Source organism: Neopelma chrysocephalum, unplaced genomic scaffold (genome assembly GCF_003984885.1).
Source record: "Neopelma chrysocephalum unplaced genomic scaffold, ASM398488v2 Primary Assembly neopelma1_61, whole genome shotgun sequence".
Lineage (NCBI taxonomy): Eukaryota > Metazoa > Chordata > Aves > Passeriformes > Pipridae > Neopelma > Neopelma chrysocephalum.
The window spans coordinates 853799-925887 of record NW_020897716.1 but is presented as its reverse complement, the minus strand read 5'-3'; positions in this window follow the sequence as shown (position 1 = coordinate 925887).

The following is a 72089-nucleotide window of genomic DNA, read 5'->3' as shown; positions in this document are numbered from 1 at the left end:
GGTTTGACAGTTCCTCTGTTACTACACTATCTTTTTAAACTGACCGGTAAGAATTTCACAGTATTTGGTTTGCAAGGCAAAAGATATCTCCAGATGAGGAAGCAGCTGCTTCTCCTCTTGGTTTCTTTTCCACATGCTCTGAGCCAACAGCTTCTCCAGAAAGAGAGGTGTTAGATTAACTGATAATCCAGAAGGGAATACATTTCTTGTGAAAGTCAGAAGTTTTTATGCAGAGTTTCTGATACATTTTGAATCCTTCTCTGTATGCATCAGTATCTAAGTTCATTTTTGCCATCTACATGCTGCAAATTGTGACATATGTGATTTGTTTTATTTCTTGATGACATTATTGTGGAGTTCTTATTTAAAAATAAATCTTTTTGAGCATACAGTTAATTGCAGAATCACAAAAATAATTTGATTGAATGGTGCACACTTTATTAATCCTTAGAAATATTTACATTACATTATGATCCAATGTTTGAAAAGGTGATTCTAGAATAACACTCAGAAATTAATACTTCAAATTGGAGAGTTAATTAACATAAGAAGTAGGATTCCTATTGTACAATTTAATCCAGGCTACTCATCCATCTTTCTCTCTGTCATTCATCGCTTTCTATTGGTCGAAGAAGCAACCTAGAAAATCATGTTAGATCAAGCTAACTCTTGGATTGTAAGAGTAAAGGAAGATGAATTGCTCTAAAAGGGACTTGCATGCATAACATTAGTCACAAAATAGAGACCCAAAGGAAAAATCAGTTGTAAAGGAAAAATTGTGTAAATCAGTTTTCTCAATAGAGGCCATTGGGCTGAATCCTCCACTGGCTTGTGGGCATCAGTAGGATTTTGATGATTTGCCTTGCATGTGTTAAATCTGTTTCATCAAGGGGCTTAAACCTGTGACTGAGATTAGTTGTGAAAGTAGCTTAGGGCAAGCCGCTTGAGTCTCTGAAGTTAGGCATATGTTTAAGTACTGCGTTGAACTGGGGCCATATGCAGACTTGCCAACTATGAAATAGTTTGTCTCCATGTGACGTAAAGAAGTCTTAAGCAAAAATGGAAATGAACAAGACAGGCAGGTTAAGTGATCAAAAAATTTATTAAAAAGATTACAGTTGAAACAGTAAGTATGCCATAACTCCTAAAAGAAAAAGCAGGGGCTTTCTCCAGATGAGAAGTTGAAATTTATTACTCTTCCCACAAAACAAACAAACAAACAAAAACAACAACAAAAAGCCCCACCTAGTGCAGTGAAATGGCTGAAATTGTCTTAACTGAGGATGAGGCAATCAAGATACAACAGGTAAGGAGACACGAAAATCAGTCCTAGCAGAAATCTGGGGACGGACCAGGGAGAAAGGCCGATGGACACCAGCAACTTAAAAGATTTTACAGACATATTTAAGAGAAAGAATTGAAGAGGTAGATGAAGAATCTCTGACTGATTCAAATTCATTCCCTGGCAAGTTGTTGTGTGTTGAGGCATTTCTCTCACTTGCAACTGAAAAAAGAGATGAACCTAAAAATGAGAATGTGCTGCAAAAACATGACTAATTGCTTAGACAGGCTATAGGCTCAGTGTTTTCAGATAGAGAGAGTACAGAATATGCCATTGTGTCAATATGTTATTTTAATTTTTCAAAAGAGATGAATATTTAATTATTTCAAAAGCTAGAACTTACAAAAATATTTACATACATGTTCATAACCCACCACGTAAAACTGCAAACAGCCAGAAACTGGCAACCTGCGACTCTGATGACTAAAACAAGAATTAAATTAATACCTGTCCCAGATCATCCAGCAATTATATTTTTCTTTTCTTCTATTCATGGTTTTTTTCCCTTTCACGTTTGTTATGGATGTGTAGCTTTAGATCTATTCCACTATCCAAAATCCTTTCCTCTCTAATTCTTCAAAAATCTTGAAAAATTGAACTATACTAAATACGGGAGTCCATTGTCATGGGTTAAGATTGGTCCCCCTGAGAGTCGGGGGCTCAGAGGTGATTGGGTGCCAGGGCAGTGTTCCCTGGAGGGCCAATCACCGCTCATCTTGTTCGCCTCTACGGAAAAATCATATATACACAACCACCGGACACTGTTGGCAATCGGTCTGTGTCTGCTGCTGTGTGTGGGTGTAGAAGGCCAGGGGGTGGCTGGGCCTCCTTCTTCCCCTCCTCTGGGGGGAAAGGAAAGGGAGCCCTGCGGCCCCCCAACTCTGCCTAGGCCAGAGTTGGAGGCAGCATTGGAGTGTGTCTGTTGTGAGGAGAGAGGCTCACAACCGTTGAGGTAAGCGGGAGAGACAGAAGGCAGCCCTTGCAGCCAAACCTTCTTCTCCCCCCCCTTTTTGCAGTTAGGCTGTAGAGGGGGGCTTTTTCTTTCCCTCCCACCATGAGTGGAGGAGAGGCTCAGCATTGAAGCAGAGCCAAGTGGACGGGCTGATAACAAAAGCAGCTCGGTGCCAGGGAGAAGAATCCCAGGCGAAATTGGAGATGGACCAGAGAAAGGCCCGGAGGATGTCTTTGCCGTGATCTAAACGGAGGAGAACCGAAAACTTGGAGGAGGAATCAACATTCCAGGACCCGTACGTATGATAAACTGACTGAACTACAGCAGCCTACAGAACCAAGGTATGAGACTGAGAGAGAGAGATCACACAGCAGAAATGGCACAGAACCAAGGAGAAAAGACTCAAAGAAAGGACTTTGTGAGGAGAAAGGACTTCAGCAACCAACTGGAGATTGGTGAGGGAGTGTTTCAGGTTCCCTGAACACTCCCATGAGACAGAGACTGCATTACCTGTCAGCCTTGAAAGGCTTTTCCTGGACTAAAGTTAAAGGGAGAGACTTAGAGGGACTGATAGCAATGTATAATAATATATATATAGTTGCTTTTAGCTTGTATAGTATTTATGTGTGTAAATAAAATGTAAATACTTCTCCTTTCCCCTATAGAAGCCTCTTGCCTGAAAGTTTTTCTCTTCAATGTTGAGATAAATTGTGGGAAGGGGTGGAGAAAACCTGGAAATTGGATTTTGGATTTCTAATGTGGCTCAAACTGCCACACCATACAGGTGCTTCTATTGAATATAGCAAGCTTTGGATGAAAAATTTTTCAGAATACATTTGAAGCAAGTTAGCTTGCTTGGGTAAAAAAGTTTTTCCCAATATTTACAACATCATGCAGATATTACATCATAAAATATATTGCAACTGCAGTACAAGGAAATCAGACCATTGAAAATATGACTTATTACTTTGAATATTCACTGCTTCAGGCTTCTTATAACCCTAAAGGCTATCTGCTTAAAAATCTTGGCAGAAAAAATTCTCTGTGGAAAGTATTGCTAAAACAATAAGAAAGAAGAGTCAAATCCATATTATGTATTAGCCCATTTTTATTCAGCCATCAACCTTTTCATTATCCCATCACTTAGTATAACAAAGCATTCATTATCTCCATATGATTTCATAATTTTTTTCTCAGTTCTCTGAAGCTTGGTGGTTTTCATCTTTCGTCAGTGATTTGAAATTTTCCCACAGTTTTTGGTTACAGTTTCTGGTTACAGTTTCTTCCATGGGTAACTTCCATGGGATCCCTAAACATGAGGCAGTGTGACCAACATTTTGTTCTTCAACTGGAAATATTTTTAGAGGCCAGGTGGTGGAAACATATTTATTTCCTGATGTAAATATATTTTATTATATAAATCTAAGACAAAAGAGAAAATTGCAAAAGGTATCTCTGGCTGGTGTCGTCACTCACACTGTTACCACTGATGTCTTCCTCATTTGTGTTAGTGTGTGTTTCAAAACTAACTATTTTCAAGACCAGTTGTTGACCTCTGATGGATTAATATTACTTAATGGCAAAACATTTTACCATCATATTTCTGTGAGTTATTTCAGAGTCATTTAGACTTTGAGAATACTATCCATTACAACCTAAGATTGACTATTTTCATATTTCTAAATTACTTAGGTAAGTTTGCAAAACTGGTTTTGACTAATAATGTAGGAAATTTTGCATAGCATGGTTCATAAATGCACAAAGCCGCTGAAATATGTCCAGTCTCAAAAGAGAAATGTTGAAGTACAAGGGTTTTGTTTTTACTTCACTGTGGTTGTAAAAGAAAATTCTGAATCTTTAATAAATGTACCACAGTACAAAGTAAACAAAGTGAGTTTGTTTCTTTAATGAGAAAATCAGGCTGCATAAGAAGATATTATTGTTATAGCTAATAAAGTTTGGATAACAAACCATGGACACACATAAAGAATTAATCAATCAATCAATCCCAAGTTAAATGTGTTCTTAAGGTCTGAAACTTCAAAAAAAAAATTAAGAAAGATCTCAAATAGAGAAATACAACCATTGTCTTTCACCTTGCATTTGGCTATCTAGTGGTTGCATTTTCATAACATACAGCAAGAGTAGTCATTAACTTCTTGCAGTACAAGAGAGACAAGACTTTGTTTGGCTTATTTCTCACCCTTACAGAAAAGCTTAATAAACTCCAGCTTCTGTCCCTCAGAAGTGTCATTTTTTCATTTTTAAGATGAAGAGTAAAAATAAGGAGGCTAAACAACAACTTAGCCATGTAGCCAAATTAACATTTTTATACGTAAGCAAAAGCTTTCATATTTGCTTTGCTTTCCCAGAGTTACAGGCTATAACTGTGAGTGTATGTGGAAAATAAATATGGCCAAATTCTGACCTCAGTTACACTTATACAGTCTCATTAAACGTAATAGTCCTTTATGGCTATAAGGGATGGTAGGCTCTATATGGAACCACAATCTGTCAGAGCTCTGCAGCTGGTGGGGAGTGAAATAGGGAATGTCTTGATGTTAGTTTCCTGTGCTCAGTGAAAAATTTGTGGAATAATTTTATGGAATAACACCTGTCTGGAAAAACAAATCCCACAGTTCATATGAGCATGTTTAAGCATGTCATTCACTTCACCTCCATCCCCGGCCCTGAGGAATGGAGGAGGAGGAAGAGTGTCCTGGGACGACTGCTAGTTCCACCTTGGTACTCAGGCATAGTGGCTATTTGAGGAGCATTTTAAAATTATATTTTCAAAAACAGTTGTTGCCCTTTGTTAGAGAAGTTTCCACTGAGAGAACTACATCTCAATAAATAACATAAAACCATGGATGTCTTGTGGGATTTGGGAATGTTTCTAAACCCTAAGGCCTGGAGAGTCAATTATTTCAGCATGGGAGGAGACATAGATATTCATGTCACCTTCCGCCACCCTCTGAGTTGCATAGACCGAACTCCAAATATATAAGCCACAGCAATACTCCAGCAGGCCTCTTCCAAATCCTCTAGAAATAAAGAGTGCAAGACAAAACAAGGCTGGCCTGCAGATGAGGCAAGACTACTCTGAATTTCTGTCACAAAATATTTGTGCATGATTGGTGTCAGGGGCTCTCAACTGAAAGATTTTGTCATTGCACCTGTAATTAATTTTAGCAGTGCAGATGTTATGGGATACAGTTGTACAGGCAAAAAGCTATACTCCTCATTTCCCTATCCAGCAATTACATTCATGTACATTTGGGTGCAGCAGCTTTGCCTAAGGTTTCCTTCATAACTTTATTGACTTACTTGGTGAAGTCTGTGCAGCTGTATCGGTTCTGGTTTCTGGCTGGTAATTCTGGATGGCATCTATCCGACTGGAGTCAATTCTCCCTGTCAGCTTGAAAAATGACAAGAGAGAGTGGAGACTCCCCACTGTCGTTGAAGGAAAAACATGGCATCTGCTCTTGTTTATGCTCCCATTTCTGTTTGATATTTGTATACCCATTGGTTTCTGCAAAATATCAGTTTTATTTTCTAGTACAATTTGGTACTGATCTCCTATTCCACATTTGACCTCATAATCTGCATGTTTAGCAGACATGGTTATGCATTTGACATCCATGGAGTGATGTGCCCTCAGTGCCTAATATATCCTTAACAGCTATAGCTTAACTGACTCTTTCAGTTAGGCTAAGGTGTACTAATCAATCCTCTCTCTTCAGGTTGTATTAAAACAAAACTAAAAATATTGTGTTCAAATATGAAAATATCTGACATTTGTTCTGCTCTAAAAAGTATTGATTTTCAAAATCTTGTCTCTCAGAAGCTCTGAGGGTTATATCTCCCTGACATATTTTGAGTACAGCAGCTGAAAAATTAAGTTTTTGTTTACTCAGAAACTTCTATGGTTTTCCTTTGTTTTCTGCTACTCTAATATATATACATTTATTCTCATATTCTGTCATTTGATGTTTATTTATTTTTCTCTTTTCAGAACCAAAATATTCAAACATATTTGACATGTCAACAAGAAGAAAACCAGTTTCTCTTAAACTTGCTTCTGTTCCAGACTTCTCTATGGACTATCTTGGTAGACCTCTTAATTTCTCGGTTCTTTGCATGTAAATAGGGCTGATGTATCTTTCTTCCTTCATTCTGTATCATGTTTATTTAAAATCTCAAGGTCAATAAGTACATTTTATTAGGGATTTGTACAGTCTGTGGTGCAAGAGGATATGGCATTGGCTATGACCTCTAGGCAGTCTTATAATACAGAACTTAGTAATAAATAAAATTTATACTAGTTATTATAAACTACTCTAGGTTTTCATTACTGTAAAGCTCAGGGGACCAATACAAAAACTGGAGAGTGCTGAAAAGCAATATGCCAGAGGAAAAAAAAGATGTTCTGGCAAAGCTGGTACAGTCTAGAAAGAGGATCCTCTGAGGGTATGAATTTTTCTATTTTGGTAGGGGAGACACATTTCAGCTGTGCTGTCATTGTTATATTTCCCATTGGAAGCCAAAGAATATTGGAATGATTAAGAAAAAAATACACATATTTAATGTCTTAAACCACATTTAAAGAGGATTACTTTTATGTTGTTAGGTCCCTTTGCGTGTCTGTCAGGTTAATGAGGACAGATCATCCAGTGGTTGAATCAGGCTGCTGATACTGATACTTTGTTCAGTGAAGTTCAATCACCAAATGAATAGATTTAACACCACTTTTTGTTTCTTTTTGTTTATGTGGGGTATTTTTGGGGGGAAGACCAATTTGTGCATGTGTGTAATAAATCACACACTGTGCTGAAAAGCAGCCCACTGAGAGACTGGGCATAGCGAAGGGGAAAACAGAGAAAAGAGATCTATAGCACAGAGACTGGAAAGCTGTGTAATTGAAAGTAAGATGAAGAATGAAAAGAAGAAATGTGGAATACAACCACTAAAGTCATCTGGAAAGGTGGGGAGAAACAGAAAATCAAGGGATAAGATATAGCTAAACCTTAGGGTTCAGGTATGCTTAGATACTGGGGATCCTGAGCACCAAATATGAAGCAGGAGTGATATGAAGGAAAGTATTCGGGAACTGTTTACCTCTCCAGTTGTCTTAGGACTTGAGATGTCAATATGAAGAGAAGTGTGGCAGACAGAGCACTGTTCCTCTACCATTTCCCAGAAAATGTGGGATGGACTTTGCAGCTGCAGCATGGGCTCATGCTTCCCCAGGAAAGTAAAGTGATATAGAGCAATGCAAAGGGGGTAATAAAAATGCTATTTACAGCTATTTAACAAACTGCTCCCCAAATGATATTTCTCTTATACAGACGTAAATAAAATGCTGACTTATGTTGCACTGAAGAAGGCAATGTGAAAAATCTCATCTAATAGCTAACTGTAAGTTGAAACACTCTATATCATAAATTCTGTCTATTTTTACTGCAGTTTTGGGTGTGCTGATGCTGACCACAACATTTTTCAGGGTTCTGTTTGTATTAAGGATCCCCTCTGGATTTCACTGAATTATGTGGCTAACACAGCTTTGAGAGCACCATTACTTGAATGCTTGGAGGCATCAGTTAATTTTTGAATGCTGTCATAGGGACAAAATAGACCACTAAATAATCACAGGAATATCCTATTTGATTTTAAGAAGGTATTTTTCCCTTCTGTGATACAATCTGCTTATGTTCCTCTTTTTTGTTAAACATATAGATGACTTATCTCAGGTTCATGCTCATAACATTTCTTTAGTATTCAGTAAAATCTCTGATGCTATACTGCTTCACTGCTCAGCAGTTCCATGTGTTTTTAGTAGCCAGGCCTCTCAGTACCAGCACTGAAGAAATTTTTCCCATCAGTACCAGGACACAGTCCTGAAACGTGCTGAGCTGAACTTGAAGAACTCTGATTATCCTCAGCTCCTGAGGGCATCTGTGGGCTTTACAACACATTCCTGATGCATTTATCCCTCTAATTTCTGAGTCTTATTCTGCAAAACAGAATTCCTACTGAAGTCAATGTGAGCTATTTACCGACGCACTGAAATCTGATCTATTCACTTAACTGGCGGTAAAGTGTAAGGTATCACGCTGAAGTCTGGGAGTTACATGAGCTTAAACCTCATGTAGAATAGGTGGAAGTGTGGGTAGAAGTGTGATTCCTGGGACTGTTAGCAAGAAACAATAATAATTATTTTTAAAATCAGACTTCTGGTATATATGTACTTATTTAAGGTCAGATATACAATGATGAAGGAAAAGTAAGTTTTGCTACTATGGAAAAACTGCTCTAGAATGCTGTGTCTTCTTCAATATGTCTGATAAGAATGTCAGTCATTTGCTTCCAGCACTGAATATAGTTAGATTAAGGCATGTCTCTCATTTGGCAATGATGTGTGAAATTGTTCATGATAACCTCTGCAGGGACTTCAGAGAACAGAACTACTGCAACTTACAGAATTCTACTGAGTTCCGAGGGAGATTTACTACTTTCAAAGAAGTTTTGCTGAGGTATTTTGTCTGATAAAAGATGTATCTCTTGCGGTAAACTTCCACCCCAAATGAACATCTTTGCAACTATAATAAGGGAATATAAAAGTTCCTCTACAACCTGTAATCAGTGTAATTTTTTTTATGTGACAAAAAACAATGCAGTTTTATAGCTGTTGAGTATCTGATATTTTTCTTTTGTACAAATATTGTAGAGTTTCAACTAACTGTAATAACTCTACAGCTGCTTTTCCTTTTTCATTTCCTTTGGCATCTTTCCTCTTCCTTCTCCCCTGTGGAAAGCAAACACGCATATCAACAAACAACTTGTTAGACATGGAACATAGACTTCTGTGTCCCACTTCCAATAGATGTTCACTCATAGCTGTTTACACCCTGAATGTTCGCTTTGTAAGAGCACATGTATGGGAGTGGCTTGATTTTTGTGTGTGTGTGTATGAAAGAATAATAGTAGAACAGTAGAACAGTTGAACATTACTTACATTAAAATAAAAGGCAAAGTAAAAAAATAAAGAATGTCACAGACTTATAGTAGACAAGGATATGGTTATCAGATATATATAGAAAGTTAATCAAGATTATTGCCCCAGCAAGATCTTAGTGTTAACATCATTTTGTTAACACCTCTGCATCTTTTCATGGATGAATTTTATTTCAAGTAAATGTTTACGTAAGACAGTTTCAAAGAGTACCTATTTCCTCCCGCAAACCCCTTTCCTCTTGCCACTATCAGCACCTGTAGCAAAACATGAAGGGTGCTTTCAAAATACAATGTAATATTCTAATAAAATGTCAGTATTACTTTCAAATACTTCTGAATTCTAAAAATAACTAGGCTGGGTGGCACAAAACCACAAGTCTCAGATCAACAGCACTGCCATTATTGTCAGTGTCACAGCAATTGCCTGTTGATGATCATTTCCCAAAGAGTAAGTTTGAAGTAGATTATTGGATAAGCAACCCTTTAATAAGTTTCTGGAAGTGGAACAAAAGCAAACGCCTCTGTAGGAATACCCATCAACTCTCCCCTCTCCACCTAATACCTCCGATAATGAAAACAAAAAAAGATTGTTTCTTAGATGCTCTTCCCACACACATAGACCTCGTGACTCAGTACTTCAGTGTTTCACCGTCTTGTGTTTGTTCAGCTGTGAAGCAGATTTTGGTGTAGTTTCATGACATCTTACCGTCTTTCACAGGGAATGATCTTGATCTGCATGTGTGGTATCACCCACATCCATGACTTTGTGAAATACTGAAAAGAAAATTTCCAATAGACAGTTTGAAGGACAGCAGTGCACTGTGGGAACCATATTTCCCTTAATATCAGAATTTCTAAACCATCAGCAGGCTTCTCCAAAAAACTGCAGATCCACTTTGGTGACAAAACTAATTGTGCGAGAAGGCTGATGGATGTAAATCAGAGGTGGAAATGGAGATAGATGATTCATTTGTATATAAATGGAGATAAAGCAACTTTCAACATCTTGTCTTCAGTGTACTTCACTCCCTCATCAACCCTGTTAAAGATGGAACAGAACACATACTTTTACCAGAGGCATAAAGCATTTTTAAGGGATCCTCCCAAAGGCATCCATTTGCTGGCTCAGCAACAATGACACTGATTAACAATTAACCAGTTAACAATCTGTCATTAAGTTTCAAAACTCTGTAAGTATAGGATGAAACATGCTCACCAGGCAAAGAACTTTGCTTCTCTTCACTTTCTCCAAATCTACAACAAGAAGTCACAGGTTCAGTTATCTAATCCTATGTCCAAGTAGAACTAGAAGCAAAGACCTTATAGTACCAACTAAACTCAAAAAGAAACATTTGAACAGCTGTGTTCAAATCAAAGGGTAATTTGATCTGTAGTGGACATGAAAAATTCTTAACAGAATGAAGAGCAATAATGCAATTTGGATTTATTAGGTGATTGATTTAATTTGTTGAAAAATTGTTTTGTAGCAACCGTATTAAAAAATATTTGCATGAAGAATGTTTCAGAATTTCACACAAATAAAATTACTATTTTACCTGGAAAATTAAGGCTGAATAAATACAAAGACATTTTTTTCAATAGGCAAAGAAATACGATATGAAAAACATTTACCTTACTTTATGTACAGAAATAGAAGGGAAAATGGCCTTAAATACACATATTTATAGATCAACCCAGAGTTAAAAATTCTTTAAGGTTTTTGACAGTTTTTCATAGGTGATGCAATCCATATTTCACTACAGCTTCATATATTGTACTCATTTGATCCTAATCTCTGTCTAGATAGTTTCAGTCTTTACTCACATTTTCCGTACTCAGTTTCTGCTTGATTTTTGACAGGATGAGCAACAAGGCAGTGTTCCCGTGGGCTGCTAATTGGGTATGCACTGGAAGATACCTGCAAAGATGGTTGTGAGCCAGTGGTAGGAAGCAATGCATCTTGAAGTGATGGTAGATTATCTTTCAAATACAGACAAGAATTGCATATTGAAGGATGTATTGCAAAGGAAAGTTCAACAATGAGTTAATAGATTTTTGCTTAAATGACATTACTTTCTTTGCTTGAAAATATTACATTGTCATGATTTTCTCATGAAATATTTAATTTTAATGGTTTTAATATAAGCTTGATTTATCAGGGGTTTTGTGTTGCTGAAGTATCTCAAAATGTTCTAATTTTTTCTTGAAGAAAACTTTTTGTTCTGAAATTTGATTTTCACTGAATGGTTTTGAAATGAGAATGAAAGTAGTGTTTTTATAATATTCAAAGTGTATCATTTAAGCAGATCTATAAATTTTTATTATATACAAGAATATATGAGATTGTTAGTTGTATATAGTTGAACAGTTATATGTTTCTGCCGTAGTTTAGGTAAAAATAGAACTGGGTTACTTAAAAATCTAATTGGATCAGAAAACAGAAACAATGCCAAGAGGTATAGGTAAATAATTGAAGTACATAATAAGAACTATTTTGTTTCTATGAGGAAAATGTGGATATAATAGTCTTAATGAAGAAAATTTATTAAGATGTGTTTCATTTAATTGCTTTTAATATTAATGGAATGGTCTGATTAGAAAGCTTTAAAAGAAAAAAGCCATTTAAAATAAGATTGTGTAGAAAAAAAAGAAAACTTTCTTTTTTTGAGATTATTAAAAACAGCAACAATTTTATGTTCTTCAGGTTTTGCCTAAATCTGTTTTCAAGGAGCTTGAAAATCTAAAATATTGCTCTAAAAATGAAGAATGTTTCCATTTGTTCAGAGATTTTGTTCTGTTCAGATTATCATTTTTTGCTGAAATTTTTTCTTTTGTAGGTATGAAAGTTTTATGAAGATGATGTAAAAAACCTATCAAAACAGAAAACAGAAAAAACATTCTCTTAGGTATTTTGAATTGTAACCAAATGCCTATAGAAAAGGCATGTTACTATAGTGAAGAGAGCACTGTTCTACTATGCCCACCTTTTTTGCACCATCAGAGGGCTTACACTCCTTAAATTTGTGTTGTCTATGACATTTGCACATTGATCAATCATGCCCAGAAAATTGTTGGGTAGACAACTTGGAAAGATAATTCTCTATTGCTTTTTGTTAATCCTAGCATGATAACCTCTTACTTATTATAACGCCATCAAAACAAATACTTCATCTATTATTGATGCCAGTATAATTCCTACTCTTGTACATTTCTTTTTTAGAATTTGAAAGAATGTGAGCCTAGCATGCAGCACCCCTATTTCTTAGATAATATTAACTAGGAAGTAGTAGTGCTGCTAAAATGCTGCAATAATGCTCTTATTGAAGATACAGGAATAAGGACTGTGGCATTTGGCTTCTGATGACAATCACAAATCTGAAAAGTAAACTTACCACTACTACCAGATATTTACATTAATCCATCTGAAAGACACTTCATAAGATGTAGTTTTAAATATATTCCTTTGTCTATTTTTTACTGGAGTTATTGAAGTAAGCCTGTGATTTCTCTTGGGCAGTGTTGTGTAAAACTTGCCCAGCAAGACAGGCAGATATTAACTACAGTTTTTATAGGGAAAAAATAAAATCATCATAAAAAACTTTTATTAAAAATCAAATCAACCACACAATGTTTTCCGTTTTATTTTACTTATCAACTACCTTGTGTTTAAAACCGCATCCAACAATTAATATTTTGTTTAAACCTTCTTGAAGAAATGTTAGACTAACTCATCTATACATACAAAATCAAACACTTCAAAACCTTGATACATCTTAAAAACTTCCTTCATCTCTTTTGAGACTGTATATCATGGAAGGGACGTTTTTCTAAGAAAGATATTGCACTGCTAGAATAACTTTGTGGCAGTAGCAGTGCTGCATTAATAATGGGACGATCGTAAAGATCTTTTGCAACCTAAATGATGCTATGATTCTATATCTTTCCCAGGTCAAATATGCAGTTGCTGATGGTAACAAAAGGGATGCCTAGTGGCACTGTGTATGGTTACATTATTAGAAAAAAATGTAGGGGAAGTTGTTCTCTGCAGGAAGGTAGTTTTACTTTTTCCCTGCATTGTATTACAAGTAGACGAGTATCTCATCACGGAGAATTCGGGTGATTTCATTGCATACTTAAATCTCCACTCTTTGTGCAGAGAAATTGAAAGGACCTTTCTATACACCACAGGACAAATACTTCAATTCATCCATCAGATTTTGTTCAGTTCCTGCTCAGGCATATCTCCTGTTTAAATTGGTTTTGTTGAATGAGTGACTAGAATTGACTAAAGAATTTAAGATAGTTCTATCACACAGTGAATCTCAGCTTTGGATGTCATTAAATTAAAGCAAAACTGATTAAATGACATCATAGACTATGGGATATTGATATCATTCCTGCAAAAGGGATGAAAGTATGCATGGATATGAGATGATGGTTGTAAAATAAAAGCAGTTCCATGTGACTGAGTTAGATCAAAATACTCTTTTTTTTTGCCAAAGGGAAAGTATTTAATCCAGAGATCAACATAAACCATAAACAACAATATAAAATGCTCTTCTTGCCTGCTACTACTCAGGGAATTTCAACACCCGGTGAATCTGTTGCTCCTTTTACATTCTATGCTCAGTGTATTGACAGATGAAGGATAAGACTAAACCAAACTAGTTACTAATGAAAAAAGATATTGGATTTTTTACCAAAATGAAAGGGAAAAGAAATACAAAAGTAAGTAAAGAAATAAAGCCCAATCAAAGCTTTGATCTTCTTTATTTTTTAGTGATGCTCTGTGACAATTTGCAGCCTGTAATGGGATGTGCTGGAATCTTAACTTCTGTAACCACCCACTTTGTAGAGGATTTAGAGGATGGAGAGTAAATGGACAAAATTAATTATAAAATAGTTGCCTTGATAGTCTCATACAAACAGACTTATTCCTCAATGACGGTTGTACTGCTATTCTCTTCCTAACTTATCACTTCAGTTACCATTCAACCCCCAAAACCATTTAAGACAGTGACAATTAAATACAGTGTGAGTTGCTCCTGCAAATTGACTTAAAAAAAAATCTAGTGGCAGTGTTAAAAGCAAGTGGCATGAATACAACTGGCAAACTTGACACTCAGAAAAGAAAATATGGTGCATTTGCTCAAATTGTTAAAACTGCAACTGGAAAAGTTGCATTTAAAGAAGCACTTTGAGATAGAACTGATACTTCCTTCAGAAGTTTCTAACCAGATCAAAGTTTTCTAAACCAAGCAGGTGGTTTGGGCTTTTTTTGTTAATCAGCTGGAGAATGATTGTACTTTCTTTTTACAGTTGTGTTTCTTATGTTATTACCCTGCTAGGAGGAATGGGTTAAAAGCAAAAGACTGGCAAGGAGGGTCATAAATATGCTCAAGTGACCTTGCAACTGCAAATAATCCTTGATAAAGTGATGTGGTCATCAGGCCAGTGATTCTCTAGCAGGAACTAAGTTTAATGGTGCCTATATTTTGCCCTGGTGCTTCTTCAGTGATACCATCGTTAGGGAAATAATGGAAATAAACTCACTCTTTGTGAAGAGTTTGCCTATCTATGCTGACTCAAACATACCCCCAATATAGTTTTATGACTTTATATTTATTTACATAAATCACTGGCTTAAGTACTATAGATTACAGAAAAATATTGATAATAATTTTTTTTCAACCCAATAATTCCATTTAGTTGAAAAATCTGGGTTTTTCTGCAGGAAGAAGCTATAACATATGACTTTATTTGATGAGAATATACTATGTCAGCTTATACATAATCTTCAAAGTTGGTCTACCTAAAGCTTTAGATTTGGACTGAGATGCAACATGTATTTTGAAAAAGATAGGTTTACTCACTTCTTTGGGTTTAATTGTAAATGTTTTATCTCCTAGTAATCTGAGGTATTCAGCCTTTGCTTTAGTGTGCGGCAAAAATGCAAAGTGAATGTGTTTGGCTCTGCATAATGCCCAGCTAACCCATACTGACCTAGAAAAGGGTAATGCTCAAAGATTAAATATTCATGTTTAGACTAGCCATATGTGTGCTGTAGTAACATTGGTATGGCATAGACAGCATGAATCTGACTCCAAGAAAATATCTTGAAATTAGAGATAACTTACCTGAATATATTTAGTGTCAAACTAAAACAATAATTGTCAGATTTCTCCTGTAAAAGCCCAATATAACTGCTCTGTGCATGTACCTTCAAAGAAAAAACGATAATTAAGCCAAAATTCAGCTAGACAGTATATGGAAAGTAGTCAGGGACATTAAAATTGATTCAATCGGGTGTAATAAAGGACAAGAACTGCACAACATTAAATGACTGGCTAAACAGTCAGGTCTACTTAGCCAGTTTTCATGATGCAAATCGAATAAAAAATAAATGTCATTCTACATTGGAAAGGGACTAAATCTTAAAAAGGTATGCCACTGGACTAAATCTGTGGCACACTGATGCATTATCATGAGCTGCAACTGTCAGAATTCTACTAGATTACATTGCAAGAAGGCCTGCATAGGCATGTCTGTTTGTAAAAACAGTGTTTATTTGCCATATCTACATTATGCAGCATTAAATTAGCAATGTTCATGTTGGTCTACTCAGTTGCTCCATTTGAAATACAAAAAAATAAAATTTAAACAATTTTTCTCTATTGCTTTTGCATCTTTTTGCTATTTCAGATGGAAAAATAAATACCCAATGAAAGAATGCTCTTATCCATAGAGCCCTGTTACGAACATGACTGCTGAAAGAATACCATAATAGTGTTACTATTGCACCTATTACAACGGAAAACATCACTTTATGCTATGGAAGAATTTCCTTCTCCTGAATATGTTGGAAAATCTACACAAGACTGAAAGGTTTAATGCAGGCTTGTCAGGGATACATTAGTTTTTCTTAAAGTTTTAGGTGTTTGTGGAGGAGGAGAAAGGAAAAAAAAGGATAAGAAAAAAATCCATAAAGCTTTTATTGAAGTGAACAGAAATATTTCCCATTGACTTCAAGCTGGACTATATGCTTCGAGCTCTGCAGGTTGTCTAAGGCAGACTTGGTCTGTGACTCATATTTGATGGCAGACTAGGAAGCAATTCATAACTCACCACTGAACTAAGTAAAGAAGCTATACATTATGCATCTAGGATGCAAAAAGTGAGCAAGAAGCTGCTAGACATCAAAGGGGAAAAAGAATCCAGTCATCTAATCATCTAAAAAATGAATTTGTGCCTTGCATGTCAAGCATGTTAGAGAGATGTCACTAAAGTAGCTCAGAAGTGCATATTTACTTTATTCTTATGTGACATTGCCTGAAATATTACTGAAGTGTGAAATATTAATAAAGTTACCTTCATGAGGTCCATTTCAGACAAGATTGCAAGAGAGGGATAGAAAGCATTATCCTAGTGTTTCTTATCAGGCCTTAAGGAGCAGCTATTGTTCCTTCAGCCCAGCATAGTATCCTGTGTGGATTTTTCAAGTTTTTGGCTTGAGAAGAGTTCCCAATGAGTTGTTTGTTAAAACAAGCCTGAAGATAGTCTGGGGCCAGAATCTGTGTGTGTATTCTGCAAAGCTGAAGAAAGAAGACTCCCTGTTCCTCCATACAGAGCCCTACTGGATTGGATTTCTTTGCAAAAAGTACATCTGTGTGGCTATTGCCTCTGCCTGTGCTAATATTCATGGCTGGAAGACACTTAAGACAGAGACATGAAGTCAGGCTAACCACAAATGCATGAGGATAGAAGGACCATGGACTTTACCCAGTTTAATGTTCTGGCTCTCTATCTTGGGAGATCCAGAAAACTCTGTTTTTTAAACCTATACTGAGCCAACATAAGAATGTTCAAGAAAAGTGTTTTCACAGAGCTTAAAGCTTAGTTTTTCTAAGCTTTAAGTTCTAAAACATCAAGATATACTCGGCACCTGGACTCCTGCAGAACGTGTAGAAATCAAGAGAAAAAGGTTGGATGGTAATGAGGATGGAGATATTGCAGACCAATATCAGGCCTATAGAAATAGTAATGGTGGTGACAATCAGAAGGCAGCTTGTGGCATCCAGAAAGAAATGTACTCCGTAAACAGGAAACAGCAAGCCAAGGTATCATTTTCTTCTTCTAAGGAGAAGAAAATAGCCCTGACAGGGAAGATGCCCAGCCCAAAAATAGCCATTGGCCCACTCAATGTGGGAATTTGATTTGCTACCTCTGAGAGGAACCAACTGCAGGAAAAGAGAGGATACACTTCATTAAAAGCACCATTTCACCAAAGTACTCAAGGTTCGAAGAAAAGCAAGAGCCCATCTGAGTCCCTTTGTCAGAATATCTATCAGTACAGGTTCCTTCTGAAGGACTTCATCCCAGGTGATGACGTGGAAGGAGTCTATAGCAGTGTAGATGCATGAAGATGGAGGGGGTCTGCATTAATATGTCTCATGTCCTTCAGCAGTCTGTCATCAGATTTTTGTCTCCAAATTCAGGATATCTGTGCATTGAGAACAAGCCACCTGTTCTGCATAAGGCAGATCCTGTTTTCTCTCTCAATGGGACAATTGTAAGAACTCAGAAGTATGATTTCTGCCAAACTTTTTCCTCCCAGAGGTTCTTCTAGTTTAAATTTGCCTTTTTTTTTTCTCTAGTACATTTTTTAACACTTCCTGCTTCCTGAATTCCAATGCTCTGATCATCCAGTTCTATTTAGTAAGGAGAGCTATTGCCAACAGATGGATCACAAAAGCTAATGTGTCTTCTAATGAAACAAATTTCCCAGCAGAATGTTTTTATGCTTTCCTCATTTCTTTAGAGTGCAACTCTCAAAATCATCTGTTTGACCATGTTCCCAGGGTGGTATTTGTTATATAATAAAATATAAACAGAAAAAAAATATAGCTTTGCTTAGTTTAAAAGTCAGACAGGTTTCACAGGTGTTGTTGAAGAGCTTTCAATTATGTAGAAGTGACACAATAGCATAACAATTACCTTGTATGAATATTCATGAATGGATTAGATATTGTAGTGGTGTTGAGTGAACTTCAAAAGGCCTAGAGTTAAGCTTTGATGCGAGTAGTATTCCAATGTTCTGAGACTTATCTGAAACAGATAACTTGTCTTAATGTATGACATGTCAGGCATAAATATGAGAGGTCCGAAATCAGTGCAAATTTGACGTCTGACACAAAGAGCTAGGTCTAAATCACTGACTAATCAATGAAAAAATATGGCTGCAAAACATAGGTCCCCTAAACCAAGAAATCCCTGTGAAGCACACTACATCTATTTTCAATCCTTCTCAGTATTGTTGTTCAAAGCCCTGTTAACACATTTCAAGCATAATTAAAAACTTGCCCTGATGACAATAGAGCTTTGTGGACCTTCTCTCTCCCATTTCTTCTCAGGAACTTGTTGGTATGTTCCTTCTCAGCCATCTTGAAGAGACAGGGCAATAAGCTACATTGCTTTATCTCTAGACATCATAGGATTGCTTGTCTGGACTTGGTGGAATTGAAGATCTGTTTTACTCAGAAAATAAGTTCATGAAAAACAGCTGGCATAGGATGCCTAGAAAAAAAAAAGTAAAATTTAATCTGTTTGATGTAACTTAAAAAACATGGCAAAGGCCAACTCTTTTGTCTTTGAAGTTACAGCAATAAGGATGTAATCGCCTTTAAATGTCATCATATAAGACTTGTCTGGGAAGTATTTATGAATGTATCCTGAATGTGGTCAGTGCATCTGAATGTTAGTAGTGTCAAGCAGTATGTCATATCTCTCTTCAATACAAGCCACGTTCATGACAAACAGAAAAGCAGATGTGCTTCTGCTGAAAGCTCTTTAGGTTTCATAACAGGAAGCTCTAGGAGATATCATAGCTCACTAGAACTGAGTCCTTGCTGTTTCCTGATTAACAAACCTTGATCTATGCCACACTACCTTCAAACTGCTTAATTAATTCAGTAAAATATGATGACTGAACATTAGCCAAAGGTTTTTAACTTCAGTCTTTTGTATCAGTCATATTTCTTTGATTTTGCCCAGAATTTTTCCAGAAGCTGTTAGATGTTCCTTATTTATCCTGGACAGATTTAAAGTGACACCAACCTCTTCTAGTACTTTTTAAATTTTCTCACTAAAAACAATTTTTTCGTCAGGTAAGATTTAATTCTTCTTCATAAAGATAAGGAAAAAGAAAAAAACCAATTATCTCAGTTCTGCAGCTTAGGAAAGGAGGAAGTTCAGAATTATTTATATCCTACCTTTAAGTAAGTGACTAACATTCTAAAAAATTATTTAGATCTTCAGTCTCAAAATTACCAGCTTAAATTTCTTCTTTAGTGGCTACATGTAGGATTAGACATGAAAGAGGAATTCACAGGTAAAAGGAGTACCTTGGGCTTTCCAAACACATAGTGAAGGAATTGGAAACTGGTTAGGACTTTTTTGCATTACAAATACTAAAGTACATTCACCCAACAAAAAGAAAAATATTATGTTACTACTCTTCTGAGAATAATATTTTTCAGTCCTGTAATCCATTGAAAAAAAAAAACAAACTGAAAGATCAGGCTTTTGTTCTTGCACAGACAGGCAAATAAAGATTTGTGCAAATTGTTGGGGATAGAATCTGAATTTTCTTCCACTACTGCAGTGTCACAGTGGCTTCAGCTCAGTTAAAGGAACAACTCTGAACTGACATAGGGGGAAAGCAAGATGAGGATCTCACCCATGATGAATGATGCATTTTCAGCCTGGAGAGCTCCAATATGAACTGACAGCAATTTTCCCAGACGAAAATAGATACACTCATTGGACTTTCTGTCAAGGCTCCACTGTTTCATCTCTTACACATATCATTGTGTTATTCATTGGAAAACTATGAGATGCCCCAAAATGAAAAAATGCCAGCTTCCCAATGACAATTTAATATGCTACACATGATCATAAACAGGAGAAAAATTACCAGGATGTTTTTTGCTGTTTTGATGAGGCACTAGACTGGTAAAAGTTTTCTGAAGTCTGTGCATCACAAGGCCAGTGAGGAACGTGAACTCCATATCCCCTGGAGATCGTGTGCTCCTTGTGGAAATCCTTCACCTAAGGAGAGGCAACATGCGTGACTCTGTTATACATCACAACCTAAAGACATTTCCTTATAGTTTCCAGCCTGCATAACACCCTTCAAATAAGAACCTTGACCTTTTCATGCCCTGTCCTGACTTCACTCTGTAGTTATATATTTCATCTGAATGCTCTATTTTACAATTCCTTGGATACAACAACACTGTGATTTCTACACACAGTATTATGGTTTTTTAACCATTATGAATAAGCATTTCTCTGCTATTCCACTTTTTCATACTGCTCTCTCTCTAGCTTAGCCACTGTTTCCTACTGTTCTTTACATTTTGACATATTTCCACACTCTCTCTTGGGCATTGCATGTGTGCTAGAGAGCCTAGCAAATTCCCAGGTTCTCCTGTGGGATGTGAAAGGGCCCCTCACCTCCAGGGCTGAGGGAGAAATTTCACAGCTTGCATTTCTGTGTTACATTCACTGAAATCACTGTGACAGGGCTCAATTGGGAAGCATTTGACTTTTCACAAGATCTTGAAGTCTCACTGCACCCTATCAGATAAGACAGCAGAGGAGTGACACTTGCAGACTAGTATTTTTTCTTCCTTACATGGATTCAGTTTGAAGACGGGTGTGAAAAATATTTGTGATGTGAAGGCCGTTCTAGGCAAGCAGTTGGAAGCAATGAAAGAAAGGGGTAGAGGAAACAGAGACTGTTAATAACTTCAGTTGAAAAAAAAAGTGGGAGCTAAAATTGAAATAAAAATACTATCTCAGTCAGAAAGTGAGAAAGTAGTTTGTGTATAATTTTAAAAAGTTGACGTCCAATATTTGGTTTATAATCATGCCTTTCATTTTTAAATACTTTTCTTTGGCCCCAGAAATTCATGAGCTATTTTTAAGAAACAAAGAATTAAAAGAGGCCCGAGTCAGTGAGCCTAAATTTACTGTAGAGGAACGTAAAATTTCACTGGAATTATTTTCTTTTTTGGAGACAAACTAAAGATTAAAATTCACTGGTTCAGTGGTATCTTTTTAAGTGTCAAAACTACGGTCCTATGGTGCTTTAGTACTACAACATTACCTTGAGAACAAGCTGAACAAATTGCCATATTTCAATTATATCAGATGGCCGCACATCTCAGAACTCCCACCCTGAACTTTGCATCTCACAGAGAAGAGTGCTGGTGAAAAGTCCCTTGGGCCTTCAACCAGTAGATATAGAAAAGTGTATTCTTTCAAAGGAGAGGAAAGGGGAAGGCAAGCCAAATCACAAGGGAGGAGTCAGTGTTGTGGCATATTGTGAGGTTGCTTTATTTTTTTTTCCTGAACAATTTATAAGGTAGGTGAAGATACTCTTTGGCTGAATTCATGGTTGTCTGTGAATAAGGAGTAAAAATTGCCAAAAAAGTGACTAGAAAGATACCTGTTTGTTGTATTTTACCTAGAGTAATTTTAAAGTGATTTACAAGTACTTTAAACCTGAAGTTTCTTGTTTAAATCAGAGGTCTTTCTGCAATGATTAGCAGAGTGTGCACCTCTGAACTCAGGCTGAGACCTTCAGATTTTCTGAGTTAAAGGCAAATTACTCATGCAGATGCAGATGAAGGTAGATGACAAAGAGTAGATTCAGAATGGAGCTGTACTTATGTGCAGTGATTCTGCAGAAAGAATATTAGCTGTTGCTTCTGGAGTTGTTTTTGGAGGTTTTTGATGTTTTGTTTTGTTGTGGGTTTTGGTGGGGTTTTGGGGGTTTTTTTTGTTTGTTTTTGGGGGGGATTTTTGTTTGTTTTGGGGTTTTGTGGGTTTTTTTGTTGTTGTTGGTTTGGTTTGGTTTTTGGTTTTAGTGTTTTTTTTCTTTAAGAAAGAACAAAAAACGAGGCAATATAAATGAAAATATTTTATAACTTGAAGTATATCTGACTAGGTGAACTCACAGAAGAAATCAAAAATTCTGTGTCTGTATTTCTAACTATCTCTCTTGGATCCCTTCTGATTTTTGCCACTGAAGATCCATGTGAAAGAGGAAAATGGAACTGTCTTGCAACCCTGTGGTCCTGTGTATTTATCACAAAAGATTAGAGGTTCAGTGTATTTGTATTTACCAGAAATAATTCTTTATACATTCTACACACAGGCTTGTTTTCCTATTAAAGCAGAAGTCACATATTTGCTTTCTGAAGAAAATATATGATTAAATAATATTTATTCATTAATATTATGTACACAGTGCATGTTGATGTTTAAAGAAATCAAATCTTCAAGGAAAAATCTCCCCTATCTGTTGGTGCAACTACACCTAAGACAGACATATGCAGTCCTTCTTTTGCAGGCAAAATCCTGTTGGAAATTCCAGTTTTAATGAAGCGGTGAGGAATCCAGGCATTTTCAAAGCACAGTTCCCAGCTATGGAAATTCAGCATTATTATCCAGAGAACCAGCCTTGCTATCAGCAGGTACACAGACAGTCAGACACCAGCTGAAATTTGGCATTGAAGAAGCAGAACAGAGGTACACAGAATCAGAGAATCACTGAGGTTGGGAAAGACCTCTGAGATCACTGAGTCCAACAAGTGATTTCATGTGCTCGTAAGAGCAGGCAGCATGTACAGATCCAGATGTGCACACTTATGGAACAGGAAAAGGCAGCCCTCTGATCATGCTCTTCCCCAGGGAAAGTTGACTCTCGTGCATCACATAATCTTTTTGTTTGTCCACTCATTGCTCTATGCAGTTTCTGGTAACACCTTAATCTCCCAAAGCAAACTCCTGCATATCTCCCCAGCCATGGGCAAAAAGTCTCTCCTTCGGGAGGAGAAAAATGCTGATCCATAACTGAAATACCCTTTGCTGTATTTCAGGGAGGTTAGGAAGGTGGGCTGCTCTTTGTCTTCCTGCCAAAATATATACTGTTAGGGAAGACAGAAGAGTAGCAAGAGAGTGGTTCCACACTCCAGAAGCCTCGTTTTTTTTCCCATCCAAAGTAAAATGGAGACCTTAAAAATCATAAATCCAAAATGAAACTAACCCCAAAACCAAAATACTAGAGCTAGAGAGTAGTCAACAACTTTTTTGAGCTGTGTGATGACTAGGACACAGAACATGAATATGGGTCTCCCACATTGTGTCATTTCTGAGTTATTAGTGGGAATGCACTCCCTCTCTCTTCTCTCTCCAGAAATTCTGTAAGGATCTCAGGAACTCACTTGATGAGACTCCTATTGAAAAAAGTAGTTTTAATGTCACATAAAAAATTCAGAGCACCTAGATTACTGACATCTCACAGTCTTTTTAAAAAGTAACGACAGGGATACTTTTGAGTCACTTAAGTCTATTTTAAACCCCAACTCTACAACTAATGCCCTTTAAATATGTAGACACAATGCATTTTATACATATAGATGTGTCCGTATATGTACTTTAATGTAAAGCAACAAAAAAATGAATATAAAGTAATAATAAGCTTCCAACCTTCAGGTTAAATATTCATTTCTTCTCAAGAGAGAAAAGAACAATAACGGGTTTTCACATTTGAATATTTGTCTCTGCACTTCTGTATCCTCAGCCTGACATTGCTATGAAATGCTTATGCAAGTACATTAAATTTTAATGGTAATTGAACACTATTTTTCCTTGGTTACATGTTTTAAATTAATATGTAATTTCACTGGAGGCTAAGCAAAGATGTCTCTTCATGTACCTTGGTGTACGCAGACTGAGAGGTAGGGCACACAAAACAGTAGCTAGGACACATTTTCAGGAATGGAGTCTAGTCTTTTAAACATAGTCCATTACAAGTGCAATGCAAACTATTTCTTAGAAATAAATACAAACCTTCACACAAAATTAAATCAGGAGAAGAAGATTTGGAGAATATCATGTATGTTTTCTTCATTTAGAAGTTTTTTAAGGTCTCATTTTCAAACACATCACTATGCTTTCACATGTGTAATTCCTGTCTTAGGAAGCCATAAACATCATCATAAACTCTTGAAAGAGAAATGCCAGATTAACCCGCATCGGACATAGATTAGGATAGGGAAGAAGAGGGCAACACATGGTTGTGGATGGAGCTTTTACAAGGCTTAGAATCAGGGACTGGAGAAATACCAGGGAAGAAGGGGCTCTTGGGTACACTTCCACCCAGATGAGGGTCTCATACACAAACTCATTAATACTCCATGTTTACTCTGTGTGTTTGCTTGCTATAACGTGGTCATGGCACCAAGCTTGACAGAGTTCAAGAAGCGCTCGGATGATACTCTCAGGCACATGGTGTGACTCTTGGAAATGGTCCTGTGCAGAGCTAAGAGTTGGACTTGATGATCCTTGTGGGTCCCTTCCAACTCAGGATATTCTGTGATTCTGTGAATTATACATATTAAAACATGTCTTATTTTTGTATATATATTGGGCTACAACTTCAGTAAAGATGTCGATACATCCAGACAGATCACTATGACATCTGGTGGGATTGAAGGTGGTAACTAAGGTTGGCACACAGTTGAGGTTACAGAAACATTTCTAACATTACCATCTGCTGATTTCTAAAATCTCTTTCTTTAAACTTTGACTATCTCCTTGACCTCCTTTCCTTTTTCTCAGAGCAGAGGGAAAAAGAAATGCATGCATGAAATATAACAACATTTTATAGGCATAAATCAAAATATTTGCAATAAATGAATCAAGTCCCTTTTTATTAGATCCCTTCTAACCATAACTGATTTTCTTCAGACATTCATATATCTGGAAATATAGCATCTGTATTTATAATACAATGGACATCTGTTTTGACACTGATTAAACATCTTGTTGCTAGTCTTTTAGGGCAAATATTGCCTAATAGGGTGGTTCAATTGCATTGTCACTTCTTCTATGGGGATATAGAACTGTCTTAATAGATGGACATAGTTCAATTTGTCAGTGACTTGATTACACACAATTTAACAGTTTAACAGCTATGTAATGGTTTATGTGAATTATTTGCAAGATCAATTTATTAACAAGGTAGACCACAAGCTTTACTTAAATTCGCAAGTAATGGTGAAGAAAGTTGTTCTGTTATTAATTTCAGCTGCTTGCTTTTGTAACAATTTGCTGGACTGTAATTATAGAACATATTTGTCCGGCTAGTCTTTAACAGCATCTTCACAAAGAAAACCTGGCAGCAAAAGTCTAGCTTTCTTTCAAGTTGGTCTGTGGAAAAGTACCCCTGAAAGGAGAAAAGAGCCAGTTCAGGAAGCTACTTCTGGCTTCCTGAGAAAAAGCACCTCATGATACAAGAGATTATTAAATCATTGTTCCATTGAAATAAATTATAATATTTTCATTGACACCAGTGCTGTCAAAATTTCACTAAAAAAGCCTCCTCATGCATACAAAACTGTGATAGGTTTGCTAGTGAAATGCAAGTGTGTAGGTGTAAAGGAGACCAGACTGATGTTTTTCAGATAGTATTTCTCATAAATATGGGTGGATGCTTTACTCTTCTTTGCCTAGTGTTACAACTCTTGCGACAGACCATGGAGTTCAACATCAGTAATTGCTGGAGATCTGAAGATAGCAGCCCACTTTTCACTGTAAGCTTGCTTTTTTCTTTTTCTTCTTGTTTAGCCAATTGAGAACAGATAAACAAACGAGCTTTTATACTAAGGTGTCATTTTTAAATTCTAAGAAGCCTTTGCAAGACAGGGAACCATGTTGCAAATTCCCACCAAGGAATAAATAGGGAGAGGACGGGACATTTTTTGGAAATAAGCCCCTGTAGCCTTCTTGCAGAGGTTTTGCACATGGACAAAGTCAGAGCTGCCCAGCACTGCACTCTCCCTTCCCCACACACTCTGCCACTGTAACTGATAGCAGACTTCAGTCAATTGCTTTTTGAACACTGAATATGATGAACTGTTTTCATGTGTTTGAACAGAATTTATTTTTTTTCTGCTGACAAATGAGATATTAGAGAGCAGAGCTAGGATAATCTCCTGGGTTATTTACTCTGTCTGCACTACTAAAATTTGGTATCCATAATTTCCTACACAATCCCCTTTAGTTTACCCAGATTACATGCAAAGATACTGATTATGTATCTTCCTTTGTATGATTTTATTGTAATGTATTATTTATAATATGCTTCAGTATCTGTGGTGTGGTATAATCAAAACAGTACAGAAAGCCCTAACAAATACAGCAGGTACTGATGGCATCTCAGCGCAGCAGGAGAAACACAGGGTGCCCAGATGCTCTGTCAGTTTGATCCCACTCCTGTGGGCATATCTGCACCGAGCTTTGTGGCTTCAGATAGCAGTTTGATCAGTTAGCCCTGACTTTATAGTTTTGTTTGGTTTTTTTTCCCATCTGCTTAACTTTCTCCATGCAAATGTCTCTTTTAATTCTGGGTTTAAACACAGACCACAGCCCAAAAGCAAAACCTATTGATAAACCAAATCACAGGTGCACACAAGTCTGAAGAATATGTAAAGACATCCACTGATAGGCATTTCCCTGGTCAGGGGGTTGGGAATCCCCCATTGGATCCGAAACTGTCTGTCTCCACAGAGGCATTTTGAAGTCCAGCGTGCTTTTCTTCTCACATCTTGGGTGTCAGGCTGGGCCTCAGTCTGGAGCTGGCTCATATTTGCCAAAGGTGCCTCTCCAGAGTTCGGATCCCGTTTCTAACACCAAGCCAAGTGCCATGCTCTCGATAAAGCACCAAGACACAACGTGTATGTTGTACAGCTTTGTTTTAGACCTGATTGATTCCTGGGTGATAAGAGCAAAATTCAGGGAATTCCCCTCTTACCAAATTATCTGGATTACTCCACATATAACACTATCACATTTTTCTCCCTATTGCCTCTGTGAAAGGAAAACTAAAATTCATTTCTTTAGCTCTTTATACAGAAGTAATAAGTCCTGTCACAGTGAAATGTGATGGACTGCTGACAAGGAGAAAAATCCTTTTAACTTTGGAGACTATCTGCTCAGGAATCAATATGAGAGATGTGTGGAGGCTTGCTGAACACCTAAGTTATCTGTTTCAAACTCAAGCAGCCCTAAGGTAGGCTTAGGGAATGTCTGCAGTGGAGAGCAAAGCAATAGGAACAGAAAGACAAATAGACTTAACAGTAAGTAGAAAAGAGACAAGGAATACAAAATCATATACTTGGATCCAGATCTACGAATAACTTTATCACTGAGGCCATATTTCCGATTAAGGTCTTCTTTCTTCAGAGGAGTTGTATCTAAGAATTTGTGCTTTCAGGCACTGATTTGCACATGCATTGTTTACCACTCATGAAGTCAATGTTGATACACTAAAACTGGCTAAAAACCTCATAGTCATTATTAAACTTGTCTTGCTTAATATCAGCATAAACTTGTTCCTGATTATCCTACAGAATTCCTCATTGCTTTACAGAATCAACAATCTCAAATGTGAAATTAATTACCTTTTCCCCCTAGTTTTTAACAAATTAAATTTATAAGTAATAAGATTAGATGATGATTCCTTGTTTCTGACACCTCCCTCTGGCATTACCTACCTTTTTATAAGTTCTTTCCAGGTTTAACTAGTAGCTATTCTAAATGCTTAAGAGTTTTGAAATGCCTGGGCTCAGCATTTCCTCAATTTATTTGCTCATCCAGACCTCACAAGCTGTATGTTTTATAAGCATTTAAATAATTAAAGTCTGAACCTGAAGGGCTTTTCTTGCTGATTTTTGAAAAGGAGGATAATTTAATGGGAAATCAACTTTAATTGCATTATCTTAAATGGAAAAATGATTTGTCAATGTACATTACCAAATTTTATTTGGCAACAAAAATTCTGTAAATGAAAAGATTGTGTTGACTGATTTAACTAGGCATACTGCAAGAAAGATTAATAACTTCAGAAGTAGATAACGTAATCTTCTTGCATTATTGACACAACAGATTTTCATGCTTTGTTGAGATTAAAGTGGCAAATATAAACCCAGAACACTCAACTATCATTATTTTCTGAAATTTTTGTCGATGGAATTGCAGTGTTATTCTGATACCAACCTACATCAACCTAGCAGGTAATCAGACTTCACATGTGTTTTCACTGAAGTCTCAGCTGAAAATCTAATGTTGTGGGGTATTGTAAAAGCCCTCTGCGTTTTTTAACTTCATTGTTGTGCTTAGCTAGCATCATCATGCTTATGGCAGAATGCAAACTTAGGCTTATCTAGAATTAATTTTATGAAATACACTTTTTGATCTACCCTATTGCTGAAAGGGAACAGTTGGACGGGAACTATATATCTTAGCAGACATTAACTTCTGAAAAATAATAGCAAAAGAGTTTTCCTGAATATCTGTCATTTCAACGAAGGAGAGTCCAAGTATTGTCACCCCATGGTGTAAGTAGATATAAAACCAGGAAAAGGTATGCATTTGTAAATGCTTATGCTAGGGATTAGAGGGAAACATGAAAAAACAAACAAACAAACAAAAACCTGAAAACAACAACAGAAAACAGATCAAAGCTGGAAGAAAATAAGAGAATATTAATGCAAATTGGTTTAAGCAGACAGGCGCAATCATGTTAGTTGCTCATATATACCTTATACAGGAAATTGCCACAAGCTACTCTCCATTGTTATTCTCTATAAGTGAGATAACTAACTGCAAAAAATCAGCCCAAGTACACTGATGTCATTGAATACACTCTGACTTGTTTCGAGCAAGAGCATGGCTTTTCTTACAACTCTTACTAGCTCACACTGGTTTGAAGTATTTTATTATCTTTAAAAAAATTATCCAGCTTAGGTACATGGAATGTCATAGAATGGAATCATAAAATCATAGAATGTTTAGAGTTGGAAGAGACCTTAAAGATTATCTATTCCCAAATCCCCTGCCATGGGCAAGGTACTTTTCACAAGACCAGGTTCCTCAAAGCCTCATCCAGCCTGGTTTTGAACACTTCCATGAAAGCGTGAGTTCACCACTTGTCTGGGCAACCTGCTCCAGTGCCTCACCACCCTTACAGTGAAGAATTTCTTCCTAATTTGTAATCTAAATCTACCCTCCTTCAGACTAAGGCCATTTCGACTTGTCCTATCACTACATGCCCTTGTAAAAAGTGCCTCTCCAGCTTTCTTGTAGGCCTCTTTTAGATACTAGAAGATGTTATAAAATCTCCCCAAAACTTTGTTTTCTCCAGGCTAAAGAGCCCCAACTCTCTCAGCTTGTGCTGAGAGGTGCTCTAACCTTCTGATTAACTAAGTGGTTCTCCTCTGGATTTGTTTCAACAGGTCAACATTTTTCTTGTATATCTTTTACACTAGTGTAATCATCAAAGTAAACCAAATATTTAGAGTATAACTGGCAAATATAGTTTTATAAAGAATACATGTTCCCACTTAGGAAATTAAATTTCAGTCTTAATGAAGCCATGATGGATTTTACACTAACATAGAAGAAGCATAAATGTCACCAATTTAATAGGGATCATCATGTTGATCAAACACCTCTTTTTTTTTCCATTTAATTTTCAAAAGTACTAAAAACAGAAGAGGAAATTTATGAAGATAAAAGTCAGGAAATATGTGAGTTTGAATTGCAAGCTGTCCCAGAAGAGTACTTTTGTGTCATGATGGGATTGCAGTTACAGAGAAAACACTGTCTTTCCTCACTAAAGTTTCTGAACTTCTACTTTAGCAGTAAATCAGGTTTGCTGCCAGAGAGTCTGTTTTTAACTGCATATAAATGATTCACTTAAGTGCTTATCCAAGAAGATAATTTTTTTAAGCTTGAAAATTGCCTGAAACTTATGTTATGAAGTGTTTTTGTCATCATAGACAGTGAGAAATTTTGTAGCTATAAAATATACTGGCAGACTTCATTCTGTATGAATACTTTGTATGAAATCACATCTGGCACAAGTCAGATCTCAATCACATGACATTCATGTCCTGTCAATGATAATAGTAGGATAGGTGGTCTTGCCTGTGCTGTTGAAATATTGAAAATATAAACATGATGTGAGGGGATTTATACCATAATTACAGTGCTAACATGCAGTTGTGGAAGTACTTTTATCAAAATCCGAGTTGGTTTTATTTAATCAAAATTTTTTCTCTCTGAAATGGAAAACCTTAGGAAGGAGTCAAGAGCTCTGATTAATTTTCCCTTTCAAAAGCATTTCAAGCAAAAATTTTGGAAAAAGCTGACTGACAAAATTCAAATGTGATACATTCTGCTATGTCTAAGAGAATAATGCAGGCAGTTGACCTGCTAACATTGCATAAGTGTTAATGCCTGAAAAGTGGCATGAAACTTTTCTAGGCATCTACATGTAGCTATTCATGTAGAGTCAACTGTACTCTGCCTGTAACACGTAGGCCCTAAATTCAAGCCAAGATTTGATGTGTTCTGGAGGTCAGGTAGCCCTCTGTCTAAACAACAGAATCATCATAGAATGCTTTGGTTTGGAAGGAACCTTAAAGATCACCTAGTTCCAAACCACCTTCTACTAGACCAGGTTGCTCCGAACCACATCCAACCTGGTCTTGGATACTTGCAGGGAGGAGGCATACACAACTTCTTTGGGCAACCTGTACCAATGTCTCATCATCCTCACAGTAAAGAATTTCTTCCTGATATCAAATGTAAATTTAACCTTCTTCAGCTTAAAGCCATTCCTCCTTGTCCTATCACTACATGCCCTTGTAAAAAGTAATTCTCCAGCTCTCTTTTAGGCCTCTTCAGGTACTGGAAGGTGCTATGAGGTTTTCCCAAAGCCTTCTCTTCTCCATACTAAACAACCCCACCTCTCTCAGCCTGTCTTCATAGGAGAGGATCTCAAGCTGGGTCCAATGTTATGCCTGTTTATTCACAAACTAAGACACAGTGGTGATTTCATTTTCTCCCATGTGCTTGCAAGCTAAGGACTGATACTAGATGGCTGGCTGCTCAGCACAATCTTCTTGGATTACCTTTCAGGGCAGCCCTGCTCTATCTGCTAAGTGCATTGGGAATCCAAGTGATCAGCTCAGGCAGTCCAGACTGGCCCACTGAGACCAGGCATCTGTATTTTAGACTTTGTTACGCTTAACAGAGAGCCACTGATATATGTTTGTGTCTGAAATATTTGTTACTGACATTACAAAATTGAATGAAGGGTTAGAATAAACTTATCTTTTTAAACCGATGTAATAGAATCATAGAATCAACTGGGTTGGAAAAGACCTCTGAGATCATCAAGTCCAACCCTTGATCCAACACCTCCGTGGTTACTAGACCATGGCACTAAGTACCACATCCAGTCTCATCTTAAAAACCTCCAGGGACAATGAATCCATCATCTCCCTGGGCAGCCCATTCCAGTGTCTGATTACTCGCTCTGTAAACAATTTCTTCCAAATATCTAACCTAAACCTCCCTCGGCACAGCTTAAGACCATGCCCTCTTGTCCTACTCTTGGTTGCCTGGGAGAAGAGACCGACACCCACCTGGCTACAACCTCCTTTCAGGGAGTTGTAGAGCATGTCTTATTTGCTAGTACAGCTCAGAACAGAAACTCTGGAGGTAGATTTATAATCCAAGGTATTTTCACTGTTTCCCTCACATTTGTATACATGCTAGGAAGAATGAGACTTTATTGCAAACATACACATGAGTAACAGCCTAATAACTCCCATTTAAGTCTAGTGATGCTCAGATGCATGCTCTAAGTGCCCATTTCCAAGTGGGTTTTGTGCACTTGTTTATGAAGGAGCAAAATTTTAGTTCACCATATTACACTGGATGTGCCACTTATTTTAAATCAATATCTCCTGCACTGTGCACAAAAAATAACACTGTTCCCTGAAACCGGAAGTTGCTAAACAGCTCAAAATACAAAACTCATGAAAAAAAAAGGATCAAACTTAATAATTCACTCCAGCTATTCTGGTCCCTTGGCCCGGAGCAGTGTTTCAAACTTCTATTTGGATTCAGGCACATACTCAATAACCTATGTTTTTCCTAAAGGTTTGAGCAGCTAACCCAGGGCAAGAACTTACACTGCCTGATAAAAAACTCATTAAAGAAAATTTAGAGTTGTCATTATTATTATTTCTTTCAGGCAAAGAACAATAATATGACTTTATTGATGCTTATTACCACTGGTTAGGTGCATCCAATCAGCAAATCAAGTCCTCCACTGGTTCGTTTAAACATAGTAGCTTTGATTCAGCCTGTGTTTCCATCCTTGAGCCCTGAAACAATTTCATTTTCAGTATAAATTGCAAATGTCCAATACTTTAGGCAATGCAGAGCATATAGAAAAAGACAATCTGAAAAAGGACACAGTATCTGTGTAGTTTAATCTACATCTCCTGGTTCATTTGGTAAACTATATCATTTGCATCTTCAATACATAGTTTTCCACTGCCTTCAGAATCCAGATGGCAGTGAGGAAGACTGGAATTTTCTAAATGCAGAATTTTCAGCTGTCATGTTTTCTGGAAATATTTCTGTGTTGTGGAAATTCCCATTTCAGGAACTCATAAAACACTTCTACTTTCTTCCTGCATCTCCCTGGGAAGTAAAAAAATCCAGGTGAACTGACATGAATTTCTCTTTCCCTACCAAACTCATTGTTATGTTATACCAATTTTTTGATGCTGTTAGTGGAATAAAACACTAATTTCATGTAGGTTTACAAAATAACCAACAAAAGGCAGAAGTATCCTTATATCAAAATTATAATAATAATAATCACAACTTTTCTTTCTGCCTCTGACTTCATTTGCCATGAGTGCAAGAGTATTTGATGTAGCAGTGCAAAGGATAAAACCGTCTAATGAAGAAAAGACCTTGCATGCACTTCTTTCAGCTGCCTCACTGGCTTTGAAGCAGAGTTAGGGTTTCTGCATACAGGCATGATGTACTTGAGAAGTTCATACTGACAGTTCACGCTACTAGCCATGTTTGGTTCTCAGTGATGCCCCATTGAAACCCACTGAGGCTCACAAAGCACTGTTTACTTCAGATGTAAATAGTGATCTCACAGCAGCAGTGGAGGTTACAAAGCACTTGAAATAACTCTGCTGCTGAGAGGTGACAGGAGAAGAACGGATGATGAACATTATCTTGACAACTCTGCCAATACTTAAGCCAAAATCTTGTTGACAGTGCCTCTTTACAAGACACCTCTTGAGTTGTGAGGAACAAGTCCTGTTGTCATTTACACCTCTGTAGCTTTCCTGAGGCTAGCAACCTGAAACTGCATTTACTAAATATTTAATCTCAACCTCACAGCAGTGGCAGGGGTTATACTCTCCTTGGTTGCAAATGAGCCAGTCTGCTGAGGAGCGATAGGAGAAGGACTGTGGAGTAGCACCTTGCCACTGCCCTATATGAGGCTAAACAAGAGTCGACAGCTTTTCACCTCGAAGACTTCTTTTGTTTTCAGGGCCAAATTCTGTCCTCATGTATATCTCTTCAGCCAGTGAAGGCACATAGAGCAGAATTCAGTCCTTAATATGCATAGCAAGTGACTCAAAAAGGAGTTGTCAACTTTGTTTTACCGGATGGATTTAAAACTATTCAGCCAACAGAGTCATCAGCTGGCTCAGCTGAGAAAAAAAGGTGATGAGCTCTTGAGTGGTAATGAAGCAAAATAGTCATTCAGAGCAAATCGGGAAATGTCAGCAAGTTAGGCTGGTGCTGTTTGTGATGAACCATGGGCCTCAGGCAGCACATTTTCCAACAGGAGATAGAAGCAATAAGTATTAAATTGCTACAACAGAATTATAAGGTTGTTAAGGCACACAGTTATCATTAAAGTAGTCCTCTTGTCTTTTGTCTTTAGAAAAATCATAAGAAAAGGTGTCTAACGAAGATCCCTAATCAGTGTTAGGGGCTCAGTTTTACCCCTTGTGGTTCAAAACACTTCAACTGAAATCATGTGTAACCTTGCATCAGCAAAAATGTAGAGATAAAAGGAGGAGTTTACATTTTTAAGGTAAGTAGCACATATTTAACTTAACTATTCTCAACAGATTCCTTTATCTACTAATGTAATAGTAACTCCCCTGAGTTTTGTGAATAATTTCTTCAGAATGTAGCCAGCAGATTTAAAGTGGCTGAATTTAATTTTAGTGTTACCACAGGACCCACCATCTTTCTGTAGCAGTATATATCTGAACAAATGCTAGGGAGAACATCCACTTTTCAAATAAAATTATATAAGTAAGTACAGCCTGAAAGAGTAAGTATAGATACTCTTGTCAATAAAAGAATAAGATTAGACCAAAATTTTATATATGTATATCACACCTTGGCCTTATCTATTTTCTCAAATTTGTATACTTCAGTAATAGGTTTAATTTTCAAAGTTAATAACTTCACTTTTAACTATCAAGCAGTAGTTGATTAAACATCATATAAGGCATGGTATACCTAAGCTAGGCTTTTTGAGAAATTAAATTTAAATTTTTTAATTAAATTAATTTTTTCTTCAATTTTTTCCTGCATTAATTGCACTAAAGAAAAAAAAGAGAAAGTGTCAATACAAAAATAGAAAGACATATTTTGACAAAGAAATAACTGTCAAAGTATTCCAATTTTAAATTCTAATGTCAGAAACCCTTGTCCAAATGGTTCTATTTTTTTTGGGTTTGGCTTTTTTTTTTTTAATGTAGATTTTGAACAAAGTCAAAGATAAGATTATTTCTAAATGTAGAAAATAACTGAGAATGTAAAATTATTTTGTAACACCCATTCTGTGAACTGTCCTGATTAATAGTGAAGCACAAAGTCACATCAATAATTCTTTAAAGAACCATCTCTAAATACTGCAAAAGTGTAAAGCCTTTGGATGCAAGTTCCTTATGAGATGCCCACCATGTCTGTGTATTTTATACACACATACACATCAGCTTGAGATTTTAAGAGACATTTAGCTTTATTTATTCACTATATTGCTTCATGGCCATATGTATTTTCTGTTGATGGGGATTATCAAAATAGTATATCTCTCTTTCTATGACATATATAAATAGCTCATTCTGGCCTTTATCTATTTTCATGTTAATGAGACTGAAACCCTCCACAGCTTTTTCTCTTGACCTCTGCTAATGTTGTTAACATGTGTTTTGGCTTGCTGAGTACAGTGCAACTCACTAGTGTCTATTTGTCCTTCTACCTGAAAAGAGGTTTTAATTTTAAATGAGTAGTCCATCCCATCCAAAAGCAATTAATCACATTCCTGATGCATTTCATTCCTTCTCCACATTACCATGCTACCCAAAATATGCTTGCACTTTGTTGTACATAACTCACAACAAGATGTGCCCTCAGCTGCTGAAAATACTGTATGTTTACTTGTAACTAAAGTGCAGTTACTTATTCTTTGTCATTTCCATATGTTCTGTTTTGCTCCCCCAGAAGAGGCTGGAAAGTTTTTCTTTGCTGCACAACCCAGCACAATTGTCCTTTTCATAAAGTGCTACACTAATGTAAGAGTGATCAGTGTGACCCAGGGCTGGTCCCATTTATACTGCAGAGCAGATCCTCCAAATTAATTCTGAATTCTTACTAAAACTAGGAACAAAATCTGGCTTTTTAACTGTACATTAGGATGGTCCCATGCCTTACTTTCTCTTTGGCACAAGTAGCTTAATTTAAAAACATGCACTGTAACAGCAATCAGTCCCATTCCCTCAGAGGGGATTACAGACTAATCTTCTTGCAAATGTTCACTGAAATTCTACCCTTCTCTCTCTGGGGACAAAATTATGGCATGATTAATGCAAGAGGGAATTTTGCCATAGTGTTTAGTGGAGCAGGGCTTTCTGACTTCATTTTACCCTACTTGCAGTAATGCTGTAAAGTCTCATGAATAACATATGTAGATTGCACTGAGCTATGGGGATAACTGGCACAATCTGACTGTTTTGGTGCATGGCTTTTATACTGGAATCATCTACAAGCAGACATATTCTGTAAGGAAGAATAAGAGAAAAATTCAAAGCTCCATGAGTAGCAAAATTTACAGAGACCATTAGGATCTCCTGTTGGTTGTTGCTGTTGTGAGTGCACCAATGTTTAAGGTAATAGGAGAGACTTCCCACAGATGTAGCTTTGTGCCTTTCTTCATAGAACTTTTCACAAACTACTGTGCAGTTTTGGGATCTCAGTACTATATCAAATTTGGTTAACTCTGGCCAGTAGCTTAAAAAGTTGTTCTTTGGGTTCTTTTTTTTTGTGGGCATCCTACTTTGAAGTCCACACACTGAGAAAAAATTACCATGTATGACCCTTAGGAAATCAAGCTACAGAACTCTTGAAAAAAATTAATTTTAATTCTAATTTATCTAGTTAAAACTCTAGAACTTTAGAAAAACATTCGACAATAAAAGTAAACAATTTACTATAGTGATTAAAAAAGAAATAATACTTTGAAATGCATAGTAGGAAAACCAAGATGAATTTATTTCACTACAGGTTTGAAAATAGCCGATGTTGTAAACTCTGTCTGGTAGATTTAACACAGTATTTATCATTGTTGCAGACTTGCGCAAATAGACAAGGAAAAAGAGAGATCAAAGTCTGTTATAGGCCTAGGTCATAATCAATGTAAAATTCTCTTTGCCTCTGTAAATTTAATTCAGCCAATCAACTGCCCTGTCCCCAAGGGACTTAACAACTCCACTGAAATATAAAGTGTCTTCTAGTCAGAGAGGTCCAGATTCTTTTCTCAGTCACACAGCAACTCCATTTTGGGGGGGATAATGAATCACTGGGGAAGTAGATTTCTTCTGATGAAACAGAATAGAATGTGATCCTCAACTTACTTCGGAAAAAAAAATGAATCAGGAAAGTATTTGTTTTGCTGCTGGTTTTCTGTTTTTCCTTTTTTACCTTAACATTGTGTTTTCTGGATACAATCAATAACAAGGCTGCATTGCTTGGAGATACAATCAGAGGTATAATCCCTCTGAGGCTTCTGAGATATGCAGAGATTGGGCATATTAACTGCCCCACACCTTCATGGCCTCATCTTTTTCTGATGAAAAAGAAGCTGGAAAGGAGATAGCAGATAATAAACTCATCATCTCCTCCATGCCAAACTCCACACTTGTTTAAGAAGCAGACAGGAAATTGCCCTTGGTTAGAAGAAATACCATGACTGGATCTTCTAGAGCAGAGCTTGAGTACAGAAGCAAGTATTTCAATAAGCACAGCCAATTAGCAACCGCAGGCCAATTTGAGTCTAAATTTTACATCTCAATTGTGACCTGTGTGCCATGTCTGGGATCCAGCACACTAACAGGCAACATATTTCTTCCTCATTGGAACACTGCCAACAAGTCCTGAGGTACCGGAAGCTTTAGAGCTGACCCCAAATGTTAATTCCCATGACATTGTCTGATAGTAGCACTTCAGACAATCACTGAAGCTGGACAAAATGTTTTGAACTAAGAAAATTGGATTTATTTGATAATAAAGCTCCTTCCATATGAAAATATTCTGTGGAAAAATATCAAATACCAGTCTTTCCTTATTTCCTGCACCCTCATTTGCTCAGGAAAGCTAATTTATTTTTCAAGAAACTTCCAAATGACATTTTAAAAATGTTGTAAATGGCTCAGGAAACTTCACAAGACCAGAGACACCCCACAGGTACCTCCCGTATGCCACTTTTGCCAAGCTCGACAAGCTTGCTTTCACAGCTGTAGGGCTCCCTGTACCATATCATCCCCTGCAGCTTTAGAAAGGTTATGAGTGGAGACAATGACAAATGGGTCCTTTGTTTTATTTCACTGTCATTCTTGCAGTTCTCAGGTTTGACAAAAATGAAGAGTAAGTGAAAACAGTGATGAGACTTAATGCCAGTGCTCTTTAAAAGACAAGCCGCTTCCACAAAATCCACAACACATCCAGTTTAGTAACATAGGAAGTCATTTGTTTCTTATAAATTCTTCTTTATTCTTTGCATTTGTTAGTAACTGTATATATATATTACTACTTTCTTGCTCATCAGCTATAGATTTTTTTAAAAAATTGCCCAAAAGAAATGTCCCTGTGGTTCCTAAATGGATACAGAGTCTCAGAGGATGAGACAGAGCAAAGACAGCAAGAGTGAAATGAACAAAAAATCCACAAATTACATGGAAAAATGCCTTCCAATATGTCACGGGGTCTGATTCTTTTAAATAGGGAATGACCCCACTGCTTAAAGAACCTATGTCCAGAGATGCCTCAGGCTTTCATAATGCAGACACCAATATGGGAGGATATACTGCATTTCTAATAATCTGAAAAATAACCAAGTACTGGCTATTTAAGTATATAAGATGCATGATAAAATGCAATATCAGAGAAATTTGTTTTTCCATGATGTATGCTTAAGAGTAAAGGAGGGAGAAGAAAGGTAGATAAAGCATTTAAAGCAGGAGTCGTATTTCTAATCTGTAAATATCTTCCAGTCTGGGGAAATAATTCTTCTATAGGTATTAGGCCAAACTAACACATAAGTAAAGAAATACGATCTTTGCTCAAAGAATAAATCATAGGCCACCCAATATAATGTTACAAGATGGGAAGAGAGGTTTTTTGTTTGTTTAATTGCTGTTCTTTCTTAAATACAAGAACATTTTAAACTAAGGGAATATTTTAAAGCAGTATCCCTTTCCTCTGGGGTAAATACATACATTGCTTAGCAACCTTTTATGATTCAAGGACAAAATATCTTAACATATAAAATACTACCATGAAAAATGGTCAGCATGAGAAAACAGCCAGCAGCCAAGTGTCTGGATGACTTGAATGATTCATTAGATTAAGATCTATTAACAAGCTTTCTCTTTTGAAATCCAACTGTAAAATGAGTAATGAAGCAGAGCAATCATATAGGCAAATAGATAATGATAGTTGTCTCTGAAAAGAGGAGGAATCAGCAGTACTATGCTCAGGAGCTTTATGTACATTAGATCAGAAGAAATTGCTGTGTAGCTATTGTGTGATGGGAGTGCTAACTTCAGCTGAAACTGCTCTGGAAAGAATTACTGATGGAGGGGGAGTACAAGCGAGCTTGCTCTCCTTTGCTCTCACTTTCACCTGTTAGGACTAGAGCCATATCAGGGTTCAACTGCCTGGGGCCAGGCTCATATGTGATCAGCTTCACTGGCTGCTGAAAACAAAGCTTTTCTATTTTCACTAACAGACAGCATCCAGAGGAACAAAGAAGGTGGAAAAAGGCAAGGAAAATTAAACTGTGGATTTCTTGCCTGCTGGGTGGATACCAAGGAACCAGATAGGTATGGAGAGGGAAGAAACCTTGTTTCTTTTCCCAGCTGTGAGGTATTCAGGACTAAGCCTAGATTTAACACTTGCAGAGATGGACAATTTTTCAACAGGACAAACCAGGTACTTGCACATATGCAAACATAACTTTCTGTATATTTTTAAATATACTTCTATTTGTATTAATTTGGGTTATTTTGCTCTGTACAAAGGACATTCATGTTTTTGACTTCCTGGAAGACATTGACCAAAGCCCTGGAATCTGAATGTTAAAGATGTGAGTGAAGACTCAGATCTTAGCACCAACCAGTACCAGACCAAGGAGAGTTTAACCATAAAACAAACACCCCAAAAACACTCTCAGAGGCTACTATGAGAAGCTTGCTACAGAAGTAGATCTGGCATTTAAAGGATCTTTTTTTCTTCTTCAAGAAATTGCTGCCCACAGAGCTAAGCTGGCTGCCTAGCCTTATGTCCTGGGCTTCCATGAGTTTTCTGAAGGTACTTGCTCACTTACTCCCTACTCATCTTAAAAAGACAGGAGGAATCCTAAAGCAATACACAGGGTTGTCTCACAAAATATGGTTGAATTTTTAAATTGATTCTCTTCACAGGATAAAATAATGAAGGAAAGATACACCTGTAAATCATTCAGACGTTAGGATAGTACTTTGCTTGTTTCTTTTCATAAGGGAAAAATTATCCCTAGAACACATTAATTTCTAATGAGCTCTATGATCATGGGGCAGTTGGAAGTACCCCCTAGTGACATTTCTGTCTGACAGGACTGGACACTTCCTTGAGAAATTGCCAGATTCATTATATTCTGTATAGTTGCCTAAGGATGGCAATGATGTTTCCAGATTTGTGTTTGGGGCTAGAGGATGTTAATCATGGGATAGATATAAGCAGCACAGTACAAAGAATGAAAGCACAGTTAGGGTTTTAATTTACTTTCTGAGTATCCTCCACTGAAATCATCATTTCTCCACCCATGTGGCTAACCTCCGTAGGAAGTCTCTGCAGGGAGCAAAAGCAAGCCCAAGGATTAAAGCAATCATTCATCTTCTGTATTTTCCTTTGAATACTGTAGAAAAGGTAGAATCTGGTGTTGAATTATGAAGCCTGTTTAAGACTAGATATGGCAGAGGAGATACAAGAGGGTTTTGAGTTTGATGGGGTTATTTAATTAATTTTTAATATCTGTTACTAGAGATTTGCTGATGTTAATGAGAACTAAATCTTCTTGCCATAGAATGAGCTTCCAGAGAAGTATCAAGCTTAAGGAAAGAGATAGGGTAGTTCACTCCTCATTGCTGATGGTGAGCCTACATTATAGGTTCTGAAGTGCAGATCCTATTTTTATATATTCACATCATGCACACTTTTAGTTGTATAACATTACTTGAAGTGTGTACATTGGCACATTATTCTTAATATGTCAGGGTGCAGTTTCTTAGCTCCTGTGGTAAATACTTTAAAATCTTATAATAAGATACTCTTGCAGTCTTTCATGTCTTCTTTTACATCTTCATCCACGTTAAGCTTTCATTAAAAAGAAGTCTAAAGGACAAACACACCACAAAAAAAAAAGGCAAAAAAAATCTGACTTGTTTGGTGCATATGAACTTAATGTTTTCAAAAAATACTATGCATTAGACACAATTAGCATTGCGTATTGAAAAATTCTCTAAATTACGTTGTACTAGAAATTCAAACAGCTTAGCCAATGTGTAGAGAAATTAGCAAGATTATTTCTCTTGATTTTGATGTATTTTCTAGTAGGTGTCAGTTTAAAAGCAGACCTACCCTTTTTTCCCCTGGTATTTTTCTTAAATTCGTTCTTGGCCTTCAACAGCAAGTGCCCAGACTTGTCAAATCAAAAGTGGCACTGTTCCTGAACTAACAGGAGTATATTAACAAAACAAAGACAATTTATAACTTTTGGATTAACATTTGATGCAAACTTAGATCAAAGATAATTTTGGTATACTTTGAAATATATTGAATACACCTTAAAAAATATAGTATACTTTGAAATAGAGAGATTAATCATACTTATATTTTTTACTTGTACTAGTATAAAACACTGACTAACACAAAAAAGTCTTCTCAGCTTTTCTTTTGTAAGAGTGATGTGACCGAGTCTAATCAAGTGACTTAGTCCAACAGAAGAACCTAGAGCAGGTGTGAAAGGGAGATCACTGGACAGCAAGTTCTTTAGGGCTCAAATGTGCAAAGATTGGGTTGTCAGGTGGCCTCTTAAAGACTCCGTGCTAGTATTTCTCTTTACAATAGAAATTACAGAGTTGGGAGGCCCTATTGTGTAATATAAAGACACTCACTAAATATCTAACAATAGGTGAAGAAGGAGATAGAACAGAGACATCACCCAATGGCTTCTTTGCAGAGACAGAACCAGGTCAAGATGGTGACATGCTAGACCCTGATTTGCTCTGTAAAAACTCTTCATCAGTCAAATGGTTTTGAAAATTATCCACCTAATTTTTTGCATATATTTTCACATTAATAAGACACGCGTACACAAGACACTGTGGAGGTATAACTGCATGAAGCTGGAGGAGTGTCACCTTAGTAAAAAAAATAAGCACTAAACTGCACATTTTCATAAGGGAGGTTCTAAGTGGCAGAGCTGGCAGAGCTGAGTGTGTCAGTGAGAGTGCCAGAGTACCTAATTCATAGGGGAACTGTAGGAATCGCTTAAGAAATGTTCCTTTGAATATGTGTATATACATATATAATAGCCGTATACTGGGGAAATGTTCCCGTATTTACTTTTTTAATTTCATTTTTCTGTTCTGCAAAAAATATGATATACAGAGTAAGAAGATAGAACTAATAGACCCATTGGCTTCCTCAAAAAGACTTACATGTCACAATTGCTTCTCAGAAGAGTGAACTCTCAATTCTCGTCTTAATTGTCATTTTCCTCTAGTGAAAACAGTGACCTTCCTGTCCACCTCCACAAGAGAAATCTTATATAATAAAAAATAATGCAATAAAATCTGCTCTGAAAAGCAGGACTGCTAGAAAATACCTGACTCTGTGTTTAGTCATGTAGGACACAGCCACTATGCCTCTATTATCATAAATGCTTTTATATGTTTGTAAACATATGAAGCACGTGAATTGCAACATTCAAATATTGATTCCCATTTCACAAAGAAAATGGTACCAGTTGGTTTTGCACTATTTCACATGTGCATGACTTCTTAAGGCCTTTTGCTTTTACATCAAGTCATTTACAAATACAGCTGATGAAAGTTGCCTGATGTTCTTTCTAAGAGCTACATGCTCTTAACAAGAAAATAGGTGCATGGTATAGATAATTGCATCTGAAATCTTCAGCAAATTTATTTTATTTCCCCATTTTTCCTTCTTTTTTCTTTTTTTCCTTTTTCTTTTTTTTTTTTTCTTTTTTAAGAAAACTGGCTCAGGAAACAGCAGCCTGAGCTAAACAAAAACAAATCAAAAAAATTTTAAAAATCTGTATTTCCTCTGTCTTGTTTATTTAGCAATTGTCCTTCAGACTGCTAATACCTCATGTTTTTAACAAAATTCTTCTCTGAGGTCTTGAACTGTCTTCCATTGAATTCTAGTGGAAAGACTTCTGCTTGTTTAGTGATGAGTTAATTAGTTTTTGTAAGAGGTGCATTAATGCAACCACAATTCCCCTGCATAACTCATATTACTAGTTATAACCACAAAGCATCAAAAAAGAATTTCTACTACAAAATACTGGCTTGGATTTGTCAAGGATCACACCTTGAAGGATAAGAGCTCCTTTATTATTTATTTACCAAATTTGAATACAATATTTTGAAGAAATCATAATGTACTACAGAGTAGCACCAAAAAAAACAACCAAAAACCAAAAAACAAACAAACACACACACACACAAAAAACCCCAACAAACAAAAAAAACCACAACCCCCCAAAAAAAACCAAAAACCAAACGAACCAACCAACCAATCAATCAAAACCAAACCCCACAATATCTTTCTAAAGCCAGCATGAATCAAAAGGTAAAAAGCCCAAAATGGTCAAGTTTGGCAAATAAGTTATAAGATAACTTTGAAGATAAGTGTAATTGACAGGCAGTATGAAGAAAACTTAAATTACCAAGTATTGTAGCAAGTCAACAAAGAGCACACCTTCTCGGACTATCAGTCTATAGGGTATTGCAAACTCTGCTAAAACATAATTAAAACCTCACAAAGCTAAGGAAAAGCAGGAAAGAGCCAATTATTTCTCATGCATTATGAATACCTAAGTAGTAAATTATTTTTACCTTGTTTCTGATGGTTTTTGTACCTTGATGGGATTAAGATTCAATGCCTGGAAATCATAATATTTTAGCAAAAATAATATTACAACAAAAATGCTCCTCCCTGGATTTCATAACGAGACATTGAGGACATAATGAAATTTGTAAACATGCTGTATTGATGCAGGAGAGGAATTTTCTGTTTTTAAAGCATAGATATTTGCTGACATAAAACCACAAAAGAAATATGTGAATACTTGTGAACATCCTTAAGAAACAATATCTGATAGGCAGTTTTAAGAGTTAGGGAACAGAGACACATTCACAAGTGTTCACAGATCAGCTTTATTCCATCTTCAATGTAACTACCTTCATTTTTGTAATTTCAATCTAGATGAGGCATGCCTTGTGTACTTAACTGGGGTCAAACCATGGTATTACACACGGACCATTTCCAACAGGAATCTTTACACTGGCATTCCCTTCATAAATCTGGCCCTGACTAAACACTACTCCCTTCATTCAAACACTCTAAACCAACCAGTTTTCACCTCCCTCCTCAGACTGCTCAACTATCAAAAAGGGTTTAAAAATAAATATTCACATGGCTTTCATGATAAAGGATCAAATCAGATGATTAGCTGGTCTAAAGAATGCACTCAACTGTGATAAGTGGTAACTCTACCATGAAAAGCAACTAATAAACATTAAATTAGTTCCATCTAAAAACTCAGGGCTCAAAGTTATGTACTGTACTTGCTGGACCTTTAACAAAGTGGAAAAGGCTGCAGGTTAACTTTTACTGTGTACATAAAATGAAAATTGTTTTTGGCCTATGCGCTGCTTTTCTGACAGCCATATGGCAAATCAAGTTATGCTGATGCACTCACTAACGTTTAACTTCTGATAAAAAAACTCTCTCCCCTATAGACAAGAAAACAAGGACAGTTAGCAAGAAAACGTGAACGACTTACCTCTGATTACTAGGACATTAATTACTGGGTATCCTAAACTCGGTTTTTTAATAGTAGCTTTAATCATTTGATCAAATGGCTTTGAAAAACTGAGATTAGCTCAGTTGGCTAGAGCATGGTGCTAATAATGTCAAGGTCATAGGTTCAATTTCTGTAGAGGCCATTCACTTAAGAGTTGGACTGGGTCCCTTCCAACTCAGAACACTCTGTGATTGTGAAAGTGTGTCTTGAAGTCTGTCAAATTACACAACCACAGCATGAAGTCGAAAGTTTTACAGCTACATGAAAATTTAGAAATGAGGACAGGCATCAGTAGAGACTGAAAGACAAATGAAAAAAGGATCAAAATTTTAAACTCTTGCTGTGCCATCTTAGCTGAATACATATCTTAGCTGTGTATTCAGCTCAATTTAAATTGCCTAGAAGTGCTTTCCATGTACAAATGGATCTTTTTTCAAATTTTAATAATATATGATTATATTAATTAGTAATGCTCCATGTTGCAAAACTGAGATGTAAGCACACAAAGAACCACTACTAAGGCGTAAAAGTTCTTTCCTACTACTTGAAAGAGAAATTTTCTGTCACTGGGAATTATACATTTGTTCAAAGGACCAAATTAGACTTGATTTTCCTTCAAATCTTACTGCTTTTGGTAGTAAGTCTCTTCACGCACTGTGAGTTCCTTGGTATTTACAAGCCCTAGACTTTGAGAAGGTGAGGTACCATTGACCACATTTAGACTGGATGATCATTGCAAGTCCCTTACAATTGAAAAACTGAAACTATTCTGTTCTATTCTGTTCTATTGAGCTCTTCTAGTATTCACTTGGAAAGCTTTGCCTGAACCTGCTCATGGTGGAGAGGCAGCTGTACAGTCCGTTAGAATACATTCATTTTAGCAACAGCTTAAGCTGTATGATAGCCAATTGACAGCCCAGGGAAGAGAACTACCATAGGGAGTAGGTTGTATGTGTGACATTCATCAGTCCCAGGAGGGCTTATTCCCCACTGATACCCTGCAAACAGAACAGAATCTGAGTGCAAGCTCTGCAGAGGTCACTGAATGATGGCAAATGTCACTTCACAGAATTGAGAGATATTTTTCTGCTCCATTAAACAGTACAATTCTCTGTACTCATTTTCATTAGCAAATCCTGACAAATTTGTGCAATAGACAGAAATGTTTATAAAGTGAAAGGCCTGAGGAGGGAAGGTGAAACAGCTGTTTCAGTGGCTGTTCTGGGAACAAAGCTTTGAGATAACAGCACATCAACAGAATCACAGAAAATGTCTTTTTTGAGCTTCCTGTTTCTCAGAAGAAGACAGTAAATATGCTCAACACCATTTTAATCAAGGAGAAACAGGTTTTATTTTTCCTTCAGCAATTAATCACATTCTATCTGAAGAGAAATTTACAAAAAAAAAAAAAAGCTAAAAAGCTCCTCGCTGCCCTGGAGCACTCATGCTAAAGGGAGCAAACACAGTTTTCAGAATCATAAGCTTCTTTGTTCAGGCTTATTTTGCCTTAGTGTAATCTGGAGAAACATGTTTTTTCCCCTAGATATAAAATACTTCCTTTACACTTCCTGATTTCATTATAATGTCATCCTTATCACCATCTGAGCAAAACAGAAGGATTAGAAAATAACAAAGACAACTTCTTTGGAAAAAAATCTACAGACAATAAAGATAGGACTAAACTCTGTAAGTGATTCTAAATTCCTCTGCTATCTGAAGTGGCAAATCAAGGTTTTTTTGCAGGTGAAACCTTTTTATATTGAAAGTGACATATTGTGTTTCTAGCCCATTCAGATCCCAGGGTTAGCCTTCAGGAAAATTCTATATTTAACTATTACATCTCTTAATATTTTATTTTCTCCTTATCTTTATTGAGATCTCTGTTGAGAGTCCCCACTGGAACTATAATTTTCTCTCCTCAAAATATTTTCATATCCAGCTGCAGAAATCTGAGTTCCTCTGCACTTCTCAGTAAGGAACCTGCTGTGTGTGTTTATCCTATGGGATTGCTCCAGTGTTTGTTTGAAGAATGGTAACATGGAAGTCAGAGTGGTGAATCTAGGACTTTGAAGAAGGAGATATTATCAAAAACTGAGATGGGAAATCTAACATGATGAAAACCCCTCTGCTGCAGCAGCACTGAGCAGTAGTTGCCAGAAAAAAAATAAAAAGGCTTTCTACTTTTTAAAAGTCCAAGCTGAGAAGTTACTCAATAATTAAGACTAGTGAAAAGTCTATGCTAAGCAAAATTTAGCATAGAGGATTAAGTTCAATGCTTGTTTATGTTCCTGGGGTAAAATAAACAGTGATTAATATGAGATGTGATTTACGTACCAGGCTATAAATACATTGGACATTAAACAGTAAAGCCATGTAGTTCACACTGTTCAGAGCATTCATGGGTTACTCAAAGCAAGTATATTTAATGCATGACAGACATGATTTATCACTCCACTACTTTTGCATTTCTGTCCCTATATTATAGCAAAGTTGCTCAAAGTAGAAAACTAGAGTAATGTGGCGGCGAGTCAGTACTTAGGGGAATTAGATAGTGAGACAGAACAGAAAAAAATTTAAATAGTGTAAGAGATGAATAGCTAAGAGAAATACTCTGAATAAAATGTATAATGAAGTGAATTAGTGGAGATAAGGCTATGCAGCTGCACACACCTAGTTAATACATCCTATGGAATATTCCCCTCCCATTCGAATCAGTTAGCCATGTTGGAAAGACAGCTTTGAATTAAAATAAAGACTATGAGGTTTAAAATACACTTGGGAACAATCCTAAAGCTTTACCCTGAAGAATAAGATTGCGGCTTTGCTCTCCTGTTCCAGCATGATGTTGGTATAACTGCAGAGGGGGGAATAGCTGGTGCTGGAACACTGATGTAATCCAATGAACTTCAGCCATAAACTTGCTAAATGCTTTTTAATTGTTCCTAATGAATGCAGCAATGGTTTAACATTTAATTTACATTTATGGAAATATTAAAAAGGATGATTCATACGAGATTCAGGTCATAGGGAAGGATTACAATATCATTTTTTAATGCGAAATCTATGTAAGTGTTTTAGCCTTAAGGCACAGCTCATGATATTCACAACTGCAAAAGCTTCAACCTCCACACAAAATATGAGTTTCTGCATTTGTAAATGTATCAGGAAAGCCTCTGAAAACAAGATTTCATGTTCATATATACCACTGGCCAAGCTTGTCATGCTTTATGCCCTTATAAGGAAGTGGTCACAAAGACTTTCGTTCCTTCTCCCCTTCCCTATAGTTATAAAACTCATCCATGTGGTGTCACACCCTTAAGGGGAAGGGAGTCACACTGTTTTCAAACTGGAATTTATGCTGGTTTTATATTCAAAAGTAGACTTTGACTGGAAATGCCAAAAGATAATAACTTCTCTGATTATGGATGTAAAACATTTACTACATTTTCCATAAAGCACTCATTAAACACTCCCAGACCAGGGGAATTCATTTATTGACATCAGATTGTCTAAAAATTACCAAATTGGAGGAGTTTAAGTTATTAAAGGTTAAATCTTACACAAGTATATGAATACAAATTTAAGTATGTAGCTTTAGAGTTGAGGGCTGTTTTTTGGGGGGGCTTTTTAATATTAATGAAAAGAGCTTATGCACAGAATCTGTTTCTTTGAAACAAATACAAAAATCATTTTATTACACAAAGACAAAATGCCTGTCACATACTTTGAAAGGCATCCACTTGGAGACTCATCTTGACTCTCTTTATGTTAAAAAATTTACATTTTCTGTTTAGTGCCTATCACTCCCTTTTTTCTTTTGAAGGATGCTTGACAAGATGACAGCATTATTTTCAGAATACTGTTCCAGAATAATAAAAAATATGATGCTTGTATTTCTTACAGATAAATTCTGTTCTCCAGACAATTTACCTCATTCCCAGAACTTCCCAGGTGTCATGGCATGCTGTATCTAATGTCACATCTAGCTGTATCTAATCTGTAATCTTATAAAATAGCACAGAGCCCATTTATTTTCCACACTTAAAATAGTCAGCTTCCAGTAAAAAACTACTGAGCTAGGCATTCCTCTGTTCTGCCCCAAACATGGGCATTTCTTGCAGTGTTAAGAAAGTCTGTGATGAATATTAAGGATATAGTCTGTTCTTATCTAGTGAAAGGTGTCCCTGCCCCTGGGAGGTGGGTGGGAACCAGATGATCTTTAAGGTCCCTTCCAGCCTAATCCATTCTATCATTCTATGATTTAGGAACATCCTTTCTACAATGCTCACTCCTACAGTTAATACTTAAGTAATTCGACAACCATAAGGACTTATTAAACCCTTTTAGTATTGCGGTTTAGCACTTATCAGCAAAATATTAATTTACATTTGAAACACCAGGTTGGATATGCATACTCTGTTCCTGTCTTTCCTGGAATTTTCTCTGCTTCTTTTCTAAATAGTGTGAATAGCACAATGACTTGTGATGGCTGCTTCGCCTTCTGCACTGGGGCAGCCCAGCAGCAGCTGACCTCAGCTGGGGGCAAGTATGCTTACTTAGTAATCTTAGGATCAACTAAAAACAGTGGATAGAGGAACCAGTTATAACCATGTGCCTCTGTGTAAACAGCAGACTTGGTGTTCAGAAGTAGCCTTCTGTATTGGAAAAACCATGAGTGGTCATGCACAGATTATGCAAAAAAAACTGCTGGAAAGAGTGCAAAAATAAGTGAATTCTGATGAGGATAATGTTATTCATAACAACCACATATAATGTAATTAATCTCAAAGGGAAAGGAGGGAAAGGGATCTCATAGGTCAGCCTCGCAGTAGCTGGCCTCAGTAAGTTTTGTGCAATTCTCCTTGCCCAGGAATGGTTTCTTTGGAAATCTCAGCCTTTACCTGGAGTTTATAACCTACTCTACTCTCTATTTTTTTTTTCTCTTTCAATACACTTTCTGAAGTCTAAATATCTTTTTTTGCTTTTGTGTGTCTGTGTCTGTTAAACCAATACATTTATATGATCCTTTGACCAGATTTTCTTTGCTGTCAGTTGGCAAAATGAAAGTCCCCAGTAAGAGATAATGCAGTAATGTCTTCCTCATCACAACAGGCTACAAGGAAAATACAGGCAAGCAGTTCCCCTGCTGCCTTACCAGGCTTACCAGAATCACTGAACAGTCAACTAAATAATAGGTAAAAAAATATGCTGTAACAGTCTGTATCTGTGTGTGTGTCTGTATAGAATATATTATATTCTGTATAATAGAATCAATACTACCCGAAGAAAAAGCCTTCCTTGTTGGAAAAACAATTACTGTTCACACACAGATCAGAAAACACAGAAAGAAGCACAGAAGAAAGTTACTTCCAGTTAAGATGATTATATTGATATATATTATGTCTAATTTGCTTAGTCTAAAAATAAGAGGGCAAGAAAGAAGAGAGAGAGTTCTTTTTCCTGTTTAATTGTCTAATGAAGTCCCTGAAAGTACATTAGAAATAGAGATTGGATGGTCTAATTTATTTAAATTTAAGGCTCTGTGTTTTATGAAGAGAATATTTAGTGTTTACTGCTTCTGCCTCCTTCAGGACAACAACTGTGATGAAAAGATTTTGCCTTTTCTGAATCTAAGGTCCATTGATATTCCTCAGTTCCAAGGACTTGTTGGGGTGGTGATCAGACATTTGCAATTTAGAATGAGAAACTTCAACTGATGTGCACAAGCAAAATGTATTGAAGCTCCTATTGCATAAAAGAAAAAGAAAAAGAAAAAGAAAAAGAAAAAGAAAAAGAAAAAGAAAAAGAAAAAGAAAAAGAAAAAGAAAAAGAAAAAGAAAAAGAAAAAGAAAAAGAAAAAGAAAAAGAAAAAGAAAAAAGAAAAAGAAAAAGCTATATGTTAAAATTATCTCAATTAAATTAATAAATACATAATAGATCAATACCATCCTAAAATAGATCATAGGCTTCAGTGTTATTATGATAAGAATTCTGATTAATTTAATCACCTGACCTATGACAGTAATAATCTTCAGGTTTAGAAATTAATTTGCAACAAAACCTACTAGAAACTTTTTTTTCCCAGTTTTTCTCATAGGTTTTTGGGAAGTGTCAGAATGTATCTATTAACTGGCTCAGTCACATAGGGAGTCAGAAATGCAATTTGGAAGGAATAACTCAGACAAGGTGCTGACCCACACCAGAGGAAGGGAATCAGGAAGCATAGAGGATACTTTCATTCATCAGCAAAGGTGATTGGAATGTTTTTCTTCCAAGGAAGATTTTGAAAAAGACTGAAGTTATTTTTAAGGGACAATCTGCAGATTCACTGGTACTACCATTAGGTCCTTCAGCTTTATACAAACTGCTCACTTGGAGTATTCTTGCTATTAGAAACAACTTTACAGACACACTTTACAGAGGAGGATAATATCCCTAAAGAAGAGTACTCAGGCTAAGACAAAGACAGGTGAAAAACTTCCCAAGAGTCATCTAAAGTATTAACATCAGACTATGGAATATGACCTAGGTCTCCTGAGTCTCAGCAAAGTGCTTCACCAACCAGGTTATAGAACATCCCATCAGATGGGATTTCTCTACTGAAAGGACAGATTCTGAGACAAGAAAACAAAGAAACTGGACACATGATTTTCCTAGAAGGAGTGAACTTTGGAACCTAAATAACAAAATTATTTGGTTTTATTCATAATTTTGCAGAACATTTCCACTGCAATGCATCATACAAGCTGGAAAACGTGTTGGTAGAATCTCACTTCTGGCAACATATCTTTATAGAAATTAAATTCATAACACATATGTTGGCATAGCTATTCTACTGGCAGAATCTGATATCCAATTTCTAGAACTGATTGGTAGCTTACTAATTGATTGAATTCCACTTCCCGAGTCTTGCTTTTCTTTTTTTTTCTTCTCCCATCTTACCTGAACTGTAATCAAATATAGCATTTTTTAGAATTTCCCTGTGAGGAGTTTCACAGCTGAAATATTTGATTTTGTCATCTGAACAAAATGAACTATAGTTTGCCTGACATTAAGAACAGGTGAATTAACTTGTGATGTTCCATACAGTAATGGATTCTTCCCCAGGAGAAAGATTAACTGAAGTGGAGAATGGGACAACTTTCATTGCAGATAACAATCTCTTGAGTGCAATAAAAACCAAGAGTGGGTTAATATACTCTGATTTATAAGCAGCTGTTACTAAATTAAAAGAAATTAAAAGAAAATAAATTAACGCCATGGATGAATGGGTAACAGAAATAGAGGACTGGTTTGACCAGTACGAAAGACATTATGAGCTGACTACTGAACTGCTGAAATTCACTGAAAGGAGAGAATAAGCATTTGAATGAGCATTTTCACTGTGTCAAAATTGTGAGAAAAATTAAATACCACAGCAGTAAGTGGCTGAAAAGAGTGAGAGAAGACACAAGGAACTCTTCAAATATTATTCCAGAGAAGCTTACTTTAGGACCTGCCTTAGCTGTGGATCCTGTGGGTGTGCAGCAGAGGGAGCCAGCAGAGGAGTAATATTCAACTTTGTTCATGCCTTTTTGCCTCAGTCCAAAAAGAGGCTGCTTAGAGACATGTGTAACTTAGGGAAGTGAAAACAGCTTGTGATAATTAACTTTCAGCTTTCTATATCTCAACAGCTGCTTGCCAAAAGTATCTGGGCAGGAAAGAAGAGAGGGGTGAAGGCTCTTGGGGACCTTGAAAGTTCCAGGGGCCAAGTGATTTCCAGGCCAAGCAGAATGGGCCAAACAACCCCACCAGCTGTTGCTTGATGTGGGGCACTAAGTGCTCTACGGTCACAGGCATCCTTCAGTGGGGCAGTGTGTACTCACATGTGCAGACCAGCCTGCAGCTGGTCAAACCACTCCATTGAACAGTGAAGAACACAAGAGAAGCCCTCCTTTAAACAGAAATCTCTCTCTAAGCAAGCCATACCTGAGAGCAGGATACTGCTTCCTGTCAGTGATTGAAAGGCATTGATGACTCTCTTGTCTGTAATGTCAAACACTGTGACCTTTGTGAAGAGGTTCTATGCCTTTGGAGGAGGAAGCATTTATTTTACAGGTGCAGTTTTCCAATGAAATTGTGCATTTAGTACAGCTGATGCAAGAAAATTATATAATCAACTAAGAATAAGTGACCCCCATGTAATATTTATTTGCATATGAAAAATTAAAAAAAAAAGGCATCCAAAAATATTTTCAGATAAATGAAGCAGAGAAATTATCAACAAAGATAATCAATAAGAAGTTTTTGTTCCAAGAGGGACATCCACCACGAGCTGTCTCTAGAGTCTTTTGCTTTATGTGTTCATGTAGAGCAGCAGAAATTGAAGTGACAATTCATAGCAGTATGCCAAATCCAAACTATTATCCATTATTTACATTCTGTATGTAAAGTGGATGAGTCACTATTTAAGATATTACATTGCTAAATTTTCAATATGTCAACTATGTGTTTGCATGGAACTGTTTAATCTGATAGCAGATGGGCAAATTCATCACATTTTTCTTCAGCATTGGTCTTTTTTTGCAATTATAGAAGAAGCTGAGAGGTCACAGAGGTTAATTTCACCCACTGAAATTCAACCTTCACATGTTTCCCATTTACCTGTGCTCCCTCCTTCCCCAACACAGAATGTCATTAACAGCCACCCTTGAGATCTAATTTTTCATATCCATTTTTTTTCTGTCTGGGTCAGTGAACATCATTCCTTCCATTCACAGATGCTTTGTATGGGACTAGTCACTTCAGGCTTTTTGTCACTAACTTCATCCACCTCCTAAGCTTCGAAATTTCTCACACAGTCTAATTGGGCTGACAGTGTGCTCTCAGGCACTTTTCCAACCAGAGCGCACTTGCAGTCTCATCTGTTCTGCAGGACTCTTTGAAGAGTTGAATAACAGCTATTGGAATAAAAATCCTGAAGTCTAATGAGATTTCTTTTTATTTTTTTCAGGGAAGACATTTCTCAAGACTAAAATTCGTTCAAAACATGACAGGTTTTTAGCTTAAAGCTGCTGGGTTTTGCCTCATGCTAGTTTCCTCTGGCAAGTGATTGCAACACTGATAAAAACACTGTGTCTGCATCTGCACTGTGTTGTCCATAGATGGATCTGATCAACAAAGCCAAAGACCTTGCTTTTTTCAGCAGAGTAGCAACCCCACAAGCTGAATAGCTAATAGAGGGATGAATTTTCTGGCTTTCTGACTCTAATGGGAGATGGGGGAGCCTCAGCCTGCTTGATGGGGCTTGAAATGCCCTAAAAAGCAGTTGGCTGGGTTTCTTTGTCACAGTTTCTTTTCATTTGCATAGATACTTGGAACATTACTCCTTTGTAGTGTTTGAATGTCACCATCTTTTCTTGAAACATTTTTCTCATGTCTTGAAAGCTGTAGGTTCTCTTTGCTTTACACACCCCCTGAGTGCTGGACAGGCACCTGGAGGACTCTTCTGACCCCATTATGAATTGTTTTCTTAAAGGACCTGGACATAGGATTCCATACAGCAGGGCAGATAGCTATCCTAGCAACCATGAGACATCAAAGCAGAGAGACACACACTCTGTTGCCACCTATCAAATATGTGACTTTATTGCTGACCAATCTTCAGGATACCTTAAATTAAGTGTGCAATGGTTGCAAATGAGCAGTGATGATGAAATGCTTTATGGGATGGTGAAGCAAGGTTTGATGAGACCTTACCTGTTACTGCAGGTGCCTCTGGTACTAGCATTGTTCCTTGGTGGGAGTCTGTCTCTGCTCCCTTCTCTACTCCATCCCACACTCCCCTCCACAAGCTCTGTTGGACTCTGCGGAACTTTCTTCAGCTCAGCCAGGGGCTTCAGTCTTCTCTCCCTTCCCACATCCTCCTGCTTGCTGCAGAAAAAGAACTGCTTCAAGCTGGTTTACGTTACCACTCACTTCAATGAAAATCACACATCTTTTGTTACATTCAACGTCTTCACATTTCTTTGCTTGCCATCTTAGCAGTCCATGTTTTGTGGGATGAAAATGGAGTTAATATATATTTTCAATTTTATTCTACTTTTTCCACCAAAACATTTGGAGTCTTAATATATGTTAATAAAGTTTTTAAATTACTTTCACTATAGCACTATAGTTTTGCTCTACCACAATGCTTATCTTTTCAGTCTTTATATTCTTTCAGTAAATTAGCCACAGCTGTGTTTGGGGTGAAAATAGTAATTAATGAGATTACCAACTGAAAAGGTCCAAAGTTTCCCTCTATGGAGCTCTGCTTGAAGAAATCTAAGTTTTAGCTCACATTTAGTTGGTTACAAAATAGCTGGTCCCAATTAGCAATTTATCTTTCTAACATTATTCTCTTATGCCACTGCTTTCACCCAGTTGTAAATGTTTTAACATTGGCGATAAACACAGCGTGTACAAGTGATGTTACCTATGTGTCTGGAAAAGCCAAGAAGGATTTAAAGCACTCAAAGAAAGCAGAGTTCTGTGCTTTCCAGGTGGTCCTTTATCTGTAATGAATAAATAAAAGTTTGAACAACAAGGTTTTCTTTCATATTTTCTCTTTCTGTCACAGAAAGATGTAACTTGCCATCCAGACACCCAGCTGCACGATTTAATAAGAGTGTATTCAATTTTAGCATTAAAAGCTTTGTAACTTTCATCACAAGATATGAAGCAGCAATTTTTGTCCCCTATCTGATTTAAGTGGAAATAAAAAGTTCAGTTTCTTTCCACTGAGAGTGATCAAGCCTCCCTATATCACAGTGCTAATTAGAGCTGGATGAATTCATCCAACTAAATAAATGTCTGAAATGCATTTAAAACCTTAGTGCTGTTTTTTTTGTTTGTTTGAGAAATAGTGGGACTCTTCACCTTTCTAGATAACTGCTCATGGAATAGTCTTCAATGTTTTAAAGTATTTGGCTATTCATTTCTCTATTGCAAAGTTCATAAGTGTATGGGATAGAGGAATTTTGTAACAAATACCTATTTTTGCCTATTTTGGATATTCTTTTTCTTTCTTTTTTCTTTTTTTAAGAAAAATATTGAAAAATTTGTTTTTAGAATCATGAATCATACAGTAGACTAAGCTCTAATTTTGCACTGAATGGAATTTTAATATCACTGTTAACACTGTAATTATTTACTCTTAATTTTAAATAATGTATTTTAAATATATATGTACATAAAATGTTTCCAGGCCACAAATCAAAGGGAGGCTTCTTCTCCTACTGGAAAAGGAACACAAAATATATACTGTGGCAAGCACAAATGTGTCCTAGAATTTCATTCTGGTATGATTCTGTGTAAAGCTTTCAGTTGTATCATCTTGCATTTCTTTCTAGTCTGCTTTTTTAAGGGTAGAAACTTGTTCTCATAAACATATTACAGGAATATGGGAGAGTAATGAGAGAGAAGTATTAAATAAGCAACCTTAACATCATATGTTATCTTGTCCTTGAAAGACTGTGGGAAGTGAGAAGAATAATATCAGGTATTTCAAATCTAGCTACCAATGCACCAGCATGCATCCTTCTGCCAACCTAATGCAGTGATAACTGCTCTCATTGTGTGGCCAGTGCCCCTTCTGCCTTTTCTCCCTGAGGACTGTGTCCCAACAGCCTGGAAATCACGTGTTTTGGTCCACAGAGAAAGTGAAGAATTCACATACAAAAGAAGCAGTCAAAGAGGGAAACTCTCAAAATGCCTTTTTGTTCACTTAAAAAGAAGGGAAAAAAAACAAAGCAGCTAGTTGAATAGGCCTCTATCTCTTTTTTTGTTACTGGCAACAGTAATCTCAAATTCAGGCAGAAGATGAGTTCCCAAGAGAGCAGGATACAAGCCTTTCTGGCTTTCATTCCCTAGCCCCACAGCATGGGGGGACGTGGAGCTGACTTCACAGACTGGAAATGTTGGTATTTGGATGATATAAATTCAATCCAGCTTTGGCAAAGCTGACTTAATATTCCACTGGACTCAGCCTCTGCTGCAATGCTGTGAACCCCTCAGGAGATGGATGAAGTGCCCAGAGATTTTGGCTCAAAGGTCCATGGGAAAGCACCTGGAAATTCAGAAACCCCCTTTTCCCCTTCATTCTTTCTTCCTCTGATGCCCTAGCTCCCAGCATCTTGTTCCCACAGAGTGGTCCTGGCAGCCTCGTGGACCCCAAATCCAAGAAGGCAGCAAAAACAGGCTGTCTCACAGCTCCACGGCAGCAGAGGTCCCATAACTAACTGTCCAAGGGGGAAGGGAAGAGGCTCAACAGAAAAGAGAAAAGACCTAAAACCTTTTTTGAACAGAAGATCCATCAAAATTGACATAGTTTGGCATGGTTTTTGACAAGTTGGCTCTTCAAAATTAAAATCTCTTAGGTGATATTTTTTTTGCCTCAATCTGTTCTAATTTGCAGCACTGTGTTTTTGAAGGATAAGTCAGCTGGAAAATCTCAAAAAAATAGGTTCCCAAAGAGAGTATTGGTGACCTATCCTCTTTGCAACTTAAATGCAACTGAGTGAACTTAGTCAGTCAGGTCTTCTCTGAGCATCACAACATTATACAAATAAGGGCAAGGAGAAAACTGTCATCACTGTGGATGTGCTTGATGGCTATTCTGGGAAAGAAAAAGGGTACTTTTTAAAGGTTTTCTGTATATTCAGCATTGTCCTTACTTGATCATTTGCGAAAAGAGCAAACCACTGTTGACATTCATCCACAGAGAAAAGTTTAAATTTTATACACTAGTGCACTCATTATAGCTCAGGCAAAGTTCGTGCTCTCAAGGCCACCCTTCTTTGTAATTCAGTCAACAAAATTTATTTTTTGTCTCGCTCTTCTGTCTTTGTTTTTTTTTTTTTCTGAATAGAGCTCAAAATTAGTGTAGTGAATGCAGCTACAGGAATGAATTAAGATAGCAATTTGCTCTTTCTTTTGTTCAACAAAAAAGATACAAGATGGGAAAGATTAAATAGAAAAGCTAAAGTGGATGAATCTGCCAAAATAATAATAAAAAATAGATATTTGCAACACCAGATCTTTTCCCTTACCATAAGCCTTAAGTTACAACCCTTAACACCTTAAGCAACAGCAACATTATTTTATCATTTATGGGTCAAGTGCTTATAAAATAGATTATATTTTTAAAAGCAACTGGTAACTGTTATCTTGGCTTTTGAATTTGGACTCTGATTTTCAAAAAACAACAGACGGAGACTTCAAAAATTTTGGCGCTTTGGAAGACATTGTCTATGGTAAAACAATTTTTTTCTGTTGTATTTTTCTTCTCAAGTGTATGCTTCTTATTTTTACTAGTATGCAAGTTATTTTATGACTACCAGAAAAATAATATTATGAAAGTTCATCCTAATATTTATGATTTAGGAGAGAAAATTAATGCATAAAATTGGCAAAGCTTGCTTAACTTTATTATAGCTAACAAATGCAAAACCAGTGTAAAAGCAAAGGAAAGAACTACAAAAGATACTACAGTAAGTTGCAAAATTAAATCCAGTAAAGTATTCTTTAAAACTAGATTTTGTGAAAATTACCTTGATAAAACAGATTGATTGGACTGAGAAATAGCATCCTAGCCAAAATAAGAGCAATCATGATAAAGCTTTGGAGAACTTGCTGCAGAAAAACGTCCTGCCTTGTCAGTGTGATAGTCAAAATTCACCAGTACCTATCTTTTTTCATCTCCACAGCTTTTGTGACCCTGCTTCCTGTGAGTCTTTGGTATATTAATTGATGTTTCTTACCAAATGCAGTTTAAAAGGATTCTAAAGTTTCATCATCCTGCACTTTACATCTGCACAGATTGTTGTCCACCTGACCACGTACATCTCAAGCCGACTTTTTAATCAAAGGGCACTGAGGTGGAGTTTGCTATCTGGGAGAGATTCTCTCAGGAGCCTGGGACTTCTTTAACTCATGATCCCAAATATGTGGAGTAGTGGTCGTAGGGGCCAGTAACAGGCAGTGCAATAAATCAGCACATCCGCCAGCACATAATTTCATATTGTGGGTTTTCAGAGGGATGAATAGGATGAATAGGAAGTCAGTTAGTTTTCAACACTGAAAATTTCAATTTTTCCCTAAAGAAATTCAGAGCAGAAGGCTTCCTGGGAAGTGCTTTTTGGCATGAACTGATGGACCTCTTCACTACTCATCATGACTGTCCCAGGTGAAAACAGAAACCCCCTGTGAATTTCAAGCCTTCTTAGCAAAGAGGGGTTTCAAGCCAGTTACATTAAAGAGACTACCTGGAAATGACAGCTACATAACTCAAGTGAAAAAGCAAATAAATGGAGTCTTGATTGCTCACAATGAAAATAATTTGTACTTTGAAATAGATCAGCACTAACTGCAGAAAGCAAAGAACAAGGTAGATAATATTTCTCTAAAGGGAAAGCAAAAGGGGAAAAATATATATTTAATAATATAGGATTAAATCTATCATGATATAAAAAGAGAAAGATTCAATAGAATAAATAGGAATAGGTTTAACTACATCTTTTCTCCTCACAGAAATAAAAAACTGAAGGCACTAATAAAATTATATTAGGAGTGAAAGATTTTTATTTATTTGAACAAGCATTGTACTAGTCTTCTGTAGAACCAAATAAAAACAGAGATATTGTGGACATATAACTTTGCCTCCTTGGTTAAGGCTTCAACAAACTTCTGTATTTCAGATAATCTTTAATATCTGAATATAAACAGAATTCTTTTAGAGGCAAAACTTCACTTAAAATCTCTTCTTAAAAACATCTTTTTTGGGGTTATCAGTTGTTAAAGTTACGCTGGTTATGGCACATTCATAGTCTCACTGTAATGATGTTTACAACTGGACCTTCACTGATTTTAGGATACATCAACATTGTAACACCAGTAGTCACTCAGGAAAAAAGGTGGTTTTCTTTGTGAGGATTTTCCCAAACAAAGACTTTGATTAGAGATTTCTAACTTCAGTAAAATTATCCTGTAATGTTTTCTGAACTGAAAAACACACAAAAATATTATTTTCTTCTTTTTTTACTGGCTTCTTAATTTTGATGGTTTGAAAACAGTAACTGATGGAATTTCTCTTGCTGAACATTCTTATGAGATTTCTTGTTATTACTTCTTTTCAATTTTAAGAACAGAACTACTGGATCCTTTTGAAGTTTCTTCTTCCAAGGTGAAGTTAGATAAAAATATAGAAGAATGAAGCTTTCCTACTCTAAGAAAAGGGAGATCAAAATTTCATTCCATGCTGTCAATTTGTTAAGAGCAGGATAATATAAAAGAGAACACAGATGGTCTCTGAAAAATAATCAGGTTTTTGTTAGTATTTTAATATTTTTTACACGATTTCTACTTTCAAAATTCTTCAAAACGTCAGACCAAAACAGTCCTTATAGATAGGCAACATTTTGTGAACAGCAAAAGTAAAAATAAGCTTGAATGCTGTTCAGAAATTTGACAAGCTAGAATACTGAAGCTTAAAAAGATTTCTTTCTCAACATATAAAGCTTAATTTGAACGGGATAAGATTCAAAGCCAATTTTCAGAACCACAACTCAAAACAACAACAACAAAACAAATGCAAACCAAAATGAAACTGGAGGGAGTGACTGATAGACCTGCAGGCTGTGCTGCCATTCAGCAGGACCTTGATAGGCAGGAGAGTTGGGCAGAGAGAAACCTCATAATGTTCAACAAGGGCAAGTGTAGGGTCCTGCACCTGGGAAGGGATAACCCCAAGTACCAGTACAGGATGGGGATTGACCTAGTAGAGAGCTGTTCTGCTGAGAAGGACCTGGGAGTTTTGGTGGGTCACAAGTTGACTATGAGCCAGTAGTGTTCTCTTGAGGCAAGGGCCAATGCTATCCTGGGGTGCATGGGGAAAAGAGTGGCCAGCAGGTCAAGGGAGGTGATTCTGCCCCTCTATTTGACCATACTGAGGCCACATGTGGAGTACTGACGTGTCCACTTGTGGACTCTTCAGTACAAGAAAGACAAGGAGCAACTGGAGAGGGTCTAGCAGAGAGCCAGAAAGATGGTTAGGGGTCTGGAGCATCTCTCTTGTGAGGAGAGGCTGAGAGAGCTGGGGAGGGAGGGAAGGTGAACCAGGGGTGTGGTCTCTGTTAGAAACCACCTCTCCTGGACAAATGTTCACCCTTCTCAGATGGCAGCCCCTGCAGATTAAAAAGCTCCCAGCTCAGGCAGAGCAGTAGGAGCAGCAGCACCTTCCTACACAAATTCTGGCAGGACCTGAGTGTGTCTGCCTTGGTCTGTGAGGGATTCAGCTCCATGTGGCACAGACAAGCCTTTTAGCACGCAGCCAGTGCTTGCTGAGCACCACTGCCCTGAGGAAGGCATGCTTGGGGGAGGGACTCCTCCTGAAAGTGGAGGTATGGTTTTATTAGAATTGCAACACTGGAATAATATACGGTTGGCCTGAGCATGGCCCAGAACACATAAATATAAACTAAAGAGAAAAATTTGGGGTTGCAAAGGCAAATTCTCAGTTTAGAAGCAGTCCTAGTGAAGGTAGCTTGTATATCCTTAACACAGCTCCTTTACATGTACCAGTCCTTTGAGTAAGCAGTGGTAAGTCCATTCCATTCTCCAAGGGCTTTGGCAAGATTACCAACCCCAGGATCAATAGGAAAAGGATAATGCTGAAGTACTGTGAATTCTCCACTTGAACACAGAGAAGAAAATTTATCATTTTGCAGTGGATTTGACTGGCAGGCTGCAAAATCCTACTGTGAATGACTTAGAAGAGCAGTAAGTGACAGAGAAGATCCTAAAGCCCTAGTTTCCCCAGAAAGTAAGAGAAAGATTTAGTTTCAGTTCCTTTCTCCTAAGCCATGAACAGTAGGGCACTCTGACTCCATGGTACTAATTAAAGATCTGAACCTCAGCTGTATTTTCAGACTTCGGGGATTCCTTCAGCACATGGATCAGTCATTGCTGAGTAGCCGAGGTTGCTTCTTCTTTTCACCATACTCTTCGTTGGAATTTTTTTTTTTGGCTCTTTGATCCAAATATTCAACTGGTGTAAATTGATACTGCTCCCTAGGGACTTAGTTTTTAAAAATGAAAGAAAAATGCTATTGAAGAGCACTGCTTTGTGAGTCTGAAAAAAGATGAATAAAAATGTCTGCTGCTTGCGGTACACAAGTAGTAATACAGTCACAATTGGGTCGAAGGGACCCTATATGAGATAACTAACATCATTAGAAAAGTGGAAAGACAACCCTGGCAGAAAGGCTTACAGCAACTGGATTAGAAATGGGCACTGAAAGAACAACTAATGTGCTTTTTTGCTGCTCTTCAATTATGATTGAACAAGAACAACTCTGGCATTTTACACTGCGCTTGCTGATTAAACTTGCTTTACTCATAGCAAGAATTATATGATCATATAAAGCTACTGATCAGATATGATCAGATAAAGCTACTGTCAGTTAGTGCAGAAGAGAATGCAGCATGGATAGGTTAATCTCAGTACCTATGGCAAATTAAATTGAAATCCCTTCTCCTTGTCATCGTGCAACCACAGTCATTACCAGTACTGTAATAAGTTTCTCTCTGTTATACGTGAAAACGCACTGTGAATTAAAAAAAAAAGAGGAAAGAAAAAAAAGAAAGATTTTTATGGTGTAATTTTTGTTTAATTTTTTTGTTATTTATGTTATTTGAAGGCACAGTCACTGATATATTTTTCTTCCGGTGTAAGTTTATCATTTGCTATATATGTTCTACATGCTATCTTCTATGCTTAGGCAGTCTGGACTAGCAGTGTCGGATGTACAAATACACTTACAAATCTAGAGAGAATTGGTTAGCCAGCATATTAAAATTTAGGAGAGTAAAAAGTCTACTTTCTGTGACCTAGGGTGTTGCAGATTTACCAGATTCCCATGCAGAAAAGTTTTAGGAAATTTGCATTCCATGGGAAATGCACAGCCCAAATGGGTGTCCTTAGATTTGGCTTATCAATTTAAAGATATGTGAGTTTCAGACTTCTTTCTTTGTCCTCACATTTCAATGTTTGCAGATTTGTCCTGTCAGACTCTCCATGTGCCTGTTCTTTAGCTGGGTTTTGATTTTTGGGTTTGGATCTGTTTTTGTTTGAGGGGGGAGATTTCAGTTGGTTGGTTGGTTGGGGTCTTTTTGTTGTTTTGTTTAAAAGAAAAGTTTCTGCCTCCTCTTGAGGTCTTGACCTAAACCAGGACCTATAGGTTCTCTGGCACTGTCCCCATCTGGGGTCCTCCCTTTCCTCTTTACACTCCAAGTCTCTTTTTCTTAGTGTTTCTCCCAGAGCCATCCAGTCAGCTCTTTCAGCAGCAGAGTTACATGACTATGCAGCAAAGAGCTTTTGGAGAAAGAAAGCTTCATCTGATCCATCCCAGTGATGGGAAAAAGAAGAACGTTGTCAGTAGTTGTACTAAGATCCAAATACTGAGCAAGGATTTCAAAAAGAGAATTAATGGGGGCAAGGTGGAGGAAGGGTATGTGTTTCTGTCTGTGCCTGTGTGTGCGTGTGTGTGTATGGAGGGAATTTGGCATTAACAGGACTAATAGTCTCCAGGAGTGGAGTGCTGCAGACTAAGCACTTCCATGTAATGCATTTTTTCTCATCTTAGGTCACAGGCAAGAGCCTGATACACCTTGGGCTAGAGGAAACTAACAGGTGCTATATATGGCTTTTTATTTCAAAAATAAAAGCAAACTTTGCTAATGTCATCTGAATTTTGTTTTCCTTTTCCTATAGTGTCTCAGTCAAGGGAATTTAAACTAGTCAAAAAGAACAATTACATACAAATAATGCTGACAGAGTTGCAAACACACAGTACATCTCTATTCCCAGGTCACAAGTGGAGAATTTTTCCTGGCTTAGAAATGCTCTAGAAAAAGATTAAACCAAGCAGTGCTGAGGCCCTTTCTATAATCACTGTCAAATGTTGTATCAATTGTACTGTTAAAATCAATGCTTTAATAGATAATATTTATGCATTTATGCTAAAAATCATGTCTAAAATACCAATTTTCTTAGGCACAGGAGGTAAAATCCAAGATTTCCCACTGCTTCTATGTGTCTTCTACAGTTGCTCTTCATCTTCCTTGCTTTCCCTTCAGTTTTGTGAAGTTTACCTTTCTTGGTCCAGATACAACATGGAAGGAGAGTGTTGCCCTTCCTTGCAGTGCCATAGTTGGGGGGCACAGAAGACCTGGAGAGCTAGGTCTGAGCCTTGCAAATGTCTTCACATCCTGAGCAGGTGTGATCACAATTCTATTAATATTGTGTGAACTTGTCCTTTTGAAAAAGACCAAAAATCAAACTGTGTGCTGAAGAACACAATTTACTGATTTTGGATTGTCTTGTGCCTTGGGTCATAACATCCTCTTACTATGTCACACATTTCCACTTTAAACCCCTTATTAGAAGTAGTGTCTTCTTCACAATAGACTGATCCAAACTGAAGTACATGCTCATTTAATTTATAAATTCCCTTCTGTCCTGTGCAGAGTGAATAAACACATTCCCACGTCTTCCTAATAAAGAATCTTACATTAGGAGCCAATAATAAAGCACATCTGGGAAGATTTAGCCACCATATGCCTTGGCATAATTTGAATAAATGTCAAAGAACTGTGCACATTCTGGAATTTAATGGAAACTGTGCTTTCATTAAATAAAATCAGTACTTCCTAGTTATTCTATTTTATTAATAAAGTCCCCTCTAGGCATGAAGTTTATTTTATAAAAGATCTATTTAAATAGGTCGTGCTTATATTGTTAGTTAACTAATTTTTACATATAAAATGAAGAATATCATTCATATGCAGTGCTTGAAACATTATTACAGAAGCATTCAGAAAAGAAAATTTCATTTTGTTTCTAGTAGTATTTCCAAAAACAAATTCAAGTATAAAATTACCAAAGAAAACCTGCTTTAACACACTTTTATCTCTGCTTTATTTAGGAAGATTAACTCCTACACATTCCATTTTATTGCACCATAGTTACACACAGGAAAATGTATCAACTATTTTAACTTTAGTTATCATGAAATTTGTTCTCTAAGGAGCAGGTAACAGCCTTAAAATATCATGTTTAAAAGTATCTTCACTTTCTGCTCTTATCCCAGAAATAATAATATCATATCAAACCTACTTTTCAAGTATCTATTAGAATCAGAAGTCAAGTGAGTCATTCGTTCAACATAATGGGAAGATACAGATACTTTTTCTCGGTAAAATTGTAATTATTTTCATATACAACCCTATGCTAGTAGTTCAAGAAAAATTACTTAAAATGTGATGGAAGTATTAGACAGATTAATTAAATACAGCAATACTTTAGAATCATAGAATTATAGAATAGTTTTGTTTGAAAGGAACCTTAAAGACCACCTAGTTCCAATACCCCTGCCATAGGCAGGGACACCTTCCACTAGACCACCAAAGCCCCATTCAGCCTGGGTTTGGACACCTCCAGGGGCGAGGCATCCACAGCTTCTCTGGGCAAACTGTTCCAGTATCTCACTATCCCCATAGTTAAGAATTTATTTCTAATACCTAATCTAAACCTACTGTAGAGGTAGATACCCTTTTTCCAGAAGATTTTACTATGAGGAGACAGAGTTATTTGCTTAGGAAAAGCTTTCCTACCTAAAGAGAGACATCCTTCTCAAGACAGTTTTGATGTTTTCTCCCCCTACATTCCAGAGAGGCTATCGTGCTCTCTCTCTGATATGTGAGGAGAGAGAATGAGACAATGCTCATAGACATGCTACAGGGCCTCCATGGCTCACAGGGGGACAGGAGTGGTCAGCAAAGATGAAAAGCCCTGAAGAGAAAAGATGTGTGTCTTTCCCCAGGCCCAGCACTTTTGCAGCTGGTGCAGTTTTCCTTTGTAAGATTTTAGCATTCTCGACTTAGGAATATACTTTCTTGGATTCTTTCCACTGCCTTGGCATTTTTGTGGGTACCTGCACAATCTTACTTCACACCTACTCTCTTCTGGTTTAAAGCCATTCCCCCTTGTCCTACCACTACATGTTCTTGTAAAAAGCTCTTCTCCAGCTCTCTTTCAAGCTCCCTTTAAGTCCTAGAAGGCTACTATAAAATTTCCCCACAGCCTCCTCTTCTCCAGGCTGAACAACTCCAACTCTCTCAGCCTGTCTTCATAGAGTAGGTATTCCAGACTTCTGATCATTTTCATGGCGCTCCTTTGGACTCACTCCAGCAGACTTACATCCTTCTTGTGTTGGGGACCCAAGAACTGAACATGTTACTGCAGGTGGGGACTTGCAAGAACAGAGTAGAGGGGGAGAATCACCTTCCTTGACCTGTTGGCCACACTTCTTTTGATGCAGCAGAGGATATAGTTGGGTTTCTGGGCTGCAAGCACATGTTGTCTGGTGATGTTGAGCTTCTTGTCCACCAAAACCCTCAAGTTCTTCTCCACAGGGCTGTTCTAACCCATTTTCCTCCAAGCCTGTATTTGTGCTTGGGATTGCCCAAACACAGATGCAGGGACCATACGCTTGGCACTGTTGAATGTCATGAGTTTCTCACAGGCCCACATCTCAAGCCTGTCAAGAGCCCTGGAACTGTTAAAAAACCATGTGTATGTTACACTTGAGGACATGGTTTAGTGATGGACATGGTGGTGTTCTGGGTTGATGGTTGGACTTGAGGATCTTAAAAGTCTTTTCCAACCTTAATGATTCTATGATTTTATGTCATGCAGGACAGTGTCAGATGCTTTGCAGAAGTCCAAATATTACAGCAGAGTCAGTCAGTCAGAACAAGGTACTCTAGATGATGAAGATTTTCTTCTAATTACATAGTATTTATGACACAAAAAAATAGATGACATTGCTCATGACTTGTGCACAGTAATTTCAGTTTACAGATAGATCAGTATTATGAGTCAAGTGATGGCTTGCTTCTCGGCAGACTCAGTGGACCCCCTGAGAGGTACCAGTGAAGATCATATCAATTTCAAAGTTCTTCTAAAGATTAATAATTGATTAGTAATTCAGAGGTAGGATTATACTTGCACCTGAAAGTGATGACAGCACTATAGCTGCTAACAGTCATAAAGGCAGAAACAACAAAACCACTCTCCCCAATCATTAAATTGATACCTTAGCTGAGTTTACTACTGTAAGTGACCTAATAAATAACTGCATGACATAGACTCTATTAGCTCTGCATTGGTTTCTCAATGCTTTTAATGGATGGAAAAAATACTATAATAAATTTGAATTATACCAAACATTCTTAGTAATTTTTTCATGGAGCTCTAGGGCATAGTGCATGTGAATCCACACCCTCCAGGATCTGTTCCTCCTCCTCTTTTATGGAAGACTTTTCTTCTTTATAGAAATAAAAGGCACAAAACCTCATTGACATGCTTTTGGTTATGAGTTTTAGATATCTGTAGTCTATTAGAAAAAATGAACTGACAGCAATCGTCTTCGTGCATTACAGGTAGTATGCCAACCATGGCACATCGACTCTCCCTTCCAGTGTTTCTCATTCTATTTGGGAATTAGGGGAGGAGTTAGGTGCCATCTAGGAACTGATACATTATTAGATACGTATGCAAGATAGGCTAGTGTTTTTTAGATCATCAGTTTTAGACAGAGTTGTGGTGAAGAACATCATCGTGATAATCTAGGAGTAGAAGGCAGATGTATTAAAAATGCCTCCCTCATATACAAGAAGAGATAAATTTACTCTTGCAAGTGACACTAAAACATCAAAAAGAAAAAACAGAAAACGTGCCTATAACATATAGCACTGTGCAATGGAAAATGCTCTAATGTTGGTTTTGTACTGCTCATGAGACCCAGGCTTCTCCCCTGTGCTTTGAGACAGTGAGCCTTCCCTCACTCCAAGGAGCAGTGCCCACAGAGGTGTAGCAGGTAGAAAGAGGGAAGTACATTTGACATTTGCTATTTGGATGTGCCCTGCCTCCACCTGCAACTTTGGCAGGTGAGCTGGCACGCCTTCATCCCCACCACATCATCAGGGGCAGTTTCAAGAGTTTAACAGTTTGCATGCAGCTAGGTCCCACACCTGGACTTTTGTCTGGGCTAAACATACTGTGAAACTGAATCAAGGACTGCAGTTTTGCACGACAGCTATGGCATGATCCTGGGTAGCATTTATGCCGCGTTTCTGCTGCCCACAAATGTATACAGGCTCCCGAGGGGCAAAGTCAGAGCTTTGTGAGACTTGTTACAGGGGGTACAAGAGCCTCTAATAGCAGACCTGGCTGTGAATCCCTGCCTTGCTTCCTGGTCCTCAGACAAAAGTGTTGTAGTGGTTTGAGCCAGGTTTTCCCCCTGAAACTAGGAAAGTGGTAACCCCCAGGGGGTGGTGACCCTTGGGGCTTTACCCAATCAGTGCTCCTGCAAAATATAAACATATCTCTGGAGACCGGAAAAAAAGCAGTGGTACTTGTTGTTAGAAGAAGAGGTGGCCATGTTGTAGAGGCCACGAGGAGAAGGGGCTCCGGCCCCTTGGGGGCCTCTGCCCCCCCCAGCCCCCGGTTGGGGGGCTGCAGGGACTCAGAACTGAACTAAGTGCCTGTGTCTGAGATGCCGAAGGAGTTTTCTCCACTGCGAGTGAGTGACAGAGCAGCAGGGACAGCAGCGTCTAAAGAGCAGTGGCAAAGAGCCAACTGATAAGGACCAGAAGGAGGAACATAAGCCAGTATGCTGCATGGAAGACACAGAGATGTCTGAGGAGAAAGGAAAGCAGAAAGGCAGCACCTGAAAGAGGACTGAGCCAGCAGCAGGAACAGAGTTTCGGGGTAAGAATTGGATAACCCAAACCCCCAAACTCACTGGAGATTCCTCTGAGAGAGAGGAGGATGATTGGACTCACTTGGAAGAGTCTTGGAGTGCAGCATGCACTACAGAGAGGAGCAAGAAGCTCAGACTGTCCTGAGAGCTAAAGCCAGGACGGCCAAAAGAATGTGTGTGGAGGGGATGACCTTGGGCTTCCCCCCCCCCTTGCTGCAGCTTCAGAGAAGCTGGCAGCCATCTTTGAGTCAGAGCATGGGAGCTCTGCACAGGGGCTTGATTTCCCCTGAGGATACCAGACTGTCACGAAGACCCCCGTGCTTCGTGATATGACCGTGGTGATGCGACCTTGTCTGGGGTTACGTAGTCCACGGAAAGACCCCCGTTTTGAGGACAGAGGGCCGAGGGGCTTGGAGACCTCCTCGTGTGTGCTGGCAGAGAGCCAGCAACTACTACTGCTGCCTGGAAGAGAAGAAGAGAACCTGCTGCCTAGAGAGAGCCTGCTGCTGAGAGACTGGAAGGGGTCTTTTCTTCTTCTTCTCTCCTGGACTTTTATTTGGAGGGAGAAGAGATTTGGCCCATTGTAAATATTACTGTCATGGTAGAGATAGATATAGAGTTAAGATTGTATGCAGTGTATTATAGTATTTATTTATGTGTATAGTCTTTGTAATATATTCCTTCCCCCCATATTGAGTCTCGTGTTTTTGTCTGGAAAACCCATCTCACATGGGGTTGAGATGTGGGGGGGGGGGGCTAGGAATCAGAATTGGATTTTGGGCCTGCTCAAACCATGACAGGGGGTTACCTTCTCTTTTCTTGCCTAATTTTCTTCTGTCCTAAAGAAGTGCTGTGCAAGAGAATTCACTGGCAGCATCATGCAGCAGTTGCTCTAACCTCCAAAGCACTTTGCAAGCATTAGTGTAATTGAACTTTTGCATAAATTGAGATAAAATAGTATTTTATCAGTGTAGACTGAACATAACCAAGACTTCCTCTTTTTGATAAACTGATACTGAGTATTTCTGAGATTTTCTGCTCACAAAGCTCTTCCTAGCTAGCAAATATAAACATAGCTTTCAAGGACTTACTCAAAATATTAAAAACTTAACTATTAATTGCAGCTTGCATTTAATTTTAAGGAGCTTGTTCCTGGCTGCATGGTTTTCATAGCTCTGATATTTATTCTATTTACTTATATTCAAGGCTTTATTCTTTGGATAGCTCAGGTGGCATTGCAAATTATTTTTGAAGGTTTTGTTTTGAGAAAGCATGTCCTAATTGTCAGTTAAGAGCATACAGTCTAACCTAAAGATTCTGTGACTGCTGAGCTATCAAATTCACTTTGGCATATACTACCTATGTCAAAAAATGAACCGTTATGTCCACTGTCCAGGTGAATACATATGTAAGCTTCAAAGACTCAGTGGGAGCATACTTGCTAATATTTAAGAGCTCCACATGAAACACAATAGCATCTATTTCCATCTTTATGAACTCCCATTAAAAGGATGCTTTACACATGCAGTGCAGAAATATATGTAATTAAAAAAAAATAAATAATGGTACATATTACCATAAAGAGGATTTTAAAAGCAGTTGATATTCATAACATGTGTTTTGAGATTCCTCTGTTATTTCCCAATCAAGGAGATACATTGTCCTATTTCCTATATCAATGAGAATCATAGTTTCTATGGCATTGCTATTACTGTTCGTATTACTGTAGAATATAAAGATTGAGGTTTCAGGCTACAAAGCTTTATCATGTGAAAACACACAGTAAAGTAAAGCTCCCTATCCCAAATAATTTACCATATGGGTAAAACCAGGCAGATGTAGCAAGAAGATAGAAGCATAATGAGATAGTAATTTTTTTGCACAACACTGTCAACAATGCTCATCACATATGCCACACTTTCAAAGAGTTATTAACTCTAGAAATATATGTGATTAATAGGTTTCAGAGTAATATCATATTTCTCCATTAATTTGATATTTCATATCCTCAGTAAATTCATATTTATAAATTAACTGAATATTTAGTTCTCTATTTCAGTCCTCCTGGGTTTGGGGAAATGAACTGCTAAGGAATTTTACTGCAAAGTAACCATATGCATTTCCAATACTGATTTAATTTCTGATATTGAACTTCTTTCTTCTTCAGATGGGAAATGACTGTGTGTGACCTACAGGGAAATTTCAGTATATCTAAACACAAACATTCCAAATAGGAATATAAAATAAATAAAAGGATGAAAAACAAAAACTGCAGACACCAGTGCCTAGAATTCACCACTACTTCTGAACATAAGCAAATGATTTACCTACCTAAATGATGTTGTTTATTATGGAAAGACATTATATTACAGCTGGATCATTTTTCCTATTCTCTAGTTTTAACTATTTTATTTTATTTTATTTAATAGACACAGGTAAAATCAAGATTGGTGAGCTGGTTTCATATCCTATCAATAGTTTTATGTGGTCTCTCTAAAAGTGATATAAAGAAACAGTGCACAACCCCTGATTGATACTCTGAAGTGTATTATTGCTTAGACTGAACTTTTTGTTATGCAAATTGCATGCTACTGCATTTCAAGCTGAGAAGTAATCATGGACAGTGAAATGAGGAGGAAAGGAATAAAAAGGTGGGCAGCAAAGGAATCTTATTTATTTGACTAAAGGCTGAAAATGTACAAAGGCAGGTAGGAGCAAGGATAGGACAAGCATGAATTTTCAGATCAACACAGACTGAAATCAAGAAAAAGTGAAAGTAAAACAAGTAAAAACATTAATCAATTCTATGTTCAAAGAACACATTAAAGAGTTTGCCTTTTTTTTCTCTTTTTTCTGTCAGACAAGTCTTCCTTGTTGTAGCATAATGAGACAGTGATGGGAAACTTTTTCACCTTTTCTTCATTAATTGTTTCAACTGATTTTGACCTATTTGCCCTTCTTCACTACAATGTCATCTAAGACTTAATAACTTGGTAATTGCTGACTTTCTTGGTTGCCTAAGAATAAAATGCTACCTTAATTTGAATACAATGTTCATTTCTACTCAGAAATAATGATGAATATTGATAAATTTATTATTCTAATTTTTATATTTACATAGAATGTAGTAATTTTCAGCCTCTAAAAAAGCCACTTTTATAGCGTTTTCCTGACTTTCCTTGTCACAGATCTCCTCAACCCATGTGTCTGAGAAACTTAAAATCTGCTGTGAAATCCTAAGTCTTTCTGGCCTTTTGTAGGATATTCAGGGGAACATTGGACACTACACTGACCCGCATGAGAGAT